Raw genomic sequence first — 52,756 nt, 5'->3', positions numbered from 1 at the left:
TCAAGCCTGACTGAACCCTTGTTGGTAGAGGTAAATTGGATACTGGGGAGTGGGGGCACTCAGACTTCTGTAAATGAATCTTAAATACTTGCCATCTCTTCCTTATAGGTGTTGTATTTACAATTTATGGATAATATCATTTATATTATCAAATATAAATGATCATATAAATATATTCTTATATATTGTCGCTGGTCTATCAATATGATTCTCAACTAGGGATATATGATTCTCAAAATGAGTAAGTCTCTCTTGGATTTAAATAAATACTTACTTGAGCTTCTTCTACAACACAGCAATTCTGTATTCGTGTCATGTTCTATAATCTTTGTTCTTTGATAATAACCACTTATGGCTTAAATCTAAAACCCTGATATCTACATTAGGCACAATTTCACTATAAATATAACTTTAGAGAACCTACCACAATTGCACTTAAAGGGAGTTATTTATCAAAGGTCGGATTTTTAGCTTTGTTGGACCTCAAATGAACTCACAACTCGAATAGTTTCTAATTTAACTTGAATGTCAAAAAGTGTAGTTAGGGTGAAAAACTTGGATACTCGAATTGATTGAGTTTTTGTCAGGAAAAAACTCGAATTAATCGAGTTTTCAAGCGAAACCCACAGGAAAAAACTCGAACATCATAAAGGCTACAAACATCTTCAAATGGTTCAAGAGATCTCTGCCACTGACCTCAACAGGTTTTAAATTGTGTGTTTTTGGGCATAATAAATCCTGAAAAATGTTAGTTTTTTTACCAGTAAACTACCCTCGAAAACTCAAATTTTTAGGGAATACTTGACCTTTGATAAATAACCCCCAAAGTTTTACGGTTGATATGTATATCAACCATAATGTCATATATCAGTCAGGAAAAATACATGATGATTTTTACTATTCGTTATTATTGTTTAATTAATTAAATGTGAAAATGGTTTAATTGTTTATGTTCAGCCAGTGCAGAAAGTGAAAAATGTTAGTTTTTTTACCCGAAAATAAAAGTTTTTATGGAAAACTACCCTCGAAAAGTCTGCCCATATTGTAATAACTTCACGGGGATTGTTTAGGTCTCCTAGCATTCCACTGCTGTACCACACAGTCTGCCAAGGTATTTGGGATGGTATGTAGGGTTGCCACCTGGTCGGTATTTTACCGGCTTGGCCGGTAAAAATAATGGTTGATTCCAATGTTAATAATAGGGGAAAAAAGATAAATATATAGGCAGGCCGGTATTTTTATCCAATTTTTAGCCTAATGGTATGTGGCACAACAGGACTAGGGCCCACCGGGTTTTTCTCCCGTGCCCTGAAAACAAGAAAATGCAGCATGCTGTTCCTAAACAAAAAAAACATTTTGAAATGCAATAAAACTCGAAAGTTCATGAGTACAACTAGTACAGCTAACTGATGCGATTAGGCGTGCTCAAACTTGTTTCTCAAAAGAACACCCCCACCCCCCGTGTGTACGAGCCCTTAGAAAAGCCAGTCACAGAGTGTTCCATACATAAAGAAATCGGACACGTAAAGATTTTTAAGCACAAGTTTAAATAGTACTTTACAGTAAAATCATATCATGTTAACCGTTTTTTGTGTAAATGCCACCTTTCTTTTTTTTTTTTTTGTTAACTGATCCGTGTTTGGAATGTTTCTGCTCGTAGCAGCCACTTATATAAACGTTTGCATTTGCAAGTAGCAGTGGACCTGCAACATTCTAGTGTGGTAACTCGAAGAAATAAAATGCCTGGGTGATTCACTTGTTTGGCAAAATAAAGGGATCTTTGCCTGATTAGTCCATCCTAGTATTAGACCAGATGGGACTGGTTTGATTATTTGAGACCCAGGATAATAACTGGACCATGTAGGGGCCCAGTGCAGATACGTCAAAAGATTACTATATCCAAAGGCTAATGAGATTCTAGCCTGTCTGATTGGGTCGCCAAATGAGCAGATCTTAACCCGATGTGCCTGCTATCGGCTGGGCGAAAGGTGAATCCGAACGTTCGACCCTGGGGCCGAACAATTGGATTACAATGCTGTGAATAGGCGCCCACGGGTCACAGGACTGCATCAACTAGCCGATGCAGTCCTGGATCGCAGCTAAAAATCAAACTTGCCCGATCGATATCTAGCCGATTTTTGGCCGGATATCGATCAGGAGGACCCGTCGGGAGGCTCCACACATGGGCAGATAAGATGCCGAATCGGTCTAAAGGACCGATATCGGCGGCTTTAATATGCCCGTTTATGGCCACCATAAGATGATATTAAAAAGATATTGATTGGAATGCCACCATTTTGACCATGTACACAGGCCATTAAGTTGCAGACGGAGTATGTCCAGGTATAGAATGACCGATGAAAACTGGAAAAATGTGAAACTGAAAAGTTAATTCCTAATGCAATTATGTCAGATTCCGAAATGTTCTCCGTAATTGTAAATACTACTACTAATAAAAATAATAAATTGTGATGAACCTAGGCGTCAATGCTCCCTCCTACACATCCAACCATTTGTCTTGGCTATTCCCTTTTTCTATGTGAGATGAAAAATAGATGGAAGGATAGATAATAGTGTGTACCCATTAATGCAGATGATGTTCAAGTAAACAAGAAAAGTCACTCTTTACATGATAGCACTATTGAAATGTTTGCTTTTCACATGTGAAATGTTAATGTATTAGCCTTTTTTGAGTGTCTAAAGCAGGATACATATAACAACACACTATTAGATCACATCAATACAGCTATACCATTAGAGTTCCCATTATGTACCAGAGCGACATTAACTATGAGTCTTTTTCAGTTGTGAGGCAGTAGTTCATGATAACAAGTTCTATAAGAATATAGTTATCAAGTCAAAGGCCCTACAGACTATTACACCATGAATTCAGATCTCTTGCATTTTGTGGGGGAGCATAGTGGTAAGATTTTCTATTCTGGCTCTCTACCAGATGTTTCTTGCCCAGCACTGTCTTACTGATATATTACACGCTAGGCAGAGTTTCTATTCTGAGGTTAATTATATTATATATATATATATATATATATATATATATATATATATATATATATATATATATATATATATATATATATATATATATATATATATAAAAAGATGGCCATAGACGTGCAGATTATATCTTTATGTAGGCTATAATCTGAACTAACCATTCAGAATAATATAAAGTAGTAAAGAGAACAAATCACGCAATGCTCAGGCCATTAATTAACGGAAAAAATCGTATGAAAGTTATGTATAACAAATAATAATAAGTGACAATCTCCCATTGATATTGTCAGATTAGCAATACATGCAGAGATCTTATCGGTAACCTGTCTGATCGACTGAACAACCAATTGCCATGGTATGAAAAATGCCGGAACATTCCACACACAGTCTGAAAATCGTACAACTCTTAGTTTTGTACGATAGTATCAGCTTCAGCAAAGTCACTTCTTTAGGGAGAAAGCTGTTTGTTTCAATGTGTAAGATATAAGAAACTGCCTTTTACATAAACTCAACTGAAATAGTTAAGGTTATTAGAATTCATGGCCAAAGTACAAGGCTAGATATTATAAACAATTCTCCAAGGCCAGCTCAGCACATTGTTCCAATCATTTTTGGAAGTAATACCACCAACACCCACATGTAGGCCACCACTGTCTTCATGATCCACACGGAAGGTAACAACCCATTGAACTGTAAAAGCTACTGCAATTTAAGAAAAGCAATACATTTTATTATTAGGGACTTTGTCACTGGATGCCCAAAAGGTGTTAGACAGGGTGAACTAGAAGCGAACAGTGCTAGACACATTGAAACATCCCTAACCCTGTCATTTAAGTTCAGCAACTATATAGTTCTCCGACAGCCAGGTTATCCATAATGGGATTCCTATCATCAATAAACAGATCTGAGGAGGGAAGAGGCAAGGCTGTTCCCTCTCTCCGCCTCATATTTGTTCTCTGTTAAGATCCCCTGGTGAATGCTATCTGGAATGATCCACAGGTAAAAGTAATAGAGTTGGGGAAAGGCGGCAGACCATTAAATAGGTTTATATGGAGCATAATGTATATGCATACTCCTAACCTTCAGCTCACCCAGACAAAACTTGCCTCCAAGCCTAGAATTCAAAAATCAGCTCCAGCTTTGAGGCCACTGGGAGCAACGTCCAAGGGGTTGGGGAGCAACATGTTGCTGGTTGGGGATCACTGGACTAAATGAATTCAGTCTCCTATCAGGATACAAGGTAAACAGCTCAAAATCCCATGCTCTACCCAGAAGAAAACAAAACTATTGGAAATCAATATTGATTTTCAGTGGCACGATAAGGCAATTCGCTTCTCAGGGATTTATCTAACTGCTTCCTACGCCTCCCTATATGACGCCAATTACCCATATTTGCTTGCAACACTATAAACAAACTTGTTATTCTGGAGAAAATGCAATCTTTCCTGGTTTGGTCATATCACGGCAGTCAAGATTACCTTGTTCCCGAAAATCTTATATCTTTTCAGGGTCCTTCCCTGGGTCATCCATTTCCCGGAGAGGGTTGCCAACTCACTAAAAAAAAACAATAAAGAGTTTTATCTGGGAGGACAAAAAACACAGAATCAAGCTTCCAATCGTGCTCAAACCTAAATCATTACGGGGGACTCGAGTACCACACATCCTTAGATACTACTTGGCAACTAGGCTGATCAATCATACAAAACCCTCACATATGTCCTTGTTAGATACTGAAAACTCCTAAACCAAGGACAGGAGGAACCTAGGGGGAATACTCCCAGAGTATTAATCACTTCCCAGAGTATTAAATTGGCCATAGACGTGCAGATTATAGCCTTATGTTGGACGAATGATTGTCTGTTCCAATCTTCCGACCTGCAACTAACCATTCAGATAAATAAAGCAGTAAAGAGAACAAATCAGATGATGTTCTGGCCATGAATTGACAGACAGCAATCGTATAAAAGTTATGTCTGAGGAATAGTAGTGACAGTCTCCCATTGATATCATCAGATAGGCAATACATGCAGAGATAATATCTATAGCCGACAGAAATCTTCTAACCTGTTGAAACGTCTAAATGACTGATCGCCATGGTACAAAAAATTACGGGACACATTTTGTACAACGTTATCTTTGAGTCTATGGCCAACTTTTGACTTTGGGACAACTCTAGGGAGAAATAGTGCCACTCCCCCTGAATTCCAAAACATGATAATTGTTAGGCAAAACCCACTTCCCCCCAGCCTCTGATACAAAGGATCCACACAAATTCCTACCCTGGATCCACACAAATTCCTACCAATGAATGACACTAGCCATTCATTGGTTCTGTCCTTCCAGGAAATCAAATAGATCTTACAGATGCCAAACCAACAATTTTATTGTTACTTCAGCATTGTAGACTATGGCTAGCAGCTACATGTGGAGTAAAGTTAAAAATAAAATATGATTATTTTTTCCAATGTCTCACTATTGTTCCAGAGTTTCTTAATTTCCACTGAAGACCCACAGCACAAAATGGAACAGAGCAAGTCTCTGAGCAGTGATTGAGAAATATGGGAGGAATTAAAATATCTGTAATTAATTGCCAAACCAGTGGATGTCAAAATCACTCCTCTCAAACCAACTAAGCTGTTGGGTGATCAGATGTATAAATAGTCTTATGAGGATATATTTCACATCATCGTCCATTAACTGTAATATGAGACACTGACTGCTGGCTACCGGTGTAATGGAAGTGGCTGAATGCTTGCTTAACCTTAGCTGAAAAATACATGCCTAACAGGTGAGATTGGAAATATTTTTAGCACATTGGGAGAGAGGAGTTTTACGGATTGTACCCTAAGATTCTGCTTACGTGCTGAATCTGAAATGCCATGTTGATTATGAATGGAATTTGTCCCATATGACAGCTTTTTTTTTAAACTTGTTTTATTTATTTATAACGACATAAAATTCTTTATGGTTCATATTTACATATCTTTTCAAAAAACAGGTCAGTGATAAAGATTCATGTGATTATATTATTATATTATTATTATAAATTTTTTTTATAACATGTCTAACTTTCAGCTCTTTTAATAACCTCTTGAAGACTCATATGACAGCTTTTATTAGATTTTCTTCTGTTGACAAAATTACATACTAGTTATGCATTGTGCAGAACAGAGCCGGGCTAACCCGGCCAGGCGCCCTAGGCAACCTGGTGGGCCACGGCACCGGCTCAGTGCGTGCTCGACTGCGCATGTCCGAAACATCGATCCAGCGTGCATGTGCGAAACTTCGCTCCAGCGCGCATTCGCAAAATGGCGTGTGCGTATACGCAGAAGCACATTTACGCAAAGACACCAGCGGCAGTCGGGGAGAGACGGGACCGGACACGGGGTAGGCGACAAAGCAGGTACATTCCTGGCACCCCCTCAGCTTTGCGCCCTAGGCACGTGCCTACTCTGCCTACCCCTAGTTCCGGCCCTGGTGCAGAATGCTGATGGTCAGTATTTCCACATCTGTTGACACCTAAAATAATAACATAGATTTTGTTGATCAGCTTTATGAACCATGACCCCATCCCCCCAAAAAGTATATAGCATCACATTCATGCTCGCAGTGGGACTTGCTGACAACTCTGACATTGAAAAATATCTACATTTTACAATTTATAGCGGCATGAGCCACTTCTCCATGTTGTAATATATTGGAAGTGCCAAGTAATGACACAGTGGATAGCCGATAGTGTATGGTTAGTCATCAGTGGTAAGAGTTTTGTCACCAGTATAGCTAAGCAACAGCTGACAGCAGTGACATCACTTGGCCTCAGTCCACATGACAAGTTTGAGGTGCTTTGGTTGTAGCAATGGTGCACAAGACCCTATACATTTTGGAAAGTAGAGTTGAGAAAAAAGATAACCGGAGCAATTTAGGGGTTATTTATTAAAGCTCAAATTATTCTGGTCAGGTATTTCAAGGGGACAACTCTCATTTTCTTCGAGATTTATTATACCCTAAAGCTGTGTAAAGTTTGAATATAAAAATACTCCATCTCAAACCTGTAGGGGTCCTGTACATAATATTTTGTTATATACTCCTGATGAAGAGCCCTGTGTGGGCTCGAAACGTTGAGCTGAATAAAGACCCTTTTTCTTTTTGCCGTAATTTCCTGCATATTAGAGAGAGAGAGAGAGAGAGAGAGAGAGATGATATATATATATATGAATGTATAATGAAACCATAGAATTCTTAATGAATCAAATGAAAATTGAGCATAGGACTGGCCAGATATGGGATGACTTTGACGTAGTTGGCCAGCTTAAATATATTGCAATATATGGACAAACAATCCCTGTTTTGTTTAAAGGGTAAGGCATTTTTCAGTAGCAGTATGCACAAAATGTCTCTGTCTTAAATATATTGATAATGGGTTGAGTGCAGAGGAATCTTGTATTTGTCTATATGTATTTTGTGGTCACACCCTCATTGCACCCCCGCCTAATGATTTTAAAAACTAGTGGTGAGCACAACTTTCCCTTGTTTGTTATAGTTCTACAAGAGCAGTGACCAGCTCCATGTTGTAGATCCCACCCCCTCCAACTATAGTCAGGTGATCCCACTGGTGTCTAATAAAAGGGCAGCCAAGTTTGGGAGTTTTACTTTGAAAGCAGCTAGTAAGTTGCAGGTAAAACGTATTCGTCCCTTTTATAAAATGTATAATGAAACCATAGAATTCTTAATGAATCAAATGAAAATTGAGCATAGGACTGGCCAGATATGGGATGACTTTGACGTAGTTGGCCAGCTTAAATATATTGCAATATATGGACAAACAATCCCTGTTTTGTTTAAAGGGTAAGGCATTTTTCAGTAGCAGTATGCACAAAATGTCTCTGTCCTAAATATATTGATAATGGGTTGAGTGCAGAGGACTCTTGTATTTGTCTATATATATATATATATATATATATATATATATATATATATATATATATATATATATATATATATATATAATATGCATGTGTATAAGTAAAAGACCAGCACGCATTTATGTGTGGGCTGCTTTGATTTTTTTGACATGGCTGATTTTTACTCCCAGTCCGGCCCTGGTCCTGTAGAACTCAATGACAGATTCCCCTTTTCCAATCTGAAGATATCGTGGTCTGCGCTGGGTTCCGTACGATAATCCGGTTTGGGAGTCAAATCCAAAAATTTGTACGATTTCTTTTTCATAATTTTATCAAGACTGTTCCCAAACGGAATTTTTTATTAATAAATAAGGTAAAATTTTGGATGGGAGTTTGGTCGAGTTTGTTTTACTGAAATTATTAGAAAAGTTTAAGTTGTAGTAAAAAACCACCTAAGTGTGCTGTAACCAATCATGGACCAGATTAAATTAGACAAGAAAACGTTATTTTATCATGTGAAAACCTATGGTTGAACTTCAAAAGATTGAAATATATACTCTTAATTCATCATTTCCCTTTAGACTTCAATAGAGTTTTCTTGTGATAACAAGAGGGGTAGGTTTTTCTCATTGAATTGCATCTGACTCTATGGGAAAATCTGGAATTGAATAAAAAGATAAGTCTTTCTCATCTATTGAATCTGACCCCAGATGAGATATTGGTTCAGATTAAATTTGATCAGAAAAGTTCATTTCCTTATTCAATTCCAGATTTTCTCATGTATATAGTATGACTCAAAATCCCCCTAATCTTGTAGGTGATCAATCATGAATACTATATGGTTCCGGTTTCAGTCTAGGCTAAACAAGATAATAATCTCTAATGACCCCATTGCAAGGCAGCTGATATAAAGCTTATTAACAGACCTGGGGGTGGAGTGACTCTTGTTACAAGAACTAGAGAGCAAAAAGGGGTAAACGTGCACAGCTGTCAGCTGCAATTACATTCACAAATTAATTTCAAGCAATTGAAAATGTTTCATGTATATTGAAAAGTTACTTAGAATATACAAATCTTATTCCATTTGGTCATGGGCTGATCACTGATACATTGCAGATTTATATTTATGTATTTTATATTGCACTGATATATTGCATTTTATACATCTGCCTTCAACCTTTTCTGTTTTTATAAATCAGTTGGTATAACACTGGAATCATATATCTGTCTCTTTACATTCTGCAAAGTTCGCTCTGCTTTCCTATGGTTTAAATTAAAATAAAGAATCAAAAACAGGCAGAAATTGGTAGAAAATATATCCGCAAGCTAATTTAAAAAGCAATTACTATTATAAAATTCCTGATGCTTAGGACATAATACACAAACATTTCTATTTGTGGCTGCTTTTCTAATACTCAAATTAAAAATTTAAATTTTTTACCTGCTTTTACCTTGGGGTGGGGGGAGGTGCAGACTCTGTAAAGTGTTCTAAATTGATGCATTAGAATAGATGATGCATTTCATATCTATGTCCCTGCTGAGCAGAATCCCTGAGTTTCATTAAGGGCTCTTACTGATGAGCGGTTGTAGCTGCGTTCCGTTTTTCTGCGTTCAGCCGCTGGGGAGCGCAGGAATAGACGCATTCCGTTTTTTCCAATGGGGCTGTATTCACACAGGCGCATGTAGGCGCCGAACGCAGGTTGAGACACAACATGCTGCATATTTCCTGCATTCGGCGCCTACACACGCCTGTGTGAGTACAGCCCCATTGGAAAAAACGTAATGCGTCTATTCCTGCGCTCCCCTGCGGCTGAACGCAGAAAAACAGAATGCAGGGGATCGCAGCTACAACAGCTCGTCAGTAAGAGCCCTAAAGGAGGCTGTTATAATTGATACAATAGTTGTTAATATTCCAGAGATGCTGCTGAGAAATGTATCAACTAATGTAGAAAATGTTAACAGTTCAGAATCTGCACCTGAATTACTGAGCTGCCAGACTGAAACACAAGAGACAACAGGAATGTTACATTTTAGACTTACATTTTGAAAAAAAAAAAGGAAAAAAAATTGAAAACAATTTTTAACATTTTTATTTCTGGGGAACAATCTAAAAGCAACAGAACTGAAAAAAAAGTGTTTGGAAGGTGAACAACTCCTTTAAATAGTTAAACAAAAAAGAACAAAGTTCCTAACATTCCTGAAATAACCCAGTGGCAAAGTAAAGAGCAAGAAATGAAAAGAGTGAAGACAGAAAAGGATTTAATAGGTGGGGGAAATGAGTAAGACACTGAAGTACAGCAAGGGAGAGAAATACTAATAAGTAGTAGTGTGAAAAAATGAATAGAAAATAGTGACACATCCAGAAACTTACCCTCCTGACGAGTACTTAAATATTTCTTAACTTGCAGATGGACCTAGTTTTTAACAAAAGCTCACTTGCAGGCTGCAGGTGCAGAGTGGATCAGGTAACATGCGGATTACAAAAGAGTTTATTAGAATTTTTCAGCCTGTTTTGTGTATGACTATGGTCTGCTTGATAGACACATGCAAATCACATATAACTTAACTTAGACAGGGACACATTACACACTAGCAGAATTTGTAGTGTCATTTTTAAAACAGATGGACTTTAGGTCATGGCACGTGCTGCATTTTGTCTGCTGATGCCTTACAGCCTCCCCACTAGGAGTACATAGGAACATAGTAAGTTATGTTGAAAAAAGTCACACGTCCATCTAGTTCAATATTTTAGGTCTATATAAAACCTGTCTAACTGCTATTTTATCCAAAGGAAGACATAAAACCCCATTGGAAGCCTCTCCAATTTGCCTCAGAGGGGGAAAAATGCCTTCCTTACTCCAAGATGTTCCAGTCCCTGGATAGGGTTGCCACCTTTTCTGGATAAAAATACTGGCCTTCCTATATTCTTGCCATTTTTTCCTATTAATAACATTGGCATAAAGCATCATTTTTACCGGCCAGGTGGCAACCCTAGCCCTATCAACTTGTACTATGAACTATCTCCCATAACCCTGATTCCCTCACTTGCTAAAAAGCCATCCAACCCCTTCTTAAGTGGAGAATTCAACCCGTCATAAAAAAACCCCTCCCCCTACCCTGGGTAGACACCCCTCCCCCAGCCTACCTGCCTCCCCGGGCAAATGCCCCTAATTTTTTTACTCAACCCTCCGTGCAGTTTCTGGCCTCTGAGTTCACGGCAGCCATCTTCTTCTTGCGTCGAAAGTCATGATAATTTTCGAAATTTACTCCGACTGTGCATGCGCCAAAACTTCAGAAAAAGACAGATGAAAGAAGATGCCGCCCATGAACTCTGAGGCCAGAATCTGCACTGAGGGGTGAGTAAAAAATTAGCAGCATTTGCCCCAGGGGGGGCAGGTAAGCTAGGGGGAGGAGGGAGGGGGGTCTACCCAGGGTAGGGTTTTTGTTTATTATGGGTTGAATTCTCCGTTAAAGCTATCTAATGCAGGGCTGGGCTGGGCCATGCCTACAGGGCGCCCTAGGCACCCGGTCGACTATGCCACGCCCCCCCATGTGCGCTTGGGACTACAGGCATGCGTGAGTGCACAAGCGAGGGAGGTAGTGGTGAATGACGAGAGGAGGAGAGAAACCTGAACTAGGTGTCTAATAAAAGGGCAGCCAAGTTTGGGAGTTTTACTTTGAAAGCAGCAAGTAAGTTGCAGGTAAAACTTAGTCCCTTTGTAAAATGTATAATGAAGCAATAGAATTCTTAATGAATCAGATAAAAATTAAGCGTAGGACTGGCCAGATATGGGATGACTTTGACGTAGTTGGCCAGCTTAAATATATTGCAATATATGGACAAACAATCCCTGTTTTGTTTAAAGGGTAAGGCATTTTTCAGTAGCAGTATGCACAAAATGTCTCTGTCTTAAATATATTGATAATGGGTTGAGTGCAGAGGACCTCTTGTATTTGACTATATGTATTTTGTGGTCACAGCCTCATTGCACCCCCGCCTAATGGTTTAAAAAATTAGTTTTAAAAATTGGTTTTAAAAATTAGTGTTGAGCACAACTTTCCCTTGTTTGTTTTATATATATCGCCCCTCTGATTGCCAGGGGCGGCAAAAATGTCGTTCCTGGTAACTTAGAGCAAAATTTCCGTATTTCAACCCGGAAATTAGGCTCTTCTAATGCAGAGAGTGCAATTGTGATCTCTGCACTAGAGACTGGACCGCCAATGACCCCCTCCGGCACGCTGACGGACCCCCCTCCGGCTCTGAAAGGTGAGTGCCGTGGGGGGCAGCAAAACAAAGGCTGCCGCAGGTGGCAAAATGCATAGGATGGCCCCTGATTATCCTCACTGCTTGAATGTTCCTTTGGGGCAGTTACTGTAATAGCGGGGCATAGTGCCGTTTTGGCTTATGATTTTTCTCATGTGGGGGTGAAGTACTTGATACTATTAAATTTGCTTTAGCTATCACATTTGCAACATCCCTCCACAAAGTAAATATCGTCCACTGATCATCTCGGGACTGCTTTCTTTTAGTTATGAGAGACTCACAAAACTGTATTCTTATTAGATTAAACATACCACATTGGGGCCACTCATTGTGTGTGATCTTTTTGCCATCGGGATATTTTGAAAGCCTGGACCTCATATTCCATAAGACTTGCTAGGATTACCTTTGGGCTCTGTTTCTTTTCTCATCCCAATGTCAACTAAGGTAATCCTTGCTTACCTGTCGACCCTTGGAGTTAGCGTGTAAACTCTATCATTTGTTTACTCATTACTCACTTATTGTATCACTACTTACTTATTATTCACTTATCTCACTATTTGTGGCCACAGCAGTTGCACAAGGCTAATAGATTAGCCAAGGCAAGGTTTCCAAATGAAACATGTCAGAAAGAAGCAATAATACATATAATTTTGTAACACAGTGGTTTTTTTTGGCAAATTATTTTTAAGATTGCCTGTACTGCAACTTATCTTATCTTCACTAAACTAGAGCACCACAGACTATATTACTCTTTAGCCAGCCCAGCTGGTGGAAATCACACCCTTAATTTAGAAATACTTTTCTGTCAAATCTGGCTGGTTCCAGACATTCTACAGTCCTAGTCACTCTCTAATGCATTACTTCTATATCTTTGAGCAGGCCTAGGGTTAGACAATTCTCAGACAACAAGCACAAATAAGGGTCAATTTATCTTTTACAGAGCCACTTTTTATGCTAAACCAAGCAGCATAGCTTACCCTTCCTTATCTATGCATAGAACAATACCAAGGCCGGCACAATGATCCCGGCACAGACATGCAAACACACTAATATCACTTCCAGTTGCTAAAGCATTACAATCTAAAGGTTTCAGTATTAACCCTCAACTAACAAATCATTAACATATCAATAATTTGGTATTTTCTGAGAGTAGCGTGTAGGACACAGCCTTACCAAAAGACAGAGTGAACATCAGCCGATAAATGAGTGCAAATATAGATAATTCAGGGCGAGAAATCACAGCTCTCACTGTAAAAAAAAAACACTTCCAAATATACAGTATATCCGGAACCTCCTTTCTTCTAATTGGAATGGGTACCCTCTTGTCAGCTGGAAGGACCTACTGGTAAATAAAGCATTATTGCCTCATAGTTAAGCTTTTCCATACCTTTTACCTGCTTAGTTGCCCTTCTCTGGGTCCTCTCTAATTCATTAATGTCCTGTATGAGCACTGGAGACCAAAACTGTATGGCATATTTCTAGATGGGGCCTTACCAGCACTCTGTACAGTGGAAGAATGACCCCCTCATCCCGTGACTCTATGCCCCTTTTAATACAGCTCAAGTCATTGTTTGCCCTCGATGCCGCTGACTGGCATTGCTTGCTACAGCCAAGTTAATCATCTACAAGGACTCCAAGGTCCTTTTTCATTATGGATTTGCCTAGTGCAGTCCCATTAAGGGTATAAGTGGCTTGGATATTTTTACATTCCAGGTGCATGACTTTACATTTATTGACATTGAATCTCACCTGCCACTTAACAGCCCAGATTGCCAGTTTGCTAAGATCCTGCTGCAAGGATGCTGCAGTCCTCAATGGAATTAATTGGGCTGCTATAGTTTTGTGTCATCTGCAAACACTGATACATTACCCTCTGTACCCGATCCTGTAGCCAGTTTCCTATCCATGTGCTAATGACTTCATTAAGCCCAACAGACCTTAGTTTAGAAAGCAGTCGTTTGTGGAGCACGGTATCAAACGCTTTGGCAAAATCCAAACAGATCACATCTACTGCTCCCTCACTGTCCAACATCTTACTTAATTCATCATAAAAAGCAATCAAATTTGTCTGCCGTGACTTATCCTTCAAAAAGCCACGCTGAGTGCTGCTCATAATGCCATTTGCTATGACAACATTTTGAATGTGATCCCTTAACAAGCCTTCAAATAATTTGACCACCATAGATGTCAAGCTTACTGGCCTATAATTGTCAGGCTGAGATCATAATTCCTTTTTAAATATTGGAATGACATCAGCTTTCCTCCAATCCATAGGTACCATACCAGATGAAAGCGAGTCTGAGAAAATCAGAAATAGAGGCCAGTCTAAAACTGAACTCTTAGAACCCGAGGGTGTATTCCATCTGGCTGTGACGCCTTGTTCATATAAATTTTAAGTAAAGTTTTATGAACCATATCCTGAGTCAACCACTGACTAGATTGAGCTGAGCCATTAGTGCAGCTATGAGGTGGGTCTGGGAACTCTGACTCCTCTATTGTATACACTGAAGAAAAGAACTGATTTAGCACATTTGCCTTTTCTGTATCTGTTACCACAATACTATTAGTATATTTAAAAAACTGTTTGGGGTTAGTCTAGTGTAGTGGCAGGGGGTTTGTCTGCCACTGATATTTGCTAACAACAGTGGTGGCAGTGGGAATACTCTATGTGCCATTACTCCTGTAGGACAATACTACAGTGCTATCTGTGTGCTATTACTCCTAGAGGACACCTACTAATGTGCTGTTGTTATGTGTGGATTAGTTAAAATATGCACTGCTGTATAGATGACTGGTACAGGATGACTCTACTGTAGGAGGTATTTCTGCTGTTGGTGAAAACTTTGCTGACCTGTACTGAGGAATGTGCTTTGTGAAACTCTCATTGTCATTGACTATTTAGTAACCATCTGACTAACAGTCAACCATTAGTAATGCATCTAACCTTTAAATGAAATGTTAAAGAGCTAAAAGGGCATCTATCACCTAAAAATTGTTTTCTCATCAGAGGTGAGGGCTACTATTGGAAACAATAGTATTTTTCTTTTTTATTGAGCACTCTGGCCCCACATCAGAAGGGTGCTCCCAGTGGGCGGACATGTTAGGGGGCACACATGGGCATAATGAGCATGTTCCCCAGATCAATTTGTTTGCGCTTTTATGTGATATAGATCAGTCAGTGTAATTCCCTGATATAAGTGCTTCACAGTCCATGAAACATATATTTTATATGTACTATAATGCTGCTTACATTGCCTCGACTAAGCCTCCTTAGGTTAATGTCACACAGGCTGATTTCCGGCATGTGGATAAACGCTGCTTGAAAATGAGACCCCCCACTTGCGTCACATGTGACTGTACCTGGAGCCACTGAGGTGACCTGGGTTCAGGCTCATGGTGCTGATTCTGGCGCCAAAACATGAGTATGAATTATGTCAAATGGCAGGGCAGAGGAGAGCAGAGGGTCTTAAGGCATTAAGGCAGTGGCTGCAGGGGAGATTTGGAAATAACTGAAATCACTGATGGTAAAATCAACATATTGCGAAGACGCCCAAAGTTTCCTCCCGAGACAACTTCAGCTGGCTTTGGAAGACCGTAACGGTGCGTTGGTTTTACCGCCAGCAATTTCGATTATTTCCAATGGAGAGGCATTTTCGGAGATCAGTTGCCCGCAGTCATGCATTTTTATGGCAGGTGACAAATCTCCCCGTCAGCCACTGCCCTAACAGTAATTTGTTCTGCTTTTTGTATTATGGGCCAGGCCTCTGATCCTCAGAGTATCTGAAATCCATTGTGTAAAGATAATGTCACACCATGTTTTCACTTAGTTAGTTAGGTGGAAAAAAAAGCTGTCTTCTGTCTACCTGTCTCTGCACATGGAGCAGAGACAGATGGATCTCCAAACCAAAACACTCTAGAGAGCTTTTAATGTAGAGGTCTGCCAGTCAAGAACCGTGTGTGTCAACCAGGGCACTTGTCATTACATACCATTAGGAACAGAGACAGCTGGACAGGGGTATTTTAATAATTCAAAATCCACAAATATTAAAAAATAAAGACCAATAGCACATTATCTCAGAATATTACTGTTCCCATCAAAAGTTCATTTAAAGATGAACTAGCCCTTTAAAATTACCAATTAAAAGGTGATGTGTACACTAGAAGCCACACCATTTGCACTCGCCATTAGAAAATGTGCGCCACTACCACCACAAGCATTTGCACTCAACTCACCAAAGCAGGTGCTGATTTGTAAACATATTGGCCAATCAGGTGCACATTGTGGTGGATATTATTTAGCAGGTGCCTACAGTGATTCCGAAATTCAAGGAAAAAATAGTGCAACGTGGGTAGAAAGTTTAAGATTCATTAATAGGCCAATTAATATAAACTACCGGTTGCTTAAACATTCATTCTGGAGATATAGTTTTCCTTTAATATTCCCACATCTATCAAGGTCAGATCCAGTCCGCTGCCACCACTTTATACCTATTTCAGCTTTGCAGCCAGTTAGGGTCTGGCCACACGGGCAGATTCGGGGAGATTAGCTGCCAGACGACAAATCTCCTCTTCCCAGGCGACTAATCTCTCCGATCTGCCTTCCCCTGCCTTCGCTTTGTTTTCTGAAGTCGCCAGAAGTTTCCTGATGAGCGACATCGGAAAACAAAGCACTCTGAGTGTCTGCCCCCAGGCAATTTTCATTTTAGCAGGCAGAAGGCAGGGGAAGGCAGATGGGGGAGATTAGTCTACACATGTATATATCCAATTTCTGACAATATATTGCACTTTTCAAATATTTACATATTTATTTTGTATTTTAAGTGCCTTTTTGTGATATGTACTAGCTGGAGCCACGTCGTCTCGTCTCACTGTGTATTCGTATACTGCTGAGATGACTATAAAGTTTACTTTGACTGTGGGCGTTTACTGCCTGCAGTCCCAGACCTCTGAGATCCACAGCCACATCTGAATGCTGCCCATTGTCCCAGACACAGGAGGAGCAGCAGTGAGCGAGGAGCCCTGGACAGTACAGCAGCAGCAGCAGCAGCAGGAGGAGGAGGCTGAGGTGAGTGCACAGAGGATTTTATGGATCCTGAGTGCAACTTGTATGTACAGGGAAAGTGTGGAAGTCCTTGTACATGTTTGCAGGGCACACTGCTAGAGCAGCATCTGTAAGAAGGTTTTGCTCAGCTAGAACTTGCCTTTTGGTGGAATGCTGATAGTTGTCTGTAAGAAATTGCCATCTTTATTTTGTTATTTAATATGAAAGCTGTTGTTCAGGGAACTTACATGAAGCCCTGAAACAAAGGTTTTCCGGTGACTACTAAGGCCTATGTCTGCTGTGATTTTGTATGTGAGAGAGGGGTTTATGACAGCATCTTGGCAGTTGGGCGGGTTTCTGTGGGGGCAGTTGAGAACCCAGGATAAAAGAACACTGGACAAAGGTGAAAGGAGCTGGGCAGCTGAGAGGAGGCAGCTAGAGAGCTGGAGAAGCCAGAGGAGCCAGGGACAAGACAAGATGTGAGGAATGAAGACCAGAGGGGAAGGTAGAGATGAAGCTGAACTCTATTCCCCTACTTTTTTGGTAACAACAATGTGGACTTGTGTAATGTGAAACTGTAAATATTGTTTAGTCTAAGTGTAATCATTAATGTATAACAATCAATTGATTTATTTTACAATACATCACTTTACTATACGCTCATTGGTGTGGACTCATTGTCTGCTTGCTCAAAAGAACCAAAACCCTAGAAAGTGGGTTGAGGTTTATTGATATTATTATTATTAATGATATAATAAACTATATAAACTTATATGTCGATTAACAAGAAGTGGACGATTGTTAAGGTGGCCATACACGGGCATACTTTTATCTTTGTGCAATGAACGATCGTATCGTTAAACGATCGTCCTACGATTATTTTACCATACGATATGCCATCCATGGAGAACGATCATATGAACAAATGTAACCGTATCGTTTGCTTCTAGTACGAATGAACGTTGTTCAACAAACGAGGAGTGGTGCTAGCATTGTGTCACTGTCTGTAGTATATAGTCAGTTTTTCCTTCCCTGCTCCATGCAGTCATATGGATTTATGTCTTGCTATGGCATAATAAACTTCTTTCACATATGAGGTGATATGGTGATATTCCTGCAGTCAGCACCAATTTATTTCTTTACATAATTCATATGGTTACAAATGAAGAACGTTAGGGTCCTTCCGTATATGTTCGTTGTTCTGTAAATGTTCGATTTTCCGTATATGTTCGTTGTTCCATATATCTTCGTTGGCTTGCGCTACAATCCTGACATGTAGAAAGAGGGATTTTATCCCTGAACGACTAAAATTCTTAAACTTCAATTTTGCGAACGATAATATCGAGACGATCGTTCGTACACCATAAACCATCCGATAGGCTATCGATATTATATTATTATTTGCGTTCTGGAATCGGTCGTTTGGAAGTAAAAAATCTGCCCTGTATGGCCACCTTAGACTGTCCTGTATTAGATTAAGTAGTGCAGCTTTTGCTAGTGCCAAAACCAGGCAGTTGGTGGAAAATCAGCGGCACACCAACTTACAAGTTTACATTAGGATCACCAAGCTTTTTTGTCTGGTGGAGAGGTTTTAACATCACAGTTAATGCCCCTTTTTTCGTTTGGAGCTTGTCAGTATGTACTGTGAGAGCACTGCCATTGATATTAACCTCATTCCATTCCATAGCACCCCCCTGGTTTTCACCTTGCAACAAATTTATTTCAGTTCAGTTGTTTTCAGATTGTTCACCAGAAATTTTTCAATTACTTTCTGTAAAAGTTTCATTTTTAACCTTCCTAGGTCTAGCCGAATCTGCTGGGGGAGGGGTCACTGAATCTGTTCTATAATCGATACATTAGTTGATATATTTCTTCTCTTTGGCTCACCAGAAATAAAGACTTTTTTCAATTAACTTCTATTTTCTAATACTGAAATTCAAGCTGTAATTTTTACCTTCTTTTACCTGAGATGGGGGGAGGATTCAGTGCATTGGTGAACAGTGGGGCAAAGACTGGACTGATTACCCTGCATAGAACACTTGCACTATATATATGTCCCTACAGCTTTGTGTGTATCTCTCCCATTATTGTATTGGACCCTCAGTGTGGCATTTAGGAATGCTGTGTGTTTTCATTAGATACACAATATTTTGTTGGTTGCAGGTAGAGGGTGGAAAGCTATTATATAAGCACACACCACCAAGAAGCAGTATTTATGAAAATCTTCTATAATAGCCCCCCCACACACAAGTACAAGCAAGGACTCATACATTTGAGCATTTTCTCAAGACTTATGTGTTCCACTGCAAGTGAATACATGCATTAATAGCACCCATTACTTACTCCCAACATTTAAAAAACAGAAAGAATGACAAAAAGGTAACGCTGCAACATTTTTGGCCATGCCATACCATTTTTGGCAGGTTATGGAAAGTTTAAACACATTTCTGGGGGTTTTTAGGGTTTTAGAGTTATTACAGTTTTGCTAATGAGAGCGAATTGCCCTTTAAATGAATTGTTCACCTTTGAGTTAACTTTTTGTATAATGTAGAAGGTGATATTCTGAGATCATTTACAACTGGTTTTCATTTTTGATTATTTGTGGTTTTTGAGTTATTTATCTTTTTGTTGAGCAGCTCTCCAAGTTACAGTTTCAGCAATCTGGTTGCTAGGGTCCACATTACCCTAGTAACCAGGCATTGATTTGAATAAAAGACTGGAGTATGAATTAAGCTGGCCATAGACGCAAAGATCCGATTCATACAATTTTCGAACTGTTTGTGGATAGTCCCATCATTTTTCATCCCACAGAGATCGGTCGTTTGGTCTATCAGACAGGTTAAAAGATTTCTGTCGGCTGACGATAATATCTCTGCATGTATTGCCGATCGTACGATTTTCAGTGGGAGACTGTCACTAGCTTTTGTCGGACATAACTTAAGTACGATTGCTGTCAGGGGCAGAACATCGGCTGATCTGTTCTTTTACTATATTCTATAACATACTAAAAATACTAAATGTTAACATAAATGCAAACCACCCTTTTAAGCTGCAAGTCAAGATGCAAGTTTAAGCCCCAAGAGTCTTGCTTATCTTAAATAGTTACAAATGTATCTTTGCTTATCTTATATTGTTACAATTGTATCTAAGTGCAGCTTCCGAGTATTCTGGGTTCTCTGCCAAAAGCCTCTTATTTATTTACATTTCAGAAACTTTGTATCTTTTTCTGGCTGTTCAGTGCAAAAGTTCAAAAAGAAACTCTGGACATTTCCCAACACAACAATCTGAGACTGCGGGTTGAGCTGTCAAAATCGGGACTATCCCTAGAAAAACAGGACGGGTGGGAGGTATTTAGCAGCAGTACTTTCTGTATCGAAAAAAACCTTCAAAAGCAATTGCATTATATTTGTGTTCGGTAGTTTGTGCCATGCAGTTAGTTACTATACAAAATAATGGAGTCTATTTAGTCTTTATGTTTTGGGACACATAAAGAAGCTACTACAGGGGAACACATAAGAAAATGATTATTTGTAAGAGCCCTAACTAGGTCCTGAGATGATATAATAAGGTTTGGGTGATGTGAGCAAATTTTTCTAGCCTGAGTGCAAATAAATGTTCTTTGTGTGTATTTTTGCCGTGAAATATCCATCATGTTACTCTATTTGCATATTTTATAAACTTTTACTTTAAATGAGTGATTGGTATTATTTGTACATAAAATTATTTCTGCTTGTGCCACAATATCTAGTGTCTGCTGCTACAGTATATGTATGCAAATTCACGGGGAAGAGGTACCGATATCACACAACGGTAGAGAAAATATATTTTATGTTTGTTATTAATTGGGCAATCTATCTTAATTAAATGTGTAAGCCTTTTAAAAATATTAAGAGCTGACTCACACTCACCTTCCCAGCAGCACAGATCTCCTCTGAAACACTGCTGCTGGGGCCACTGTTGAATCGTCCTGTAGCCACATACTATTGGATATAGATATCTGTGTGTTTTTTTTTTTTGAAAAATGGATTTTGATGCAGAATTCTGCTCAAGCAGCACTATTAAATAATGTGTTTTGGGAAAAAGAACGGCCTGGGGGTTCTTCCAGGGAGCACCATGGAGCAATCATCTTCCTGCTTCTTCTTTCTTCTCATGGCTACGCATGCGCATTAGCGTGAAAAGCAGAACTTTAACTGAAAAGTCAGCTATTTTATTCTACTGCACATGCGTCTGCCCAGGGAAATTTGAAGAAAGAAGAAGCAGGAAGAACCTTGGGCCAGTGCAGTTTTCTGCTGATAGGAGCACCGGCCCGGGGTTTCAGTTAAGTAAATACAATCACTTGGGGGTGCTTAACATTTGGCACCCCCAATTGGTAAATGACTTTTCTTCTCCTTTAAAAAAAGAAGAAAGCATTTAATGGAACAGCAACACCAAAAATAAAAGTGTTTTAAAGGTGTTAAAACTTTTTTCAGTTCAGTTGGTTTCAGATTGTTCATCAGAAATACAGTTACTGGAAGTTCAATTTTCTATTTGTCATTGTTTTTATAATAATGAGTGTAAAGTGTAATTTTTTACCTTGTAAAGCAGCTCTGGGAGAGCGGGTTGCCGACCCTGTAAACTGATCTAAATTGATACATTTAGTTGATACATTTCTTTGTCCCTGCTGAGCAGAATATCTGGGTTTCATTACAGCCAACTGTTAGAATTGATACAATAGTTGCTAATACTCCAGAGATGCTGCTGATGCTGAGAAATGTATCTACTAATGTAGCAACAGTTTAGAGTCTGCACCTAAATTACTGAGCTGCCAGACTGAAACACCAGAGACACGAACATTCAACATTCAAACTTAGAGTTTGGAAAAAATGGAAAGTAAATGAAAAAAGTCTTTATTTCTGGTGAATAATCTGAAAACAACTGAACTGAAAAAAAGTGTTTTGAAAGAGGTGAACAACCCCTTTAAAGTAATTCTTATCTTATGTACTGTTTTCCTGCACTGATAAAACAGGAGAAAATGCACTGATTACATAGCAGCTAACACATTAGATCTGTAGAATACAACGGGATGCTACATACCTTTCCTGTTATCTACTATTTAACCTGTGATTTTTCTCCTTGTTTTTAGCTTTTAGGGTCAGGCCACACTGGGCGTTTTGGGGAGATTTGGTCGCCTGGCGACTAATCGCCTCGTTTTTGCAGCGACCAATCTCCCCAAACGCCTTCCCTGACTCTGCGCTGGCTAAAATAAGAAAAACACTGGCGCTAATCACACGCGGCGATTCGTTTTCCGAAGTCGCCCGAAGTTTCCTCGTGGGCGACTTTGGAAAACGAATCGCCTTACCCTAAATTGTTGCCCCATGGCTACACGGAAACAGCTTCTTTATATTCACAATAGTAGTGTTCCTGAAACAAACAAACCAGTTTTACCAGTGCAGGGTAACATCACATTATAATTAAATTACTTTCATTTTTGTTTTGGTGCCACTGTTTCTTTAAAATAAAGGCAAAGGCTATGGACATCTTATTTAGAAACCATGATAATACAAAGGTAGCAAAGCAACAATCAAGTAGGCTAAAAATGATATTGATTCACTTACAAAGACCAATATGTGAAAATATTATACAGAATTATATACAATAGTGAAGATGTTTTAGGATACAATAGTACACAAGGATGGTCCTAAAATACACCCACAAGTGCTCAGAGAGTTTAGTTCAGTATTCTCCAGGCTAATGTCAACTCGTGGATTACCCTATTTTGGTTTATGGTATTATGGTATTATGGTTTTCGAATGATTTTCTTTTTCTCTGTAATAATAAAACAGTATCTTGTACTTGATGGTAACTAAGCTGCATAGGTCAATATTGGTGGCTTAACAATCGTATTGAGTATTTCATGTTTAAATGATTTTTAGCAGACTTTAACTATGGAGATCTAAATTATGGGGGAAAAAAATGCCTTGTTTGAAAAAACCCAGGTCTCAAGAATTCTGGATAATAGATCCAATGCCGGTAGTAATCAACATTGTATACTGAAATAGATCTTCGTAAACAAATCAACTTCTTGTTTTTTTTTTTTTTTAAGGAGTAGTGAGTAGGATGTTGGACAGTGGTGTTGCAGTAGCTGAGGTCTGCTGAGATGTGTATTTTTCCACGTAAACATTTGCTTTCTAAACGAAGGTCTGTCTGTCTTGTTGGTGCTTGTACATGGTTACACAATTGAGTACAGACAATGGTTGTCAACGATTCATTGTTTCATTGTATTAGGGATCTGAATTGTTTGCTGCAGGTTTCCTCATTGTGTACCCTTCTCTTTGATAATCATTAAAGGGATACTGTTTTTTTTTCCTCCAAAACAAATCAGTTAATGGTGCTAATCCCACAGACTTCTGCACTGAAATCCTTTTTCAAAAGAGCAAACTGATTTTTTTTTTATATTTAATTTTGAGCTCTGACATGGGGCTGTACATATTGTCAGTTTCACTGAAACAGGTTAGAACACATGCACACCCTCAATGACCCTTTCCAATAGCTGCCTGGTGCTCAGTAATGGAGGCTTCAGCATCCTCCTAGTATTCCAATGAAACATATTGTCAGTTTCCCAGGAGCCTCCAGTCATGTGGCTTGTGCTCTGATAAACTTCAGCCATTATTGTACTGCAAATTGGAGTGATATTGCCCCCCCCGGCACCCTAACAACAGAACAATGGAAGGGTAACCATAACCTGGTAGATATAATAACAGCACTCAATAGTAAAATCCAGGTCCCACTGCAACACATTCAGTTACATTGAGTAGGAGAAGCAACAGCCTGCCAGAAAGCAATTCCATCTTAAAGCGCTGGCTCTTTCTGAAAGCACATGACCAGGTAAAATGACCTGAGATGGCTGCCTACAATATTACAACTAAAAAAAAAAATACTTGGTTCAGGAATGACATTTTATATGGTAGAATTATTTGCAGTGTAAACATGAGAAATAAAAACAACACCATGAAAATCATGACAGAATCCCGTTAAGGAAGAATGATTTCAAAGCAGTGTATCTGTGTTTGTATATAACACAAAGTTATAGAGAACTAAAGATTCCATTTAGGATGCATCATCCTTGCAAGGTGAAGTGTCGGGTGAGGTTGAATATTATTGTAGTTTATTATTATTTATTTATAAACTTTCAACATATTCAACAGCGTTAGATGTTGGGTCACACTTGTTCAATAGGATCTGGTGGGGGAGGCACGTTGGCATTTTTCCCTCCTGCTTCTTGTGCATCATTCTGAGCCCTCAACAGGGCCCTAAAGGTAAGTGGCAGGGGCGTAAATATAGAGGAAGCAGACCCTGCGGCTGCAGGGGGGCCCAGGAGGTATAGGGGCCCCATGAGGCCCTAATTCATATACAATTTCAATAAATATTGAACCTCTAAACATTTTGGGGACCTGAAAAATTATTTGCTGTGGGGCCCAGTAATATCTAGTTACGCCACTGGTAAGTGGTAAGGACAGGGCAAACTGCAAATCTTGAGTTTGTCTATTTTATTGTAGTGTGTATGTGGTGTTTTATTGTAGTGTGCCTATTTTATTGTAGTGTGTATGTATGTAAACCCTTCAGCCAGTGCCACCTCCTGACCAATTGGTAGTTCCAGGGTTCCCTTCACATATAGCGTCAATATGTTCCGCACATTTTCACCTAAATAATAATGTGCAGACATCAATCTATGACTTCCACCCAATTATGTGTGATTTGGATAAAATGCTTTTGCAGTTGTGGTCATTTTGGTGAATCAGGCACAATAGCTGTAGGCACAGTGAAATTGCACCAACCACATTGTATCCCTTGCTACCCCAATGATGCTGGAATTATTGGGAAAAATATTGCATTATGGTAAAAAAAACATGCAGACTGTACTCAAAATTGCACTTTGCTCACTGCACTTGTGGACATACATGTCCACTTATTTTTTTACAATTTGTTGTAAAACATGGACTTTAATACTAACAAGAACTTCTTGTGTGCACCGATCACATTTCCTAGGTTGAATAACTTTGAAAAATGTTGGCACAAATAAACCAAAAAAACTGTAGATGCTAAAGCTGCCAAACAAACTGTCCTGATGCAAAACAAATAAAGTAAAGTACATCTCTGTACACAAACATGGCTTTTGTGATTTGAAATAACAAGGGTTCTCTTAGTTTCAGCCACCCATACAGGAATGTAAAAGCGTTACTGAAATAAATGGCAGCCGTTGAAAATAAAGTAAACTTCCCTTTAGATTCTGATGGCAGGTATGATACTTAGAAAACAAAAATGTAACTTTTTGTATCATGTTTACATATATAGACTACAAGGGGCAGATTTATCAAGGGTCGAATTTCGAAGTAAAAAATACTTCGAAATTCAACCAATTTTGCAATTGAACGATCGAAGTAAAATCGTTCGATCGAACAATTAAATCATTCGAAACGAACGTTTCGAACGATTTTACTTCGATGCGAAAAGACTTCGAAAATGATTGTAGAAGGTCCCCATAGGCTAACATAGCACTTCGGCCGGTTTAATTTGGCGAAGTATTGAAGTCGAAGTTTTTTTAAAGAGTCAGTACTTCAATTATGGAATATTTGAACTATTTTTACTTCGAATCGAAGTCGAAGTAAATTCAAAGTCGTAGTATCCTATTCGATGGTCGAAGTATCCAAAAAATTACTTCGAATTTCGAAAATTCCCTCGAATTCACTTCGACCCTTGATAAATCTGCCCCAATGTGTCATGAAAAGCATTCTTACACAAATGCTTGTCTCAAAATTACGTATTAACGTGTAACATGTAGAGTGATGAGCGAATTTCTTCACCATGCATGGATTTTGCCACAATAAAAATTGTTGTGTGTAAAAAAATTTTTGAAGCCTATTGACTTCAATGCTTTTTGCAAATTTTTTGCTGTTTTGTGAATTTTTTCGCAGTTTCGCTAATTTTTTCGAATTTCGCAAATTTTTCGGCAAAGCAGAACAGGACAGGTTTGCTCATCACTAGTTGTAGATGATCCTGGGGGGCAGTGTTGGACTGGGGGTCTTAGACCCACTGGGACTGCTACCTCAGGGGCCCCCAGGGCAGTCTGGCCCTTAAAGTACTCTCATATAAGCAGACATTACCTGAAGACTATAGGGGTTCAGGATTTAATTTAGAATTTGTCTAACTCCTAATCTTGATAATTGTGCTGTGATTGGCTAAAATATTAAAACAAAGCAAATATCCCCAAATGAGTTTCTAGACACAATGAATCTGCTCACTTGAAATTCTGAAAATTCTTAAGTTAGGCCCCAGGATGCTCCAAAAAATGTAGTGTTTGGCAGACTGCTAGGGGGAAACCCAGGCACACTACAGGTCATGATTGGAGTATTGCTAAAAGCCTTCTGTCTCATTGAAGCTTTGTAGGTCATCTGTAAATCCCTCTGCAGAATGATTGCATAAACTTCTTAAGTTACCATAGAACCATTTGTCTGTTTTTACTTTCCTGGGATCACCCTAAGGTATTTGATGCTACTGACATTGCCTTATATTTTTCTGTACACTTGTAGCCTCACATTTTTGTTTTCCCTAGTCACCGCACTCTTGTGAAATCTCATCTATTATGTGCTGTGTACAGGGGCGATCCTGGCCCTGGTCCAGGGGGGTCCATGAGGCGGCAGAGAGGGTCAGGACGCTAGCGCAGAGAGCCTAACTGTGCTCTCTGCGCTAGAAAAGCAGAATTTCTGGTTTGAAAACTGGAAATTCAGCTCTTAAAGTACCAGGAGCAGCATTTTTGCCACGCCTGGTACCTAGTGGGGCGCTGCTGCCTGAGGCGACAGCCTCAACTCGCCTCATTGGTGAAGCGCCCCTGGCTGTGTAAGCAATCCATCTCCTCTTGTCTGTGCATAGGACTTCATAACTGTGTATTGTACATGTTTATTATGTTACATATTTGAAAAGGAGATTGAATAACATTGATTTCACTATAATTCTTCAATTCATCTTCCCATGCCTACCGTCCCAGCTAAAATGTAATTTCAGCCTTTGGAATGTGACCTGGCATTCCTTTACAAACGGCTCTTTATCATTTAAAATGGATCTTCCTGCATCAGAGAGTCTTAGTAACACTAAAGGAATTTGGGGATTTACCCAACTCCCTAGTGTTACAGGGAAACGGAACTGATACCTGTCTAATGAAAATATTGACATTATAAAATGTCACTCTCATCGAATGACAATACATAATGACAATACATAAAGATTTCCCCAGTCTTTAAAGGCCCAGATACAGTTTTAAAGCAATGGGCCAAATTACTTATTCCACACATAGGAGCTATACAGTTTATTCCAGCTAATTATTACTTTTACACACTCATGTGATTATTAGCTAAACTGATTTACCAACATTTGCCATTCTAATTGTAAGGTCACTGTACCCCAGTCTAGATACAACTGCTAAACTACAACAGTCAGATAGAGAGCCCCACATTTAAGATATAAAAGCCCTGCATTGTTCAAACCTGTAATCCCATGTATTTTTCACACCTTTTAGGCCATGTATGGTTAATACCTGTAAGGGACCTGCATTGTTCAGGATTCGGTTCGGGATTCGGCCAGGATTTGGCCTTTTTCAGCAGGATTCAGATTCAGCTCAATCCTTCTACCTGGCCGAACCGAATCCTAATTCATATATGCAAATTAGGTACAGGGAGGGAAATTGCGTGACTTTTTGTCAAAAAACAAAGAAGTAAAACATTTTTCCCCCTTCCCACTCCTAATTTGCATATGCAGATTAGGATTCAGGATTCGGTTCAGTATTCAGGTGAATCTTTCATGAAGGTGGATTCGGTGCATCCCTACACTAAAGACTATCAGTATTTACATGGATCACCTTTTCACACCTCAGACATACTGTAGGAGCAGCACTGGCATTGTGCCACTGTACATAGTATAGTACGTACTGTTACGTACAGTACATACCTTACTTTACCTGTGCGTGCCCTACTCTGCATTTGTTGCCATACTCTTCCTCTGTGTGCCATACTCTGCCAGCTCTACAATGCCTTTGTGTGCCATACCCTGTCTGTGAGTACCATATTCTGCCTGTCCTACACTGCATGTGTGTGCCATACTCTGCCTATGTGTGCATGTCGTACTTTGCCTGTTCTACTTGACTTTTGTGTGCCATACTCTACCTGCCCTACTCTGCTTTCCTGTGCTGCCCGTGTGCCATACTCTGCCTGTGGTCGTTGAACCTGGTGGGGGTTTGTTAGCTTTTGGAACTACTTGTTAAGGGGTCCAAAGCAAAAATGGGGTTGGTGGTCTGTACAAAAACAATAAATGGTATATATCCGTTGCTCTGTTGCTAGTTGCTCTGTGCAGTTGAATAAACAAACCTGGAATAAATGTTTTGCAGTCAATCTGCTGGAGTTCCTTTTCCTTTGGATTTTTGAGGTTTGTTTGTTAAGGGGCCCCAATGTGTTTAATCATGTGCTGGGGTTGTCGTGCTATCCACAGAAGAGGAGGGAGGCAGAGCTGGATTTAATGCCTGGATGCCGGCATCCTCCATTGCCCCCAAGTACCCGCCCAGATGATCGAGTACATGAGTATGCTATTTCTACTGGAGCGGCTTTGGAATCACAGCCTTGCCGCAAATCCAGTTCTGGAGGGAGGCATATGGATTTAAGGGCATGTCTTAATATGGCATAACCTTTTTTTCACAAATGAGTGATGACTGATATCCCTACAGTGAGCACCAACCATTTGGGTTGGTGGGTGTGGTTTAAAAAGGGAGTGGTCAACACTGGCTTCCATTATCAGCCCTTCTGGCCCTTGGCACCACAGAAGTTGGACAGCACTGCCTTAGGGTACAGAGAAGATATGGTAAAGTATGAGATTTGGGGAGAACACCTCTTCCAGCCCAATTTGAAGGTCACTTAAGACTAGATTTGGGGCACACAACTATATAGTTGCCTAATCGTAATCTTAAAACTGGCTGAATGACTCATAGATCGATGGTATCTTGCAATCTTGTTAAGAGCTTGTTAAGAGTTTTCCAGTATTATGGAATTCTATCTTGTATTGGTTAGTTAGGGAAGCAGCGTTGCCTGGGAAGCCAATCTTATTTACCAGAGCTGGAACTAGGCGTGGGCAGAAGAGGCACATCCCTAGGGTTCAAAGGTAAGGTGGTGCCAACACGTACCTCTTCTCCCTGGCTGCCCCTAGTTCCTGAATAGGTTGGCTGCATGGAACTCCTGCCTCCCCCTCCTTGCATACACGGGACTCCAGCTTCCCATTCCTGACATGCATTACGTGTGCTACAGCGTGTACATGTGCACTCACTGAAATAAGAAACTTTCTACATATAATTATATCAATTAAAAAGCCTGTACTGTTTCTTAAATAATGAAGTTATTCCTCACTACTTCCCTCTCAGTATCTGTCTCTATTTATTCTCTCTTCATGAAGGAGTTGGAGTCAGATTTTGACATCCTTTGGGGGGGGGGACTCCCTATGACGTGGGCAGGCCCGGATTTGTGAAGAGTCCACCAAGATTTTAGGGGCGGCATGCTGCCTAACCACACCCACATTGGTTCAAAAACACTGGGGATCCGCAGGAGATACGATCGTTTTTTCCTGTGCGCTAATCCCCATTGCTCTGGTCCCAATGATGAACATTTGAACAAATAAAAGGGAGGAGATGAGGGTGATCAACAATAGCGTGCCTAGGGGTGCCTGCTATGTAAATCTGGCCCTGGACGTGGGAAACACCTTCAGGATAGCCTGTACGAGTCATTATCATTGGTAAACGTGAAAATGAAGCTCCGTGCATGGCAGGGCAGCTGTTAATATCATTATAAAACGTACTGCTGAGGTTTTGAAACGTAGTAGCTTAACTGTACTTCCATTTGAAGAGAATGGGAGGGGAACGGGGTAAAGTAACAGCAAATTCCTGCTTTATTTATTGCAGCATGCTGCGTTACTTCTGCTATGGTATCTACAGTATAGATATTGTTGAACTGCAGCAAAATCAGTTACCAATCTATATAGACTCAGAAACCAAAGTCCTGCTTTTTTATCGCAGTGTACCTGCTTACCTGCTTTAATATCTGCAGATATTTCTGATCTGTGACATAATGTTACCAATCCATACAGTCTCAACAGAGCCATGTTTTCTATACAGACACAAGGGGACACTTGCCTAGGGCATTTGTCAATCATATTGCCCCAGGATTGACAATTCATGATTAGGCTCAAATATAATTAAAAATGACCAAAATTCATTAGGAAGTGCCAATTAATTATAAACAAGGTGCTTTTACTGGAATGATGTTCTAGAAAAAATTCATAATTATACTAGAATTATAAAGTGCCATGCAATAAGTATCTATTACTAGAGAGATAGATTAATTAAGAAAAAGATCTTAATCTAATTTAAATTATCACCAGGAGTTGGGAAAAGGCCAAACAAAGTGCTACAGTCTTGCAGGAAAGTAGGAAGATATAATGAAAAAAATAGACGGTGGAGCTGTCAAAAAGCTGGCTGCCTATTAATTACTAAAGCTGGCCATAGACGCAAAGATCTGATCGTACGAATCGAGGATTCGTACGATTTTCGGAACGTGTGTGGAGAGCCCCGACATTTTTCGTCCAGCGGAGATCGGTCGTTTGGTCGATTGGACAGGTTAGAAAATTTCTGTCGGCTGCCGATAATATCTCTGCGTGTATTGCCGATCATACGATTTTCAGTGGGAGACTGTCACTAGCTTTGGTTGGACATAGATATCGTACGATTGCTGTCAGGGGCAGAACATTGCTGATCTGTTCTTTTACTAATCTGACTGGTAAGACTTTGATCTGAATGGTTAGTGGCAGGTCGGGAGATGGGAAAGTCCGATCGTACGATGATTCGTACGATCGGATCATTGCATCTATGGCCAGCTTAAGACTGGGACAGCACAAAAGAGAAGGCAGGACAGGGTAACCGAGACTGTGGCGTTGTAAAGTAACTTGCCCTGATATTAATTAAGGCTATGTTAAACCTGAAAAGCCACAAATCATCGGCCCCTTAGAATAGAAAGTAGAATAAAGAGATATGAAGTCGACCATAGTAACAATGGATGAACCCAACCCACTTATACTGAACCAAAGATAAAAAAAGATGGTTAAAAACCAGAGGTAATAGCGACTGGGTACTTTTCTATTCCCTTTTTTTTGAGCACTGACCTTCTGATGGTAGTCAGCCCCCGTTTGTAACTATTGAGATCTTGTTTTTTGTTGCGATATAAGAGTTATTTTTCTTTTTTATTTGCTCCCTTAATCATATGAGATGGTCATGCCTAGTGCAGCAGAAGGTATGTATCATGCACAGAGTCTTGGAGCCATGTTGTTTATCTACAGGGCAGACCCTAAACAGTTTTTAGTTATGCTGATATAAATCAGCATACAACAAATATTTGTATATGGCCAGTCATGTCTGATCTGCTGTGGTCTGTGTATGCTGACAGGACAGTGACAATAGAGTAGGCATAAAACACTACACTGCAATTTTTCCACTTAATGCAGAAACATATTGTGCCACTCCACACACAATCCTTACTAAAATATTACTAATTACAGTGCACACTCTTTATAATGCACCCCTCCTTTATAAAGCCACCGTTGCCTAAATTCCCTTAATAATCATTAAATTATATTGCATCAGTTATACCATCTGTTACACTGTGCAATGGATTGCACCAACATAGTCAATGATTAATTGCCCGCCTAAGGCCTTTAACATGCAAGGTACTGTATCTCTGGATATTTTTTCTTTAAATAAAATCGTTTGCAACTGCACTAATGTCCAGTTTGTGCTAGCCTGACGTTCTAGTTCAAAAAAGTATTCATATTTTCAAGACATAATCTTACTTTTATCTATATTATGAATATATTATCTGTGTAAATCCTTTTAATTGTGTTTTGTAGTTTTCCAACCTACGTCATTAGTAACTTTATGGGTAATAAAGTGTGCACCAGGTCCATTAACCCACAGCAATAAAGTAGATATTTTTTTTTAAACATGACCTGTAAATGTTACTTGCTCATTCTTTGCTTTAAGCTATTGGACATGTTTAACACTTTGCATACCTACAGAATGTGTGTGGGTTTGCACACAGAGCATCTCTTCTGCATATTGCTTTAGTCATGCCAAGGCCAGGCTGCTTTGCAAACTTACTGTATGTGGAGTTATCATTTTGACCCTTGTGGCTTATGAAATTTTTCTCTTGATATGTTAACAGTATTTATAAAGGCTGTTCTTTCAACACAGGTATAGGATCCGTTAACCAGAGACCCATTATCCAGAAAGCTCCGAATTATGGAAAGGCCATCTCCCATAGACTCCATTGTAATCAAATAATCCACATTTTTGAAAATGATTTCATTTTTCACTGTAATATAAAACAGTACCATGTATTTGATCCAAACTAAGATATAATTAATCCTTATTGGAAGCAAAACCAGCCAATTGGGTTTATTTAATGTTTACATGATTTTCTAGTAGATTTAAAGGGATACTGTCATGGGAAAAAAAAATTCAAAATGAATCAGTTAATAGTGCTACTCCAGCAGAATTCTGCACTGAAATCCATTTCTCAAAAGAGCAAACAGATTTTTTTTAATTCAATTTTGAAATCTGACATGGGGCTAGACATATTGTCAATTTCCCAGCTGCCCCAAGTCATGTGACTTGTGCTCTGATAAACTTCAATCACTCTTTACTGCTGTACTGCAAGTTGGAGTGATATCACCCCCCTCCCTTTTCCCCCCCCAGCAACCAAACAAAAGAACAATGGGAAGGTAACCAGATAACATGCACTGGAACGATCTCTGTCTGTTGTTTTCCAACATAGACTACCTCACACTCACAATAATGTTGTCCCTCAATAGCATTGTTCTATGCTGCCTTTATTCAGATAACACTATTTTTATAAAAAGAACTTTCAGCTGCATATACGCTAACATTTACATTCTGTTGTCTTCTTCTTTTCAGAAAACTGAAAGCTAGAAGTCATGGCCAGATTCCGGCCTATAAATGTTACGGTTGCAGGATTCTTTCTTCTTCAAACAATATTCCTGATTTTAATCTACTCAAGGCACACAGTCTTGCCAGACACTGAAACAAAAACAGAGAAAGTCCATCTGCTCATTCTTTCATCCTGGAGGTCGGGATCGTCCTTCATTGGGCAAATCTTCAGCCAGCACCCCGATGTATTTTACTTGATGGAACCAGCATGGCATGTATGGATGTCTATGTTTCAAAACAATGCCAAAGTCTTGCATATGGCAGTACGGGATCTCATTCGCTCTGTCTTCTTGTGTGACATGTCTGTTTTTGATGCTTACATTCCAAATAAGAAGAATGTATCAGAACTATTTCAGTGGGCTGTTAGCAGAGCCCTGTGCTCATATCCTGCTTGCAGTCACTTCGATCGTGAAGCTATCACAAATGAAACAGTGTGTAAAATAATTTGTAAGCACAACCCCTTCAGTAAAATTGAAGAGTCTTGCAACACCTACAGTCATATTGTTTTAAAAGAAGTGCGGTTCTTTGATCTAAAAGTTCTCTACCCGCTTCTCACTGACCCTTCTTTGAATCTTAAAATAATTCACTTGGTTCGTGATCCACGAGCAGTAGCCAAATCCCGGGAGCAAGCCATGAAATATTTGACTAGGGACAATGGCATTGTTCTTAACACCAATGGCACAAAAATAGATGACATCAGGTATGATGTCATGCGAGAAATCTGCCAAAGTCATGCCCAGATGTATGAAACAGCCATGGATAAAGCTCCTAGTTTCCTTAAAGGCCGCTACATGTTGGTGCGATATGAGGATGTTGTGAGAGACCCTTTAAGGGAAATAAACCAAATGTATGAATTTGCCAACCTAAAATTGACAGCCAAACTTAAAAACTGGTTCTATAATATTACTCATGGAGTAGGCCCCGGAACCAAAAAAGAAGAATTTCAAACCACATCACGGAATGCAGTAAATGTCTCACAGGCCTGGAGGAAAGATCTGTCCTTCCAAAAAATCCAGAAGATCCAGACCATATGTAAAAGTGAAATGAACCTGCTTGGGTACCAATTTATAGATAGTGAGAAGGAGCGGAAGGACATGTCTATGGATTTTGTACTGCCAAAGCGGAACTACCAGTTTAGCTGGTTGCCTAATAAGGAGAAGAAATAAGAGAATGTCATATTTTTATATATACGCTTATTTATTATTTTTTGCAGCAAATTCAAAGACAACCGTAAACTTTTTTATTGAGTACAAAATGACAAAGCTAACATTTTACTAAAAAGCAGCATTATGGAAATCCCAATCTTTTATTTATTGCTGGTTGCCATGCTGTAAGATGTAGCAACAAGAAGACTGTAGCCTGGAGATCCCTTGCACCAAATGATTTGCACTAGAATGGATCACTTTGGCCATGGTTGTCCAATCACATGTGTCTGCCAGATACTTGTTGAGGAAAAATGATGCATTGACTAATTATCCAAGGCAGATCAAACTTTTCATTGACCAGAACACTCTTTTGAGCTTTCATTGACCATTGTTTCTCAGTTGAATTATTTCTTCATTACTGTGTCTGGTCATATGTAATATTTATTGGTGTTTGCTTTGTTATTTAAATTACTGAATGGCAAAGTTATATGTGAAAAAAGCAGACCAACTGATGATCCATATCAGTTCACGTATGGGTAGGCTTACCAACAACCAACTCCATGCATTCATTTATTATGCACATTTTGTATGCCTTTCTGATATGATGCACATTCCCCATTGAAGGGGCCTCACAGCTGGTCTTACACTCCTAGGATCTCTCTATCCCTGAGCCTAACCACTTGAGTCCCTTACCTGGCGGCAATATCACTGCAGAACACTAACCCTTCACTAACTCCTCGTTGGAGCCTTAGCTGCTCACTAACTTTCCTGAACTGATCTGTCACTCCTGTAGTGATCGATTACAGTTTCTGACCTGACACTCACTTACTAATATACTGAGACCTACCTTCACCTCAGGCTCAAGTAGCACACCCCACTTCCAATGGGTGCACTGAACAGAGAGAACACACAGCAACATCCCTTTTTATAACCTTTGGGGAACTACCCTCCCTCCCCTATGGGAAAAAGGACCCAGCCTAGCTGGCTAACACTTTCACTGGGGCATGAAAAACCTTTACCCTTTTCTATAGTGACATCTACTGGCCAGTCACTGAACTGCCAACAGAATACGTTCACATGAAAATGAAACCAAAGAACTTAAAGGAAAACCTTTACACTCCTACATTCAGTAGGCAACCTTCCTATATTAAGCAGATGTTGTTTGCCTTTAGGATGGCAGAGGGATCATCCACTGGGTGGGAAATACATAATGGGACATTCACTAAGATTCGTAGTTGCGCCGCACTTCGCCAAGCGTATTTTCGCCAGCGCACCGCAAATTCACTAAAATCCGAAGTTGCGCTCAGGGGTAGCGTAAGGTTGTGAAGTTGCGCTAGCGTTAATTCACCAAGCAAAGCGAAGTTACGCTAGCGATGGTTAATTTGCATACGGCGCCAAATTGAAGTTACAATGGAGGTAATATGTAGCTGAACTACACAAGCCTGGGAAACCTTCAAAACAGCAAATACAATTTTTATTTTGCCCTACACATGTGCCCACTGTATAGTTAAGGTGCCATGAGTTAGGAAATGTAGCGGGGAAGGAGGGGAGCCCCAAAAAATGTTTCGATCGTTTTCAGCCTATCACCCATAATAAAGAAAAAACGCCAGAGTTTTTTGGGACTTAGAATTTTTTTTTACTTTTTTGAAGGAATCCCTATCTATTCTATTGCTAATCGCCTGGTCTGAGGGGGTGAAGGAAGTCTAGCGTAAAAGGTAGCGTTCAGAACAATGCGTGCGTTAGTGAATTCGCGTAGTTATGTCCGTTGCGCAAATTCACCAGGCGTAAGGGTGTGAAGTAACACTAGCGAAGTTACGCCAGCGTCAGTAAGTGAATCGGCGAAGTAACGAAAATGCCCAACACTGGCGAATTCACGCTAGCGTTAGGCGCTACGGCGCTTAGTGAATTTGGCCCATAGTTCTACATCAAGAAAAAAAAAAATACTTTCCAAAGCAGAAAACTAATACTATTTAAAATGTGAATTCTAGATTGTATTATGTACATACTCTTTTATTAATTTTCTTTTTAGGCTGGGTTTTAAAGCCAAGACATTGGTGCGGTGCTGAAATAGGAAGATCCTTTGCTTAAAGTTTTGCCAATCTTGGGATTTTTAGAATATTTGTTTATTGGTGTTGGTCACACTGCTAGCATTATAGCAGAGATAGTTTAGTATTGTATTTATCATTTGGAAAAGTAGTGATACTAAATTTATTTAAATTGTTGAGGGTCTTATAGATTCTTAGAAAAGGCTGTTGCTGAATATATTTGGAACTCTCTATACAAGCTATGTCCTTGGAGATTAGGATCCACTTCAAGCTAGTCAGCCTTAAAGGAACAGTAACACTAGAAAATGAAAGTTATTTAAAGTAATGAAAATATCATGTAGTGTTGTGCTGAACGGTTAAAACGAATATGTTTTCTTCAGAAACTCTACAACAGCATATATAAACAAGCTGCTGTGTGGCCATGGGGGCAGTTTTACCAGTGCAGGGCAACAGTATATTATATTGTTATTCCTTTAAGACACTTTCAGTTTTTGGTGTTACTGTTCCTTTAATTCTAATTCTAATTCTACACCCTTGTACATCAGTGTGTGAATGTAATGAAGGCTTTTGTGTCTTCCCAAATAGCAAGCAGCCATAATGTGGAATGTCTGATAATATGCAATACCAGGCATGGGCTCTATACAGCCCCTTATTTGTGGGTTAGCCTAACAGGTCTTTTTTAAATTCAAAATTTTAAGTATAAACAGTATCTTTTTATACAGTAAGGGGCCCATTTACTTAGTTCGAGTGAAGGAATAGAATAAAAAAAACTTCGATTTTCGAATGTTTTTTTTTGGCTACTTCGACCTTCGACTATGACTACGACTTTGAATCGAACGATTCGAACTAAAAATCATAAGACTATTCGGCCATTCGATAGTCGAAGTAACGTCTCTTTAAAAAAAACTTCGACCCCCTACTTCGCCACCTAAAACCTACCGAGGTGCAATGCCTGTGGGAAAGGTCACCATAGGCTTCCTAGCAATTTTTTAGTCAAAGAAAAATCGTTCGATCGATGGATTAAAATCCTTCGATTCGAAGGACTTAATTGTTCGATCGAACGATTTTTCGTTCAATCGTACTATTTGCGGTAAATCCTTCGACTTCGATCTCCGAAGTCGAAGGATTTACATTTGCCAGTCGAATATTGAGGGTTAATTAACCGTCGATATTCGACCATATGTAAATCTGCCCCTTACTGTACATAAAAAAAAGTAAGAAAAAAGGAAAGACCAAATCATCTGCAACAACACTATATAGAGAAGCATGCTTGTAAGTATTGCCTGTCCTGTGTTTATACAGTAAATAGAAGAGAATATTTTTTTAGAAAGAGATGGTAATTTTAAAATTTCAAAGGGAACAATTCTGGCTTTTTGCGTTGCAGACTTGTTTTCCAGAGGGCTCTAATGAAACCCTAGCTAACTTACTGTATATCCTAGCTATTTATAGGTTTTATAGAATTAATACATTTAATTGTGTAGCAGAGTTAAATATGTCACTTAATCTGTGTATTTATTGATACTGCGGTGTAGTTGCTCCTGTTGTTCTAGCAAGTGCAAATCATGGCAATAAAAACAGTGCTATTTAGGCATTTTATGATTTTTTAAAATCTTTCTTGCATTTAAAGCATTATTTGTTTAATATAGTGCTTGTTGCTTGCTTTGTTTTAATTATAGATCTCCTATATGGTGGGGCGTGCACACTTAAATTGATTATGTGGTCTGGACACTGACAGAACCAGAAATTCAGCCGCGAGGAGCCATTTCTGTTGATCCAGCCAGGAATGATTACAGTGCTGCTGCCAATTGTATTACTACTTCAAACAAAGCAGATATTGTTTCCCATTATGTTGCAATTGATTCAAACAGGCTACATTAGAGTCATCAACTACATCAGAGTTATCCCTGATCTGCCCAGTTCAACACTTATTTGCTTCATTTAGGATACTAAATGAACTTTGCCTTACTTAGATTAAGGGGGTTATTTCCTAAACTTCCGAATGCAAAAATCTTGAAATATTCATGATTTTGTTTTTTATAAAATCAGACTTTTAAAAAATCACAAATTTTTCAGAATTTATTAAACCCAGAGGATGGAAAAGTTCGAATCAGAAAATCCAGCATCTCAGACCTGCCTAGGATGCATATAAGTCAATGGGAGAAGTCCCAATGATTTTTTGATGTGCGCTGAGTTACCTGCAATAGCCCAAAGTTTTTGGAGTTTTCGGATGAAAAATCCGAAAAAGTCATGAAAATCGGATTAAAAATCCAAAACAATCTTGAAAATCAGATTGAAAATCCCAAAAAATCATGAAAATCAGATTTTTTCCCCGCAGAGCAAATGTTCGGGAAAATGTAATAATAAATAAGCGCAAAAAACCTGATCGATTTGATGGAGTCTGTAGCAGAAAATATTGAGATAAATTCAGACTTTGATAAATAACCCCCTAAAACTCCAAACAGATTACCTGGCGAAAGCTGTGAATGGTGGCAGTTAGGACAAATAACTGTTTGCTACTCTATAAAATGATAGGAAAGGGAAAGGTCTGTCCATCACCAAGTACCTGCTTTATTTTAATGCAATAGCACCATCACTAAAAATGATCTCTAGTGATGCATCCAGTTCAAAAGACATGTAAAAATCTGGCTGCAGTCGTATTCGTAACTCAGTGCTCATTTATCAACACAGGGCAAATTTGCCCATGGGCAGTTACCTATAGCAACCAATCGGTGATTAGCTTTTTAAAGCCAACTGCAAGTAGAACAATGAATGCAGCAATTTGATTGGTTGCCATGGGTAACTGCCCATGGGCAAATTTGCCCAGTGTTGATAAATGACCCCCAAGTTGTTACAGTGGGTGGAAATTGTGAAAATGGCAGCATGCTTGTTTAAACTCAAGAAATCACAAAACACTTATTGCCATAAAGAATTAATGGATCAGGTATGCAGGAGGAAGAAGTTTGCCTAATCCGTCCCCTATGTTAGGGAAGCCATGGTATGTGTGTGTGATAATGTACAAACAGTTATTGAAAAAAATGTACATTTCTCTTCATAAAGTCCAGTGATATTATATTTACCTTTGCTTTTTAGGTTTCTATTTCACTTGAAAAAAAATTACAGTGTGTAAAGATCCACTGATCTGCCCTGGCTTGGGAAACAGAATGTTCTCAGCTACAGCTGAACCTCTTGGGAAGCAATACTAGCAACTGTTGCTGTGTGCCTTGAAAGTAACGGGGTGTGGTGTTTATATAGCACCAGAGTGAATAAGAGCTCTGTGACCTAAACACGATGCTCTGCATTCCAAGGCATTCGTATGTCATGTGATGTCATGAATGTCATTTCAACTTTTTCCCCAACACCCTTCAGTGGATGGAATATTAATCAATGTTATGCATTACATGTAAGGGGTAATATTATTGCATTTGCAAGACCACATGCAAAGACTTAATTCAGTTTACAGGAAAAAAAAAATGTATTTTGCAACTGACTATTTTTCCAAAAAAAAAAAAATCAGTTTTATTAAAATCATTGTTTTTAGGCAACAAAATGCATTCTTCTTCCTCATATCATATGTACACAAACTCTTCCCTGTTTATAGAGTGTATGTGACTGTGTATAAGAATAATATCCTAGTTGGGGGAAGGCCACACACACATGCCCTTGGAACGGATGCCATATAAAGACTCAAAGGGGCAGATTTACTAAAGGGCAAAGTGGCCATAGCTAGCAAAATTTACCTTAAATCCCATCCGAAGGGACATCAGCAATTCAGGTGTAGACGACAATTCGCTAGTGAAATAGACCATCGACAGCAAAGTTTTGGGCCCTATCGCCAGTCGAATTTTCCCTCAGGCAAATGATTGTTACTCTGCAAATTCACTAAAGTGCGAATTTTACAGAACGTTATCTCTTTCGCCAGAGCCACCTTAGACCTGGCGAACTGATAAGATGAAGCTACATCCTCCTCAATCTTATGTCAGTGACATAGTGACATCATATCACGTATGCCGAAAAATTATAGAAGTCTCAGATAATTGTCCTGGTTTCTGAGTTGCTGTGTAAAGGTCACATGGGCGTTTTGGAGAGATTTAGTCACCCAGCGACTAGTCGCCTCTGCTTTGTGGCGACTAATTTCCCTGAACTGCTTCCCCCTGTCTTAAGCCTGCTAGAATGAGAAATCAACTGCGGCATGGCACTCGCGGTGCTTTGTTTTCCGAAGTTGCCTCACGAGGAAACTTCGGAAAATGAAACACCACAAGTGCCATGCCGCAGGTGATCTCTCATTTTAGCAGGAGGAAGACAGTATGAAGCAGTTCGGGGAGATTAGTCACCCCAAAGAAGAGGCGATTAGTCACCGGGCGACTAGATCTCCCCGAATCGCCCAGTGTGACGATACCCTAAGTAAAATAAATAAATACAATGGAAGTGCTACTAATCTGGCCAAATTATCTACAAGCATACAAAATAGAGAGGGGATAGATCAATGCACATTCCCTGTTCACCTGTTCTGTAATGAATCTAATATCTATGCAAGTGTATGTATTTACAAAAACATGGATTTTTAGTTTCAAAGTTATGATCATAAAATTAGTAAGCCACCATACCATGTCATGGTAAACCCCATGTGGTGTTTTTTTTTTTTTACCTCCGGCAGTTGTGGTGCAGGCCAAGCTTCCTGGTTGGTGGTTGTATAACCCCTACACCTGTCCCTCTAAATGGTGGTCTTATGCCTTTTAAAATTGATGCTGGTCTGTGCAGTCTCTCTCTCTTAAAATCTCAAAGTGGGGGAGGAACCAATGCTGTGGTTTTGGCAATCTCTCTCTACTAAAGGCTAAATGTGGGGAAGGATTAAGCCCTCTAACTGAAACCAATGCCTAGGTCAGGAGACACTAATCCCAAGAAATGCTACCATGCATGGAGGTGTCCACCTTTGATCATAACTTTGTAACTAAAAACCCCTGTCTTTGTAAATACATGCACTACATAGATGCTAGATTACTTAGGTAGTGCCCAAAAATGTAAATCATGATCTAGTAGTAGATTATCCTTCTAGGTTCCCATAACTTGGTAAAAGAGTTATTTTCCATTTAGATTTAACAATATGCATTTTTGTGGAATGGAACTGTAACGTTCAGTGGGAAACCGCTGCAACAGGAGTTAAATTCACAATTGGTAGTGCGTGTGGTGGAAGCCCAGGGAAAAAGCCACAATTACTTGAAGCAGGCATGGTGAATAAACAGGATTTAATGGAACTGAAGCAAAACAGGAACAGGTCAAAAATAAAGTCTTTACCAGGCAAGCAAATGAAAAGCTGGAACCAAAACACAGGAACAAGATTCAGGAACTTGGAATATCCAGGAACAGATTTAGGACCGCAGGTCAGGAACAAACAATAACATTCAGATACAAAACCAAACACATTCAATGACTCAGGGCATGGTTTATAAAGGGCAATTGATTAGGAAATAGGAGACACATGAGGGTAAATGAGGTGGGTGGAAAACATAGTGGAAACAGACAAAATACAGGATCACAATAACCCCCCAAGAGCCTCCAGTAGGGATGTAGCGAACGTCGGAAAAAAAGTTTGCGAACATATTCGCGAACTTGCGTCAAAAATGCGAACGGTTCGCGAACGTCGCGAACCCCATAGACTTCAATGGGAAGGCGAATTTTAAAAGCTAGAAAAGACATTTCTGGCCAGAAAAATGATTTTAAAGTTGTTTAAAGGGTGCAACGACCTGGACAGTGCCATGCCAGAGGGGGATCAAGGGCAAAAATGTTTCTAAAAAATCCATTGTTGACACAGCACTGCGTTTTGTGCTGTAAAGGGCAGAAATCACACTACATTTCTAAACCTGTGTAATAAAATGCTTTAAAACGTCCGGCGTCTACATGCCAATCAAGTCGTGTAAAAGTTACAGCCTGTTCACACGCAAAGACGAAACGCGGTGCTTACTGCAACGCAAAAAGACGCAAAGAGCTTTAATGAATGATACCGTCAAGTGAGCAAATAATAGTTTTTAATTACTAGTTGCTTGTCACCTCCAGGATGTTCGTCCTGTTGGTGGCAATATTTCTGTAGTGGTGTGTTTAGCAGTCACCGTGCTTGTGCGCACGTGCACGGTCAGGCAGAGGTAATTCAATGTACAGTGAAGCGAACCAAAAAACACTGATTCTGCAGTGTGGGCCCAGTTTTGGTCTACTTTATTGATCACCTGCGGTGACCATAAAAGATGCGATTTTGCCACTGTTGCAGAACCCTGAAAAATTAGGCATGTGTACTTTCCTGAAAAAATAAGTTTTTTTTGTCGCAGCCACTGAACCAGAAGTCCAGAAACAATATGCCATATAAATGCTGAAAATATTAATTTTTTTTTGTGGCAGCCACTGCAGCACAGAGGCCAGAAAAAATATGCCATATAAATGCAAACAATATTAATTTTTTTTTGTCGCAGCCACTGCAGCACAGAGGCCAGAAAAAATATGCCATATAAATGCAAACAATATTAATTTTTTTTTGGTCGCAGCCACTGCAGCACAGAGGCCAGGAAAAATATGCCATATAAATGCTAACAATATAAAAAATTTTTGTCGCAGGCACTGAAGCACAGAGGCCAGAAAAAATATGCCATATAAATGCTGAAAATATTCAATTTTTTTGGTCGCAGCCACTGAAGCACAGAGGCCAGAAAAAATATGCCATATAAATGCTTAAAATATTCTGTTTTTTTTTGGTCGCAGCCACTGCAGCACAGAGGCCAGAAAAAATATGCCATATAAATGCAAACAATATAAATTTTTTTTTTGTCGCAGCCACTGCAGCACAGAGGCCAGGAAAAATATGCCATATAAATGCTAACAATATAAATTTTTTTTGTCGCAGACACTGAAGCACAGAGGCCAGAAAAAAATATGCCATATAAATGCTCAAAATATTCTGGTTTTTTTTGGTCGCAGCCACTGCAGCACAGAGGCCAGAAAAAATATGCCATATAAATGCAAACAATATAAATTTTTTTTTTGTCGCAGCCACTGCAGCACAGAGGCCAGGAAAAATATGCCATATAAATGCTAACAATATAAATTTTTTTGGTCGCAGCCACTGAAGCACAGAGGCCAGGAAAAATATGCCATATAAATGCTGAAAATATTCTGTTTTTTTGGTCGCAGCCACTGAAGCACAGAGGCCAGGAAAAATATGCCATATAAATGCTGAAAATATTCTGTTTTTTTAGTCGCAGCCACTGAAGCACAGAGGCCAGAAAAAATATGCCATATAAATGCTGAAAATATTCATTTTTTTGTCACAGCCACTGAAGCACAGAGGCCAGAAAAAATATGCCATATAAATGCTGAAAATATTCATTTATTTTTGTCGCAGCCACTGAAGCACAGAGGCCAGAAAAAATATGCCATATAAATGCTGAAAATATTCAATTTTTTTGGTCGCAGCCACTGAAGCACAGAGGCCAGGAAAAATATGCCATATAAATGCTGAAAATATTCTGTTTTTTTTAGTCGCAGCCACTGAAGCACAGAGGCCAGAAAAAATATGCCATATAAATGCTGAAAATATTCAATTTTTTTGGTCGCAGCCACTGAAGCACAGAGGCCAGGAAAAATATGCCATATAAATGCTGAAAATATTCTGTTTTTTTAGTCGCAGCCACTGAAGCACAGAGGCCAGAAAAAATATGCCATATAAATGCTGAAAATATTCAATTTTTTGGTCGCAGCCACTGAAGCACAGAGGCCAGGAAAAATATGCCATATAAATGCTGAAAATATTCTGTTTTTTTTGGTCGCAGCCACTGAAGCACAGAGGCCAGAAAAAATATGCCATATAAATGCTGAAAATATTCTGGTTTTTTTGGTCGCAGCCACTGAAGCACAGAGGCCAGAAAAACTCAGGATTTACCTGGATTCAAATTAAACCAGTAGGGTTTGCACCCTAGTTTGTAACGGTGGTGGAGGGAGGAGGACGCTAAAGGACAGCTGTATGTGGAGTCATGAGGCGTGCAGAGAAGGACAGCTGCATGGGGAGTCAGAATCAGAAACTCAGAACAAGTCTTCCGGCGTGCAGTAACCCTCCGAGATCCACCCCTCATTCATTTTAATAAAGGTCAGGTAATCCACACTTTTGTGACCTAGGCGAGTTCTCTTCTCAGTTACAATCCCTCCTGCTGCACTGAAGGTCCTTTCTGAGAGGACACTTGAGGCGGGGCAAGACAAGAGGTTCATGGCAAATTGTGACAGCTCTGGCCACAGATCAAGCCTGTGCACCCAGTAGTCCAGGGGTTCATCGCTCCTCAGAGTGTCGATATCTGCAGTTAATGCCAGGTAGTCCGCTACCTGCCGGTCGAGGCGTTCTTTGAGGGTGGATCCCGAAGGGTTCTGCCGCTGCCTTGGGCTGAAAAACATTTGCATGTCTGACGTTACAGAGTGGCCAAAGTGCTTTGTCCTTGCAGGTGCGCTCGTGGCAGGATTACTGGCACCTCTGCCCCTGGAATGTTGATGAGTTCCTGAAGTGACATCACCCTTAAAAGCATTGTACAACATGTTTTGCAGGCTGGTTTGTAAATGCAGCATCCTTTCAGACTTGTGGTATGTTGGTAACATTTCTGCCACTTTATGCTTGTACCGAGGGTCTAGTAGAGTCGCGACCCAGTACAGGTCCTTCTCCTTAAGCCTCTTGATACGGGGGTCCTTCAACAGGCATGACAGCATGAAAGACCCCATTCTCACAAGGTTGGATGCAGAGGTATCCATCTCCGCTTCCTCGTTATCAAGGACTGCATCATCCACGGTCTCCTCCCCCCAGCCACGTACAAGACCAGGGGTCCCCAAAAGGTCACCACCAGCCCCCTGGGAAGCCTGCTCCTGTTGGTCCTCCTCCTCCACAAAGCCACCTTCCTCCTCTGACTCCACTTCTGACACCTCTCCCTGCGTTGCAGCAGGTGCCTGGGTTCGTTCTGGTGATTCCGACCAGAAATCGTGCGCTTCCTGCTCCTCGTCACGCTGGTCTACAGCCTCATCTGTCACTCGTCGCACGGCACGCTCCAGGAAGAAAGCAAAGGGTATTAGGTCGCTGATGGTGCCTTCGGTGGGCCTGACCATATTTGTAACCTCTTCAAAAGGGCGCATGAGCCTGCAGGCATCGCGCATAAGCACCCAGTAACGGGGGAAAAAATCCCCAGCTCTGCAGATCCAGTCCTACCACCCAGTTCAAACAGGTATTCGTTGACGGCTCTTTGTTGTTGCAGCAGACGTTCCAACATGAGGAGCGTTGAATTCCAGCGAGTCTGGCTGTCGCAAATCAAACGCCTGACTGGCATGTTGTACCGCTGCTGAATGTCAGCAAGGCGTGCCATGGCTGTATAGGAACGTCTAAAATGGGCCGACACCTTCCTGGACTGCCTGAGAACGTCCTGGAATCCTGGGTACTTTGAGACAAAACGTTGTACTATTAAATTCAGAACATTTGCCATGCAGGGCACATGTGTTAAATTGCCCAGTCTCAGTGCTGCCAACAGATTGCTTCCATTGTCACACACCACTTTTCCGATCTTCAGTTGGTGTGGGGTCAGCCACCGATCGGCCTGTGACTGCAGAGATGACAGGAGTACAGATCCGGTATGGTTTTTGCTTTCCAGGCACGTCATCCCCAAGACAGCATGACAACGGCGTACCTGGCACGTCGAATAGCCTAGGGGGAGCTGGGGGTGCACAGGTGTGGAGGAGGAGGAGGACCCAGCAGCAGAGGACGAAGAAGAGGAAGAAGACGAGGTAGAGAGCGAAGGAGGAGTAGAGGTGGTGGCAGAACCGCGTGCAATCCGTGGCGGTGACACCAACTCCACTGTCGTTGTTGAGCCACACATTTCCTGCTTCCCAGCCATGACCAAGTTCACCCAGTGGGCAGTGTAGGTGACATACCTGCCCTGACCATGCTTGGAGGACCATGCGTCAGTAGTCATATGGACCTTTGGCCCAACACTAAGTGACAGAGATGCGGTGACTTGGCTCTGCACATGGTGGTACAGGTGTGGTATTCCCTTTTTTGAAAAAAAATTGCGGCTGGGTACCTTCCACTGCGGTGTCCCAATTGCTACGAATTTGCGGAAGGCCTCAGAGTCCACCAGCTGGTATGGTAAAAGCTGGCGGGCTAAGAGTGCAGACAAGCCAGCTGTCAGACGCCGGGCAAGGGGGTGACTCGCAGACATTGGCTTCTTACGCTCAAACATGGCCCTCACAGAAACTTGGCTGGGGGCAGATGACTGGGAATGGGAACTGGTGGTCAAGGTGGAAGGCGGAGTGGAGGGTGGTTCAGACGGGTCAAGGACAGCAGAGGTAGAGCAGTAAGATGCTGGACCAGAAGGAGGGTGGCTTTTAGTTTGCCTGTTGCCTTTGAGGTGTTGCTCCCAAAGTGCTTTGTGCTTGCCGTTCATGTGCCTTCGCATAGAAGTTGTACCTATGTGGCTGTTGGGCTTCCCAAGACTCAGTTTCTGACTGCACTCATTGCAAATTACAACGCTTTTGTCAGAGGCACACACATTAAAAAAATCCCACACTGCTGACCTTTTTGAGGCTGGCAATCTGGGGGTAAAAGTAGAAGTCGGCGGCGTTGGCGGCAATGGCGGGTGCGTTGGCCGGCTGACCACAGGTGCCGATACATGTTGTTGCCCTACTGTTCCCTGCGAGCTGTCCTCCCTGCTTCTTCTAAGTCTTATTCTCCTCCTGCCTCTCTGACTCTCCGTCTCTCCATCTGAACTATCCTCCTCTTGCTCTCTTCTACTGGGCACCCACAAAACATCAATCTCCTCATCATCATTCTCCTCAGATGCATCAATTTCTTCTAACAGCTCACAGAAGGAAGCAGCAGCGGGGACCTCCTCGTCATCACTCATTATGTCCATCTCTGTTGTGTTCTCTGCCAGAATTAAATCTGGTGTAACGTCCTCATCTCCTTCATCTTCTTCTGCCACTAATGGTTGCGCATCACTCAGTTCAAGAAACTCATGTGAAAATAACTCCTCTGACTCCAGTGAAGAAGGGGCGCCGGTGGTGGAGGAAGTGTTACGTGGGGTGCCCATAGCAGTGGAGGATGAGGATGTTGTGGTAAAGTTAGAAACGGTAGAGGATGGGGTGTGCTGTGTAAGCCAGTCAACTACCTCTTCAGCATTTTGGGAGTTCAGGGTCATTGCCTTTTTAAAACTGGGCAATTTCCTAGGGCCACAGGATAGCATAGCAGCACGGCCCCTAGTGCCTCTGCGTGGCGGCCTGCCTTTGCCTGGCATTATTTTTAAAACAAAAACAACAACAACTCAGGTGGTGTTTCTGGAGACGGTATTATTATTGATATTTAGACAGAATGTGAACAAGCTCACAAAGCTAGATGGGAGTTGTTTGAAAATGAAGAAGAAGAAGAACACACTGGGCAAACAAGGCCTACAAGGTCAACGTATACACTACTACAGCAGTGGATACGGAATATATTATTGCTGCCTGAAAAACGTCACTCGGGTGGTGTTTCTAGAGACGGTATTATTATTGATATTTAGACAAAATGTGAACAAGCTCACACAGCTAGATGGGAGTTGTTTGAAAATGAAGAAGAAGAAGAACACACTGGGCAAACAAGGCCTACAAGGTCAACGTATACACTACTACAGCAGTGGATACGGAATATATTATTGCTGCCTGAAAAACGTCACTCGGGTGGTGTTTCTAGAGACGGTATTATTATTGATATTTAGACAGAATGTGAACAAACTCACACAGCTAAGTGGCAGTGGTTTGAAAATGAAGAAGAAGAAGAACACACTGGGCAAACAAGGCCTACAAGGTCAACGTATACACTACTACAGCAGTGGATACGGAATATATTATTGCTGCCTGAAAAACGTCACTCGGGTGGTGTTTCTGGAGACGGTATTATTATTGATATTTAGACAGAATGTGAACAAGCTCACAGAGCTAGATGGCAGTGGTTTGAAAATGAAGAACACACTGGGCAAATAATGCCTACAAGGTCAACGTATACACTACAGCAGTGGTGGATACGGAATATATTATTGCTGCTTGAAAAACGTCACTCAGGTGGTGTTTCTGGAGACGGTATTATTATTGATATTTAGACAGAATGTGAACAAGCTCACACAGCTAAGTGGCAGTGGTTTGAAAATGAAGAACACACTGGGCAAATAATGCCTACAAGGTCAACGTATACACTACAGCAGTGGTGGATACGGAATATATTATTGCTGCTTGAAAAACGTCACTCAGGTGGTGTTTCTGGAGACGGTATTATTATTGATATTTAGACAGAATGTGAACAAGCTCACACAGCTAAGTGGCAGTGGTTTGAAAATGAAGAACACACTGGGCAAATAATGCCTACAAGGTCAACGTATACACTACAGCAGTGGTGGATACGGAATATATTATTGCTGCTTGAAAAACGTCACTCAGGTGGTGTTTCTGGAGACGGTATTATTATTGATATTTAGACAGAATGTGAACAAGCTCACACAGCTAGATGGCCACTGGGCAAATAATGCCTGCAAGTGCACTACTATTGGTGCACTACTATGAAGAACAGCAAACAGCACTGGACACCTTAAAGAACAGTAAGATAAGTAAAATAAAAAAAAAATTATATGTATATTAAAAAAAAAAAATATTCTCGGGTTGGTGCTGCTGAACTACTAGGAGCAGCACAGTAGCACACCAGTCCCACTCCCCAACACTGCTAGACTAATAGCACTTGGCTGTTAAAGTAGCAAAGTAAAACAACAAAAAATAAAATAAAAGCAGTCCTTACAAGGACTATTGGGTTATTACAGCAGTCAGCAGATGAGATCAGAAGAGATCAGTGCCCACAGCAGGCAGCTACATACAGAGCACTGCAGTAGAAGGTAGATTACTAGCCAGCAAAGCTACCCTAAAATGTCCCTCAAATCCCTGCAGACTTCTGTCCCTCCAATACAGAGCAGTATCAAGTAGATTACTATCCAGCAAACTTACTATCAACTGTCCCTCAAATCAGTGAAATCACTAGCAGCTCTCTCCCTACACTAGCTCTTCCAAGCACACACAGGCAGAATGAAAAAACGCTGCAGGGCTTCAGTTTATATATGGAAGGGGAGTGGTCCAGGGGGTGTGGGGGTGGTCCAGGAGGGAGAGCTTCCTGATTGGCTGCCATGTATCTGCTGGTCTGGGGTGAGAGGTCAAAAAAAAGCGCCAGGTAAGGCGAACCCAAAATGGCGAACGTCGCGCGACGTTCACGAACTTGCGGCGGACGCGAACAGCCGATGTTCGCGCGAACAAGTTCGCCGGCGAACAGTCCGCGACATCCCTAGCCTCCAGTGGCTCACTTGGTAAGTGCACTGAAAGTCCAGCAACCCCAGTCCCAAGTGTTCAAATCCCATATGGTCCTTACAGGAACAAAGTAACACTTCCCATGACAGTGTAACTCAAAAGGTGGTAGATCCTGATAAATTTGCTTAAAGTAGACCCTGCATTGATAAGGTCTCAAGAAGTCCTACCTTATAGTGTTAATAAAGCTATTGTACAGTATTAGAGCCACACAGGCCTGTGAAGCCTGAAGTTTGGGAACCATTTTTTGGATGTTCTAGATCAGTGCTGGCCAAGTTCTGTGGTACAGAGGGCTGGAATTTGTCTGGATTAAGTGGTGGAGAGCCGATAATGTAAACCAGTGTTGACCACTCCCTGTTTATAAACCACACCTAGTTTAAACCACACTCATGTTACCACAAGAACTTTCAAGACCATATCCATATTAATGGTGGTAGCACACCATTGAACCAAATGGTTGGTGATCACTGCAGGGATATCACTCACCACTCATATGTGAAAAACTTAAATCATATTTAAACATACCCTTAAATCCATATGCCTAATCCTCCCCTGTGGATAACACAGCACCCCTCAGCACATGAACATCTTAGGAGCCCCTAACAACACTTTCCGAATGCTTACAGAAAACGAAACGCCCACAAAAAAAAAGTAAGGCAGGCAGAGTAGGGCACACAGGGAGCATAGGGCAGGCAGAGTATGGCACACACAGGGAAAATAGGGCAAGCAGAGTATGACACACAAAGGGAGCATAGGGAAGGCAGAGTATGGCACACACAGGGAGCATAGGGAAGGCAGAATAGAACAGGAGACAGGGAAACCTATCAGGACCACTCTAAGATGAACAGTTCGTACTGAGCTACATACAGTGACACAATGCTGGTGCCCCTCAGCAGTTTGTCTGAAGTGTGAACAGGTGATCAATGTGGGCAGTTTCAGTCTGGGTATGAAGTGTGAACAGTACAGGGATTTAGGGTATGAAAAATAGAGGAGTTAAGATGGCCATAGACACAAAGGTCTGATCGCACAAATCAAGGATTAGTACAATTTTCAGACAGTGTCTGGAGAGTCCCGAAATTTTTCGTCCGGCAGAGATCAGTCGTTTGGTCGATTGGACAGGTTAATAAAAGATTTCTGGCGGCTGCGGTTAATATTTCTGCATGTATTGCCGATCGTACTATTTTCAGGGGGAGACTGTCACTAGCTTTGGTCGGACATAACTTTCGTACGATTGCTGTCAGGGGCAGAACATCGGCTGATCTGTTCTTTTGTACTTTATTTGATCGGAATGGTTAGTGGCAGGTCGGGAGATGGAAAAGTCCGATCGTACGATGATTCGTACGATCGGATCTTTGCGTCTATGGCCAGTTTAACAGGTGTGAACAATGCAGGGGCAGTTAAATGTGTGAACAATGCAGGAGTTTGTAGTCTGAATTTGAGGTGTAAACAATGCATGGGCCAGTTAATATCAGTGCAGATACCTTTTAAAGCTTACACTTACATTTTCTTGAGGGCTCATTTCTGAACACAAATGAAATAATGAGCTTGCAAAATAGACATCTATGTTGCAGGTATAGATGACATTTATTAAAGCTACAGGTATGGGATCTGTTACCTGAAAACTCGTTATGCAGAAAGCTCCAACTTATGGAAATAAAATAATTTCCTTTTCTCTGTAATAATAAAACAGTACCTTGTACTTGATACAAACTAAGATATAATTAATCCTTATTGGCAGCAAAACCAGCTTGTTGGGTTTATTTAATGTTTAAATAACTTTATTTGCTTTATTGGCCACAGAGTGACACTGTCTAATTCTGGGCAGTGTCATTCTTTGGCTACTAAAGCAAATAAAGTTCTGTCTTGCATAAAAAAGGGCATTAACTCAAGAGATGAAAACATAATTATGCCTCTTTATAGGTCTCTGGTAAGGCCTCATCTGGAGTATGCAGTGCAGTTTTGGACTCCAGTCCTTAAGAGGGATATAAAAGAGCTGGAGAGAGTGCAGAGACGTGCAACTAAATTGGTTAGAGGGATGGAAGACTTAAATTATGAGGGTAGACTGTCAAGGTTGGGGTTGTTTTCTCTGGAAAAAAGGCGCTTGCGAGGGGACATGATTACACTTTACAAGTACATTAGAGAACATTATAGACAAATAGCAGGGGACCATTTTACCCATAAATTGGATCACTTCACTGTACTTGCATCTAATCAAGTTTGTTGCACCAATCTACTCTGAAGAAGAAGTAAGCCCAAGTACACCTATTGTTACTAAGAAACTCTGGATCTTTTGCCACTTTGAATATTGTGGTATGAGACCTGTTATCCAGAATGCTTGGGACCTGGAGGTTTCCCAATAAGGGGTCTTTCTGTAATTTGGATCAACATACCTTCATTCTACTAAAAAAAACCCTTTAAATGCTGCTTAACACAGTAGGATTGTTTTGCCTCTAATAAGGATTAAATATATCATGTATGTAAAACTGAGTAGCAACCAAGCATTAGAATTCCAGGCTAATGGATTATAGGAAATTGTGTTAGAAATGCTGGTCCCATTCAAATGACACTCTTGCATGGGGTAGGTACGTACCTAGGGTACAGTTTTGGCACCAACCAGTTGGAGAGGAAGTGGGGGGATGGGTAAGAATGACTTGCTGGTACAAGCAGCATAATCACGGGCTTTTGTTAAGGCTACATTGATATCATAATGAATGCGGTTACGTTTATTGAGCACAACTTTTTTATGCAAACATAAAACAATATTCATAATAAATGGCCTCACTCCAGTTTTCAAATTATATATTGTCTTTATTATGTATTTGCTTAAAAATCAACAAGTATTGCTTCTACTTCTCTTCATGCTATAGAAAGAGGAAATTGTATAATATTTGTGAATATGCGGAAT

The 52,756-nt window shown here is 40.4% G+C and overlaps 1 protein-coding gene across 1 annotated transcript; it reads left to right on the top strand.

The window, feature by feature from the left end:
• The first annotated feature begins 17,196 nt into the window (after positions 1 to 17,196).
• chst6.L (carbohydrate (N-acetylglucosamine 6-O) sulfotransferase 6 L homeolog) lies at positions 17,197 to 36,358 on the top strand. Its single transcript, NM_001092533.1, is given in 2 exon segments — positions 17,197 to 17,245; positions 33,252 to 36,358. A coding segment is annotated over 1 exon segment (1,179 nt). The 5' UTR covers positions 17,197 to 17,245; positions 33,252 to 33,271; the 3' UTR covers positions 34,451 to 36,358.
• The last annotated feature ends 16,398 nt before the right edge of the window (positions 36,359 to 52,756 follow it).

Source organism: Xenopus laevis, chromosome 4L (genome assembly GCF_017654675.1).
Source record: "Xenopus laevis strain J_2021 chromosome 4L, Xenopus_laevis_v10.1, whole genome shotgun sequence".
Lineage (NCBI taxonomy): Eukaryota > Metazoa > Chordata > Amphibia > Anura > Pipidae > Xenopus > Xenopus laevis.
Note: the sequence above shows the minus strand (reverse complement) of the source record. Positions and strands in the feature narration are given on the sequence as shown.